Source organism: Bubalus bubalis, chromosome 7, assembly GCF_019923935.1.
Source record: "Bubalus bubalis isolate 160015118507 breed Murrah chromosome 7, NDDB_SH_1, whole genome shotgun sequence".
In the NCBI taxonomy this organism is placed as follows: domain Eukaryota; kingdom Metazoa; phylum Chordata; class Mammalia; order Artiodactyla; family Bovidae; genus Bubalus; species Bubalus bubalis.
The window spans coordinates 62,824,545-62,896,633 of NC_059163.1; the positions used below are offsets into that span (position 1 = coordinate 62,824,545).

Genomic DNA, 72,089 nt, shown 5'->3' on the forward strand with positions numbered 1-72,089 from the left:
CGCTTCCAACCAGAGTCCCTGCTGCTAAACAGCTGCACAGATGCCTCAGCTCAACAGGTTGTGTGCAAAAACACTGTGCATGACATCATAATTCAAGATGGCTGAAAGCTGTGTGCAGAGAAAACGTGCCTCATATTGCAATCTGGAGCCTTGAGCAGTGCAGCTCTGCCAACTCCTGGAGAACCCCATGCCTTCCCCACTGAAGGGATCCCTATAAAGCAGCCCCAACAACCCACTGTTGGAGAGCATAGCATATGGACTCTAGAGCTGGAGCTCTAGTCACATATCCATGACTTGGTCAAGGAATGAAACTTTCCTTTGCTTCTGAACTAAGTCAGTATTGTTCTATTGGCCTGAATGACACTGGCAGAAGGACTCCTGTTGGGGACTGACTAAGGAAAGTATGTAACATTCCTTACTTTGCAAAACAACATACTGTTGCTGTTGTTGTTCAGTCACTCAACTGTGTGTGACTCTTGGTGACCCCATGGACTGCAGCACCCCAGGCAGGCTTCCCTGTCCTTCAATATTTCCTGGAGTTTGCTCAAACACATGTCCATTGACTTGATAATGCCATCCAACCATATATCTCCTGTCACCCCTTCTCCTCCTGTTCTCAATATTTCCCAGGATCAGGGTCTTGTCCAATAAGTCAGCTCTTCACATCAGGTAGTCAAAGTATTGGAGCTTCAGCTTCAGCATCAGTCCTTCCAATGAATATGCTTAGTAGCTCAGTCATGTCCAACTCTCTGCAAACCTATGGACTGCAGTCAGGATCCTCTGTCTGTTGGGATACTTCAGGCAAGAATACTGGAATGGGTCACCATGCCCTCCTCCAGGGGATCTTCCCAATGCAGGGGTCAAATCCAGGTCTCCCACACTGCAGGTGGATTCTCTACCAACTGAGACACCAGGGAAGTCCAAGAATACTGGAATGTGTAGCCTATCCTTTCTCCAGGGGATCTTCCCGACCCAGGAATTGAACCAGGGTCTCCTGCATTGCAGGCAGATTCTTTACCAGCTGAGCTACCAGGGAATATTCAAGATTGATTTCGTTTAGGATGGACAGGTTTGATCTCCTTGCAGTTCAAGGGACTCTCAAGAGTCTACTTCAGCACCATAGTTCAAAAGCATCAATTCTTTGGTGCTCAGCCTTCTTTATGGTTCAACTCTCACAGCTGTTCATGACGACTGGAAAAAACATAGCTCTGACTAGTCAGACCTTTATTGGAAAAGTGTTGTCTCTGCTTTTTAATATGCTGTCTAGGTTTGTCATAGTTTTTCTTTCAAGGAGCAAGAGTCTTTTAATTTCATGGCTGAAGTAACCATCTGTAGTGATTTTGAAGCTCAAGAATATAAAGCCTGTCATTATTTCCATTTTTTCCCTATCTGTTAGCCATGCAGTGATGGGACTGGATGCCATGATCTTTGCTTTTTGAATGCTGAGTTTTAAACCAATTTTTTCACTCTCTTCTTTCACCTTCATCAGGAGGCTCTTTAGTTCCTCTTCACTTTCTGCCATTAGGTGTCACTGAACACTGCTTGGCATTGCCTTTCTTTGGGCAATGGAATGGGTTGGAATGAAAAATGATCTTTTCCAGTCCTTTGACCACTGCTGAGTTTTCCAAATTTTCTGGCATGTTGAGTTTGGCACTTTTAACAACATCAGCTTTCAGGATTTGAAATAGCTCAACTGGAATTCCATCACCTCCACCTGCTTTGTTCATAGTAATGCTTCCTAAGATCCATTTGATTTCACACTCCAGGATGTCCGGCTCTAGGTGAATGATCACACCATTGTGGTTATCAGGGTCATTAAGGAATTTTTTGTAAAGTTTTTGTGTGTATTCTTCTCACCTTTTCTTTATCTCTTCTGCTTTTGTTGCTCTTTCTGTCCTTTATTGTGCCCATCTTTGCATGAAATATTCCCTTAGTATCTCTAATTCTCTTGAAAATGCTAAGACTTCCAATTCATTATCTTGCTTTCCAACCATGTCTGCAAGTCTTAAGCTAGAAGAGCAGTGGATATCTATATGTTCTTTTGTAACCTTAGCTCCTCCTACAACTTTCTACCTTAAACTTCAGCCTCCGGTTGGGCATGAGTGGAGAGCATGCATCTTTCCAAAATAGTGGCCAGTCCACTGCCCAGCCATTCATCTCCCTCCTTTGCTGTACTGGACTCTGCACAGTTCCTCAAAGTAGAGCATCAGACTAACTGATTTTTCTGAGCATCCCCTTAGTGGGCATTCCAGTAATCACACAGTGGTCCACCGGCACCTTACAGGCCAGGCCTACCCACGGCAAAATAGATGGTTCGCTGGAGATTTCCCCTGCAAATTTCTCTTTCACAAGAGCTTTTGGGATCTTGTCATTTGCTGGTTTTCATCTTGGGGAGCTTCCAGATTCCCAGGAAGCTGTATTAGCATAAGAAGGACAAGGAAAAAATAAAGAGACAGATCCCTGCAGATCAGCAGGGTTAATAAGCAAGGGAACTTACATATCAGGCTGGTTTAATGGCCAAAAGATGAGTATATCTTGACACCTGCCCACTAGAATCTTAAAAGTTTATACAAAGATCTTAACTGTGTTCAGTCACAGCTTCAGTCTGGATAGACCCCACAACACATTTCTATCTCTAAAAAATGGAGAATTTCTTAGAAGGTATGTATGATAACTCAAAGGAAATTGGGACATTAATTGGCAAGTTTAAGTTTTTCTAAAACAGAGAAATGAGGAAACACTTGTGCAGATTTTCATCTTCAAGTGATTACTGATTCTGATTGAAGGGTTCACTATCTATACCTTTCCATAGAGAAACTCAACATTGGTTCTCTAAGCTTAAAATATTTGAAGAAATTAGTGATTTACAAATGTAAGTTGCTAATATAGCTTTTGTACATAGGAAATGCAAGAAATATGTTCTAAGATTAATTAATGTTCTAAAGTTAATTAACCTATATTATTTAAACAAAGTACATTTATAAAAATAGACATAAACATACAATGCTATTTCCTGATGTGATTCACAAAGACTTCACCAAAAGTCTGTCCTTTAGGGGCTTTAAAAGAGGACAGATAGATTTGGGAAACTATCTGAAAAACATGCATAATTGTATAAGACAATTAATGGCCCGTATGTAACAGAGTTTTGAGTTAAGTATTGTTTAAGGGATCATTAAATCAGACCTAGAGCTGTGGCATGTTATTATGCTAAGAAAGAAGAATAGTATCCTAATCATTGTCTTCCATTTCTTTTACTCTGGTTGTATACCCTCTCTTCTCATGTTAATAAAGTCTCAGTTTTTCTAGACTCCAGAAAATGGAGGTATATGTTTTGGGAAAATCACCTTTACTAATTGCAATAGTGTTTTATTATTGCATAACAAATTAGCACAGACACAATGGCTTAAAACGACTCATTCACTTGGTTAAAATCAATGTGCTGAAGGTCCTACATTTATTTCTCATGGCTCCAGGGGAGAATCTACTTCCTTGTTTTCCATTTTCTAGAGTTCGCTGAGGAGTCTCTAAGCTTCATGGCCACTTTCCCCCATTTTCAAGGTCAACAATGCTGTATTTTTAGAATCTCTCTTTTGTGGTCACAACTCCCTTTGAACATAATGTTGTGATTACAGTGGGTCCACCTAGGTAACCTTGGATAACCTCCCTATCTCAATATCCATAATCTTCACCATATCTGCTAAGTACTTCTTACCATATAAGGTCAAATGATCACAGGTTCTAGAGTGGACAGGCTTGGGGAGACACTCTTTTGCTTATCCCATACCTTATTTTTTCCATATTAAAAAATGGATTTCACATTGTTTTAGTCTATCTGTCCTGTTAAAATACTGTAGACTTGGCACTTCCTTTGTGGCTCAGACAGTAAAGAATGCCTACAATGCAGGAGACCCAGGTTTGATCCCTAGGTCAGGAAGATCCCTTGGAGAAGGGAATGGCAAACCACTCCAGTATTCTTGCCTGGAGAACTCCATGGACAGAGGACTGGCAGACTACCATCCATAGGGTTGCAAAGAGTCAGACATGACTGAGCGACTAACACACACACACACACACACACACACACACACTCTAGACTTGGTAGCTTATAAACAAGAGAAAATTGTTTCTCACAGTTTTGGAGGCTGAAAAGTCTCAGATTAAGATGCCAGAAGATTAGGTGTCTATTGAGAGCCTACTTCCTGATTCATGGTCACTTTTTGCTCTAACTTCACATGCATAAGGGATAGCCCCTCAAATTCATATGCTGAAACCTAATCCCCTATGTGATGGTATTTGGAGGGGCCTTTGGGAAATGATTAGGTCATGAGGTCAGTAAGTATTGAAAAGACAATTTCTTAAAATATTATTTTTCCATGAAACTGCATTTTTTCTTTTACTGAAATTATTTTTTATGTTAAGATTATTTTAAAATTATATTATGATATAAAAACAGAAGAACAGTAAAAACACAATGGATGAAACAGAGATGGCTGGGTACTCTGGTTAATTGTGAATTAATCATTAAAGTACTCTGAATTTTAGTTTCAGCATTTAACATAGACTTATTCGAATTACTCTAGATTGTATGATTGTTCAAATTACTATTTTAATCCACTCTTATCACTGTAAAGTAATGCAGTCATATAAGCCACAGAAGGTTTAAAGCAGCATAAGGTGATAGCAAATACTGAACATAATTTAAATTAAATCCCAGATATTAACTTTGTTGTTATTTGGTCCTTTTTCCCCAATTTTTTTTTTTTTTTCCTAAATAGAAGACTTATTTAAACTTGCAGTTATTTGGTCCTGTATGGAAGAGTTAATTACACACATTAGAAGACTAGATTTTAAACAGTCATTTTATAAATAATTTACAAGAGTAAAACGGTAATGACAAATGTATTAGAAATTTCAATGAAAATTTAAATATACTAAACATAAATTACAATTCTTAATTTCTTGGGTTTGAAAGTATAAATACCTGAAATGGGCAACATCCTTTGAATGTAATTAACTTATCATTAACTCTCATCCATAAGCCTGCAATGCAATGTAACCATCTTGTAAATACTGATTTCATATTTCCAGTACAGCTCTACTATGCTCCAGCTTATCTTTACTTTGAGCTTCTCTGGTAGCTCAGAGATTAAAGCATCTGCCTGCAATGAGGGAGACCCGGGTTTGATCCCTGGGTTTGGAAGATTCCCTGGAAAAGGAAATGGCAACCCACTCCAGTATTCTTGCCTGGGAAATCCCATGGATGGAGGAGCCTGGTGGCCTACAGTCCACAGGATTGCAAAGAGTCAGACACGACTGAGTGACTTCACTATCTTTACTTTTGGTTCCTTTTACACTTACAGAATAAAATGTATTTACAAAACAAACAGACTCACAGACTTGGAAAAAGAACTTATGGTTACCAGGAGGGATAGACTGGGAGTCTGGAATTAACATGTACCCACTGTTATATTTAAAGTAGATACAGTAAGTCCCTGGATAGCACTGGGAACTCGGCTCAATATTCTGTAATAACTTGAATGTGAAAATAACTTGAAAAAGAATAGATACCATAACTGAATCACTGCTGTACACCTGAAATTAACACAACACTGTTAAGGAACTATATTGTAATATAATATAAACTTGTAATGGCTCATAATTTTGTAGACAGAATGTCCAGCCTCTTTGCTGTGAAACTGCAAAAATGTTCATATTTTATTTATTTCATATTTATAAAACCAGGTTTAACTCTCAACTCAACTATTTTTTTCACTTCTAAATCATGAATTTATTTGTAGTCCCTTATGTGCACATACCTACCTTCAACATTTGTCCTCTTATGAACAGTATCAAGTAAATTTTTGTTATCATAAAAGTTAATTTTGTCACATATGTTTTTGGTACAATAGAACCATTGAGAATTGTTTTGAAAATATTATGAAATTATTCCTATTACATAACTTACTGAATGAGACTGAATGAGGTGTTTTTTTTTTTCTTTTCCTAGAAGTACACTGTCCATTTACTATTTTTTAACTTGATTTTTATTTTATATTGAGGTACAGTTGATTTAAAGTGCTGGGTTAGTTTCAAGTGCACGGCAAAGTGAAGTGATTCAGTTATACATATGCATAAATACATTCTTTTTCAGATTCTTTTCCCATATAGATTATTAAAGAATACTATGTAGAATTCTCTGTGCTATATAGTAGGTCCGTCTTGATTATCTATTTCATATATAGCAGCGTGTATGTTTTAATCTGAAATTTTTAATTTATCCCTCCCTCACACCTTTCCCCTTTGGTAAACATATGTCTTTTCTGAAGACTGGGAATCTGTCTTGCAAATAAGTTTGTATCATTTTTTTAAAGATTACACATATAAGTGACATCATATGATATTGGTTTTCTCTATCTGATTTAATTCATTCAGTATGACAATCTCTAGGTTGTCAGTAGATGGAGGAGCCTGGTAGGCTGCAGTCCATGGGGTCGCTAAGAGTCAGACATGACTGAGCGACTTCACTTTCACTTTTCTCTTTCATGCTTTGGAGAAGGAAATGGCAACCCACTCCAGTGTTCTTGTCTGGAGAATCCCAGGGACTTGGGAGCCTGGTGGGCTGCCGTCTATGACTGAAGTGACTTAGCAGCAGCAGCAGAAGCAGGTCCATCCATGTTGCTGAGAATTGCATTATTTCACTCTTTTTTATGGCTAAGTGACATTCCTTTGTGTGTGTGTATATATATACACACACATATACACACCACATCTTCTTTATCATCTGTAGTTGGACATTTGGGCTGCTTCCATGTCTCAGCTATTGTAAATAGGTCTGCAATGATCACTGGGGTGCATGTATGTTGTCGAAGTACAGTTTTCTTTGGATATATGCCCAGGCATGAGATTGCTGGATCATATGGTAGCTCTAATTTTAGTTTTTTTAAGGAACCTCCATACTGTTCTTCACAGTAACTATACCAATTTAGGATTCCCTTTTCTCCACACCCTCTCCAGCATTTATTGTCTGCAGATTTTTTGATGATGATTTGCATTTACCAAATATTCAGCAATGTTGACCACCTTTTCATGTGCTTTTTGGCCATTTGTATGTCTTCTTTGGAGAAATGAAACAAATACTAATTCTTGAGTACAAAAAAAAATCAATTAATATTATAGAAAGAGTCATACTCTGAGATTATGCTTATATGATCAATTTCACCATCATCATTAGAGGTTAGTGTGCAGCTCTCTGTCCTTTTGCATTCATCTTTTAATTTGTCTAATAACTGTGATAAATCTTCTTCTGTCAATTTTCTTCTCTTTGCTATTATGAAAGAAAATGAATATTTGAAGCCTAAAATATTAAATTCTACAAATAATATCTTCAGAGTTCTTTTATATCTTTTTTGAAACCCAATGCAATTTTTTTGGCAATACAGAAAGAAAAACTAAGGATAATTAAAAAGTGATCATTTATTTCAGCATTGTATCACATTCTAGGCAATTATTTCTTTTCATCCTGTTTACCTTTTAGCATAGTTGGTATAATTGCTGAGGAGTAAGGAAATAATTCTTATGATGATTAAACATCAAAATTTTAATACACGGAAAATACTATTATGAAAATGTTATTCTGTATCTTATATTAAAAAAATCATCCAATAATGGCAATTGTAATGTAGAATATATTTTACATTCTATTTAAAGATGTATTCTTTTCTTTTTTTCTTCAGAATCTCTAAGAATAAAAAAAAGATGCTAAAATACTAATGCTTACAAGTACTCAGAAAAAAAGTCAAGAACTAAAATTGGATTCAACTGACCTTGACTGTATATCAATGCTTAATATTTTCTGCACTGGAAATTAAATAAAATAAACAGATCATTTGCAGGACCATCCCTGTTGTTAAGGTATGTGGGAAATGCAGGGTTTTAGATTTCATATTTAGTATGTAAACAGATGCTGCAGAGAATTGCCAGATCTTATGTAAAACACTTTGTTTTTAGGTTTTACTTACATTGTTACATTGTTACTATCTGAACAACTGGTTAAATCCTCAGTGTACATTTTTAAGTGATTACAAAAAAATACTATAAATTTATGAGACCATTACAAAATATTTAAAACATTTATTTGCAGATAAATCTGTATTATGTTTTATTTGAATTCTTAAATATTTCTACACACATATATTTATATACATATACACAAATCCATATGATATTTTCCATTTTATATGCATTTTGCACTGGTTTTATCTCAGTTTCCAGACCCTTGTTTAAGTAAATATTGTTTGAAAATGACAAGAATTAATAGGTTCAGGTAAATTAATGGCCTGCAGCAATGCCTCAGGTTTGATTAGTCTTAATGGATTTCTGCTCTAAACATTTATCTACAAAATAAGACACAGGTATCCCAAAGCTTATAGGGCAGACATTAACCTGGAGGTAAATACTTTAAAAATCACTGCATTAATTATTTTGGTGAAGCCACTCTTGGGGAACTATTCAATTCAATCAGCTAGGAGAAAAAGATAAGGCTGTTTTCACACTCTGAGAGGCACAAGTAATTAGCAAATTAGTTTTCTTATGATCTTTATAAATTTGTGTACATGGTCATCTGTTTTAGGAATTCCTGGAAAAATACATTTAGAAAGAAATAAAGACTGATAATGCCCTTACATTTTGATTGTATCAGTTACTCTATAGAGACTATAATTATCACTAATGTTTGTTGGGCAAAAATATGTTTTTGTCTGCAAAACATATAAAGTTATGTATAGATATTACATTCTAGTTAATTTGATCTCTTCAACATCAACTCTGGTTGATGTAGATGAAAGCACAAGTTGACTGAATATAGTACTCTAGTTCTCCTTCCTTCATCTGCCTTAGCAGACTAATAGGTTACTTTCAATATCAAAATCTTCATTAAGCCTGACTTCCAGGACAATCTCAGAAAATTATCATTAATTTTAATGGTAGCATGTTTCCCAAATTCTCACTGCCCCTCAAGCACTCTTGTAAATTGCTGAAAAAAACAGGCAAGGTTGAATTTAGGCTATAAAATCTATAAAAACAATTCAGAATATGGAAATTAAATATTGCATTCCTAGAGACATCACAAATAGAATCCTTTATTTGTCTATAACCCACACACATGGCTAAAGAAACAGTACAACTTCTAGGGTGATCTTCCCAAAGACTCAGTGTAAGAATCATATTTATTCTTATGACATTACTTTACCAACATAGGTCTGTCTAGTCAAAGCTATGGTTTTTCCAGTAGTCATGTATGGATGTGAGAGTTGGACTGTAAAGACTGTTGAGCACTGAAGAACTGATGCTTTTGAATTGTGGTATTAGAGAAGACTCTTGAGAGTCCTTTGGACTGCAAGGAGATCAAACCAATCAATCCTAAAGGAAATCAGTCCTGAATACTTATTGGAAGGACTGATGCTGAAGCTTAAACTCCAATACTTTGGCCACCTTATGCAAGGAACCAACTCATTGGAAAAGACCTTGATGCTGCGGAATATTGAAGGTGGGAGCAGAAAGGGATGACAGAAGATGAGATGGTTGGATCGCATCACTGACATGATGAACATGAGTTTGAGTAGGCTTTGAGAGTTGGTGATGGACAGGGAAGCCTGGCGTGCTGCAGTCCATGGGGTCACAAAGAGTTGGACACCACTGAGCAACTGAACTGAACTGATAGCCCATGAATGGTTCAGTCATTTATGGTATTGCCTCTCTTGTCCCTCTGGATAACATCCAAAAAAACAGGAACACATCCCACTCTTAAAAGCTTAGATCCATAAACAGTCAGAATCAATTAGATCAAATTAGAACTCTGATGCCACTGAGTCTAATGCAAACAATTCCATATCATTAAAGGTAAGAGTCACATCAGTGTCATAGAACCAACAACATTAAATTTAAAATTAGCTTAAAAAAATAGATGATGGCAAATAAGTTGAAACAAGGGTAGAAGTGGGGCATCCTTGAATTCTTTCTTCAACCTCAGTAGGTTTTCATTGTCAAACTTCTAGGATTAGTCACTATGTCCATATTAGATAGTTCAACAGATGAAAATGGGGGTCCTTGGTGGTCAAGTGGTTAAGAATTGCTCGCCAATTCAAGGGACATGGGTATAATTCCTGGTCAAGGAAGATCCCAGATGCTGCGGAGCAACTAAGCCCATGCACCACAACTACTGAGCCCAAGTACTGCAACTACTGAAGCCTGTGTGCCTGGAGCCCATGCTCCACAACAAGAGAAGCCACTGCAAGGAGAAGCCCATGAAAACAATGAAGATCCAGAGCAACCAAAAATAAGAATAAAGAAATCTTAAAAAAAATATGGAAATGGAAGACAGCACAGGGTCTAGGAAAGTTACAAGCAGTATGGAATTAAGGAAGATATAAAGAAATTGTATTTTCAAGGCAACTGAAGATAGGAGACAGGGGATTTGATTGAGTTGATGATTTTTGACTAGCCCTAGCAAGCAATCTCTCAATTTCCATCAGAAGCAGGTGGTATAAATGTGTCAGATGGAAGGCCAGGTGGCATTTGGAAATCACAGCTCATCTCTGAGAATTCAATTTCTATCAGCATGTAATAGGTAACTCTCTTGACATATTGTGTTGTGTTCTGTTGCTCTTTCTGTGTGTCCCACTCTCACTCAGTATCATCTGGGTACAGACTGAATATTGATGTTTTGTTACAAACTTGTTACAGAAAAGTGTCAGGATAGAAGGTATATTTATCATGGAGTGGTGTTTTAAGAGTAGAAGTATATGCAGTGAGTTGCTGTGGGAAAACATGGTCATGGCCAGAGAAGATATGGGGCTGGTAGTTTTCAGTTTCATTCTAATAGAATTGTAATAGTGTAGGCATTTTCCCAAGGTCCACTTGAAATTTCTATGTAGTAATTGGATGATGAGTAATGGCTAATTGACAGGCAGCTACAGAGAGGGATTGTTTTGAACAATATTTTTCAATATCATAATAAAATCTACAATGGCTGCTGATGTTAAAATAGTTTCTGGAAACAGAAAATTTCTTTGATAAAATGAGAGAAATTTGCTGAGGCAAGCCAAAAAATGACAGTGATATTATTAAAGAAACCTTGTCCTAATAGACATTATGAGTGGAAGTATATTGATTTTAAATGTCATTTTGATGTTATAGGACAAACGGTATGTCAATGAATGGTGATTTTTGAAGCTATCTATACCTAGGACATGCTTAAGGCAGGATGTGGATATACTATTCCATAGACAGAACTATCAAAAAACTTAGTGAAGTACATTTAACATTTATAATAAACTATTTTGAACTCAGAGATGGGATTATAAAAGATAAAGGGTTTTTATGAGTAAATCCATGACAAACATGTATGTGGTGGGCCGTGAAGAGGCCCGTTCTGCATCTTAATCCAGAGTCTGGTATGTGTAGTTATTGTTTTATTTTGGCTATACCATACAATGTATCTTCAGCTATGGTTGAAAAAATATAAATTTTCAAGAGTGAAGAACACTTGATGTTCTTTCATGGAAATTCTACTTGAATGAAAAGACATCTGCTCAGGTGTCCTCCTTTTGTGATCTCTACTGAAGAGAGGATCTGTACAAAATGCACAAAAATGTTCACTTCATGAGCCTGAGATTTCTCCTTTGCTTACGTTGTTTCCAGTTTGAAGTTCCAGATGTTAAAGAAATGAGGTAACGGACTCTCATAAAGTAAAATCACCATGTACTAAATCAGTCAGGAATGGGTTCAGGCTCCACCTTATGACTGACTTCTGCTGTGAACAGTATACTTAAATCAGTGCATCAGTGTTTCTTACATCTGCTAGAGTCGAGTTATAAGGTTTGCTGGCCATTCATGTGGGAAGGCATCAGGGGTGGGTGTGGTAAGATTATAACAAAGTAGAGTTAAAGCTGTAACAGGTCATAAATTCCTGAAATGCTGTGTTTGAGGCTGATGAAAAGCACCAGAGGTTGAGTCATTCTTGATTTTGGGTTTTACAAGGATAAAGTCTTGACTGATATTTGTTGTCTTATCACTAGAATGTGAGCACCTCTTACTGAGTTCACACATGGAGGTAATGGTTTTTTTTTATTTTACAAATTTTTCATGGCACAATCATTGAAAAAGATATTGCCTACTTTTATCTCAATGAGGATCCAGTGTCTACCCCAGTGTAGTTGGTTTTGCTGTTGTTTTCATTTTTCTGGGAATGGTATGCTGGTTTCATAATAGGACCCTAATAGCTCCTTTGTTACTGGAAACCTTGGGGTTCTCAATAATGGCTTTGATAATGTTCAAATTGAATTCCTATGATTGAAACTCCAGTAGTCCAGCAACATAGGAACAGGAGCAAGAAGTCACTGTGTTGTAAGTTAATGAAAACAAACAAACATAAAACCAACAAACAGAATCTCTTAGTATCCAAAGATGTATCAGCCAGGGTCTCCAGAGAAACAGAAACATTAATAGCAGTGTGTGTGTGTGTGTGTGTGCGTGTGTGTGTGTCTGTGTTTTGTGTTTCTGGAGGACAGAGAAAGTAGGGTCATTAAGTCCAAAATCCACAGTGTGGCCCAGCCAGCTGTAGATCATCAGAAAAGTTGATATTGCAGGTTGAGTCCAATGTCATTCTTCACTATAGCAATATAACCAGAACTTTTTACCATACCTGAATAAATCCTAGAAATCCATTCATCCATTCTGTAAAAATTTTCTCAGTGCCTACTCTGTAATAAGAACTGTTCCAGGTACTGAGGTGATTGCATTGGACAGAATCAACAAGATCCTGCCCCCATGGAATTTTTTTCAAGTGTGATGGTGTTTGGAGAAGAAGCTGCGTATACACAAAATATCAGAGGTTCGAATATGTTATGGGAAAAAATAAAGCAATGGAGGAAAGTATGTCAGGTAATCTGATGCAATAGGCCCTGAAGAAGACTGCTGTTTTCTGACTGGCAGTTTAAAACTTACAGGTAGCCCAGTCAAATAGAATTCTAGAAATATTGTCTTCTTAGGTTTCTCCACAAAATGATAGCCGGCACAGTCCATAAATAGGTTATAACAGCTGGGAAAGGCCACATATTTAAAGTTTTTTGTTTTTTCCTCCTGTACAACAGAGAAAGACTGCATCCAGAAATAAAAAAGGAAAGTCCAAATTCAACCTCAACTCTGATCACTGCCTTCCAAAAGTAGACACCAGTCATCAGAAAGCTGAATTTTCATCACATTTACTATATTTCCAAGTGCAATCGATAAGAGTTGTTCTGACTTTCCTCTTGTCAGGTAGGGCACAATAATGGATTTGTAGCAAGTTATCTAAATCTGTCTCTCCCCTGCAGAACTGAACCTAACTCATAAAGGATGTGGATTAAATATAAAGGGTAAGAGTTTAGGTTTCATAAAACTCAGATAAGGGTGAAGTTTCCTCTTTAATAAAGGAGGGTGTACAGTACAGATGTGCAACTTTTGTAAGACTATACCAAAAGATAATTGGAGAGGATTAATCTTTTAGGAGAAAGTGAGATCTAATGACTGAGAAGATGAATGAAATCAGAGAATGCAAAGAATGGAAATTCTATTGTTAGTGACAATTGAGCTAAATATAGAACAGATAAGAAATGTGCAGGATAGGCAGTTCCTGGATTTACTGTTAGATCCACTTTGAGGTCAATCGGGATATGATGAAGGCATACCAATTTGTCTTAATGAATAAAGTGGACAAAACTAGGTAATTTCCATTTTTTAATGGAAAGTAAAGAAAGAATCTTCCAATCTTTTCTGCATTTTGGGAAACCGCCCTTAGTCCTTTTTTTATGATGCCACCATTTAAATCTTTTTATTTTATCATTTTCTGGCTAAATTATTCAACTGAGTTTTTCTTTTTTTTATTGAATAGACAAACCTAATTCTTTTTAATACATTACTGTGACATCTAGCTAAACTGTCATTCACCCAAACAATAGAACCTCTATTACAGAATTATGACTCTTTACTATCTACTAGATATTGATACAATGAATGATTTCCTTAGATAAATATAAAATTAAAAATAAATGATTGACAACTTTATTAAATGTATAAATGAAATAAAATGAGAAACTGCATGAGTTTAACTTAGAAAATATATGTACTTTTCAGCCATGGAGAAGTAGAAAATGGAAGGGGACTTCCTAATCACATAAGAAACAAAGCAGTTGTGAGTCTTAAAAGTTACTGAACTGGTTGTGCTTTTTGAGAAAACTCCACCCATGCTTCACACAGAGGGTAAATCCACTGAATAAAATGGAGTCAAGCAACCTCTCCATGTCAGACATCCTGACCCCATTAGATGGTTGTAGGAAAAGGAGCATAGACCTACTTTCAGGATTCTCATTAAATTCATTGGAATCACATCATGACAAATTTTAACTTAGAAAGTCATCAATGCCACTCATAATTTTTACTTCAGTTTGAATTAACAGTTTTTAATGATAGAGTTCTGATACTCACAACTTTGAACATTCTTTGCAAATTTTTATCAGCAGAATATTTATTTCCCAAAACAAAGAAATGAAAAGCTACATTGTAGAAAAATCTGGAAGTCACCAATCTTGACTGCTCATCATTTCTCTCATCATCTACAGTGATTCTTTTGCTGCTTTTGTGGAACCTAGAGTTGAGTACAGCTGTTTGTAAATCACTTATCTGGAGGATCTCAAGAGGATAGAATTTAATGAGCTATGATGATAATGGTCCTTTGGGAACTAACAGCTTTAAGTAACATATAGTCTGCTACTCATTTAAATGAGTGGGAAGGTACAGTACATTTAAATCCTTCAGTTCATAAACTACACCTAGTCAGAAATATGCTGCTGCTGCTGCTACTAAGTCACTTCAGTCGTGTCTGACAATGTGCGACCCCATAGATGGCAGCCCACCAGACTCCCCCGTCCCTGGGATTCTCCAGGCAAGAGCACTGGAGTGGGTTGCCATTTCCTTCTCCAAAGCACGAAAGTGAAAAGTGAAATTGAAGTCGCTCAGTCGTGTCCGACTCTCAGCCACCTCATGGACTGCAGCCCACCAGGCTCCTCTGTCCATGGGATTTTCCAGGCAAGAGTACTGGAGTGGGTTGCCATTGCCTTCTCTGAGAGATGTACTACAACATTTAAAAATGAATGAAGTGTATTTTTTTTTAAACTACAATCTGGCTTAAGAAAGAAGATTCTGCAATGCTGAGCATGCAGCAAAGCAACAATTAATTGAATTGAAGCACTGGCCATCCTTATGGGTAGAGCATGCACTCTTGAATTGCCAACTTCTTCATTTTCCTATTTTGACACCTCTTTTATAAGTCACTGATTCACTGTTACATGTATAAGCTTGCAAACTGTGTAGAAGAACGAGTACAGGTTCCAGGGCAAAAATTATTTGATTCCTTATCCCTAACAAAAATCATGTAATACTTGGAATTTTGGAGTCTTAATCTGTACAATAGGATAAAACAAGTTACATTTAAACATTTGTGTGAGAATTAAACAAGCAAATACATTCTGAATAAACTGTAGTTAGAAAATAAAAAGAGTATCATTACTTAATAAGACAAAAATCACTGTATATGTTTATTTACTAATGTAAAGTCAGCACTGAAATACTTCAATATTATATATACTTAATCACTACCCTTTGATTTCTCACTATCCAGTCACACCTTCAAAAATATTACAAGACTAACATAAAAATTATAAGGAAAAGCATATGTTGTACTCTCCAATGTGAGTAAATGCAGCTGGATTTTCATGAAATTACATCAAAATCAATAGTTTCAGTGAGCTACTGACTACGAAAGTGTTGCCCTGCCTAGAAACATGTTCTTGATTTGAGGTTATGCTAATCCTGTAACCTTGACCAAAGAACTTTAAAATTAAAAATCAGATAACTTATAAGATGGAATTAACTACATTAAGTACTCAACAGCCAATTAACTTTGTGACCTTCTAGGTATGACATGGGAAGATTGTGTAAAAGAATGTAGAGAGAAGACGATATTCAGCTAGTGCCCTTTAGGATTAAAGAAAATTCTAATGATGAGCATAATGAAGAGAATTTCATTAGCAGATAATTCATGCATTTGGTATATACCAATTAATTGACTGGAATAATTACTTGGCTCTAACTTTTTTTAAGTGTATTTTTTTCTTTTACATGGCTTTTAAAGGCACAATTAATACTAAGATCCCCTGAACTCTAGTTTACATTATTTATATGAGTTTAATTAGAAATCATAGGCAATATATCAAAGGTATAGCCTAAGGAAAATTTATTATATATTAAATTGGTTTTAGTCTTATGGTTTAAAAAATTATTACATTTGTTAGACTTATGTTTATCAACATGTTCAAAGATATCAAACATATGTTACATGGAGGGTTCTCATGTTGGGATAGAGTAAAAAAAAAACACACAAGAAATACAGTCATCTTGAAGAAAACATTCTAGCAGGAAAGAAAGTTAATAAGCAAAAAAATGTAGTATTTTATATGGTAACTACTATGGGGAATGACTAAGTTAGAGAGGAATGGGATGCTAGCAAGAGAATGTTAAGTTTCAAATAGAATATTCATCTGTGAATAAGATGACATAAACCCAATGACTGGAATATGGTCAGAGAGTAAACTTTGTGTATGTATGTCAGCAGAAAATATCAAGATAAAATAGAACGTTTCTGAGTTTTAAAATGACCTGGGATATTTCAGCTACAAGACTGAACAAGGCTGAAAAGGAATGATAGAGGGTGAGATGAAGGCCAAGAGATAACAAGGGTGTAGGTCATCATACAGGACATTTTACAGAACTATAGGAATTTGACTTTGATGGTGAGATGAGAAGTCATTGATGTTGGATGGAAAAACCATATGGATTTGCTTATATGTTAAAAGTATTACTTTGGCTTTTTAAATGGTCTTGGGATGGCAAAAATGAAAGCAGGGATACAATGACAGACTCTGTATGATGGTGAAACACTGATAGGATTATGATGGTAGTTGTGAATATTAAATAAGTGTATTCTAGATAAGTCTTGAATTAGAACCAATGGGAATTAAGGATTGAATATGAGGTTTGAGAAGGAGAGAAGGATTAAATTTCCTACCCTGATGAGGTTAGGAAATGAAAGCATGCATTAATCAGATAGTTTGACTCTATTAAAATATGGTTTAAAATTTAACTTATAGGGAATCTTCCCAAACTGTGGGAAAGTAAATTGGTAAAACCACTGTGAAGAACATTATGGACATTCCTTAAAAAAACTAAAAAATGAGCTACCATATTACCCTGCAATCCCACTCCTGGACATATATCCAAAGAAAAACCTGATCTGAAAGGATACATGCACCCCAAAGTTCATTACAGCACAATAGCCAAGACATGGAAACAACTTAAATGTCCATTGATAGATGAATGGATAAATTCATGTGATATATACATACAAAGGAATATTACTCAGCTGTTAAAAAGAATGAAATAATTCCATTTGCAGCAACATAGATGAACCTAGTGAATGTCATATTGAGTGATGTAAGTCTGATGGAGGAGGAGAAATATGACACCCCTTATATGTGGAATCTAAAAAAGAAATGATACAAATGAACTTACAAAACACAAAGAGACTCACAGAGAATGAATTTATGGTTTTCAGGGGTGGGAGAATGAGGGGGAGGGATAGTTAGGGAATTTCAGATGGACATGGACATACTGCTGTATTTAAAATGGATAACCAAAAAGGACTGACTGTGTATCTTATGGAACCCTGCTCAATGTTATGTGGAAACCTGGGTGGGAGGTGAGTTTTGGGGAAAAGGATATATGTATACATATGTATATGTATGGCTGTGTCCCTTTGCTTTTCACCTGAAACTATCACAACATTGTCAATTGGCTATACCCCAAAACAAAATAAGAAGTTAAAAAAATTAAAATTAACTTATACTGCATCATAATTGCTAAAATACATAGCTTGGCACTGGAGCAGCCAAGAGGAGATACCCTACATCCAAGGTTAGTAGCAGCATCCGTGAGCAGATACCCCACATTCAAGGTAAGAGAAAACCTAGTAAGATGGTAGGCCTTGAGAGAGGGCATCAGAGGACAGACAGACTGAAAACACAAGCACAGAAACTAACTAATCTAATCACATAGACCACAGCCTTGGATGGGTCTTGGTGGAGAGTTCTGACAAAATGTGGTCCACAGGAAAAAGGAATGGCAAACCACTTCAGTACTCCTGCCTTGAGAACCCCATGAACAGTATGAAAAGACAAAAATAAGGGACACTGAAATATGGACTCCCCAGGTAGTAGGTGCTCAATATGCTTCTGGAGCTCAGTGGAGAAATAACCTCAGAAAGAAGGAAGAGATGGAGCCAAAGCAAAAACAACACCCAGCTGTGGATGTGACTGGTAACAGAAGCAAGGTCTGATGCTAAAAAGAGCAATATTCCATAGGAATCTTGAATATTAAGTCCATGAATCAAAGTAAATGGGAAGTTGTCAAACAGGAGATGGCAAGATTGAACATTGACATTCTAGGAATCAGTGAACTAAAATGGACTGGAATCGGTGAATTTAACCCAGATGATCATTAATCTACTACTGTGGGCAATAATCAGTTAGAAGAAATGGAGTAGCCATCATAGTCAACAAAAGAGTCCAAAATGCAGTACTTGGTTACAGTCTCAAAAATGACAGAATGATCTCTGTTCGTTTCTAAGGCAAACCATTCAATATCACGGCAATTCAAGTCTATGCCCCGACCAGTAATGTTGAATAAGCTAAAGTTGAATGGTTCTATGAAGACCTACAAGGCCTTTTAGAACTAACACCCAAAAAATATGTCCTTTTCATTATAAGGGACTGGAATGCAAAAGTAGGAAGTCAAGAAACACCTGGAGAAACAGGAAAATTTGGCCTTGGAGTACAGAATAAAGAAGGGCAAAGCTAATAAAGTTTTGCCAAGAGAATGAATTGGTCATACCAAATACCCTCTTCCAACAACACAAGAGAAGACTTTACACATGGACATCACCGGATGGTCAACACTGAAAACAGTTTGCAGCCAAAGATGGAGAGGCTCTATACAGTCAGCAAAAACAAGACTGGGAGCTGACTGTGGCTCAGATCATGAACTCCTTATTGCCAAATTGAGACTTAAACTGAAGAAAGTAGGGAAAACCACTAGACCATTCAGATATGACCTAAATCAAATCCCTTACAATTATACAGTGGAAGTGAGAAATAGATTTAAGGGACTAGATCTGATAGACAGAGTGCCTGATGAACTATGGACGGAGGTTCATGACATTGTACAGGAGACAGGGATCAAGACCATCCCCAACAAAAAGAAATGTAAAAAAGGAAAATGGCTGTTGAGGATGCCTTACAAAGAGCTGTGAAAAGAAGAGAAGCAAAAAGCAAAGGAGAAAAGGAAAGATGTGTCCATTTGAATGCAGAGTTCCAAAGAATAGCAAGGAGAGATAAGAAAGACTTCCTCAATGATCAATGCAAAGAAATAGAGGGAAAAAAATAGAATGGGAAAGACTAGAGATCTCTTCAAGAAAATTAAAGATACCAAGGGAACAGTTCATGCAAAGATGGGCTCGATAAAGGACAGAAATCATATGGACCTAACGGAAGCAGAAGATATTAAGAAGAGGTGGCAAGAATATATATAAGGCCTATACAAAAAAGATCTTCATGACCCAGATAATCAATGATGGTGTGATCATTCACCTAGAGCCAGACATCCTAGAGTGTGAAGTCAAGTGGGCCTTAGGAAGCATCACTACGAACAAAGCTAGTGGAGGTGATGGAATGCCAGTTGAGCTATTTTAAATACTAATAGATGATGTTGTGAAAGTCCTGCACTCAATATACAAACAAATTTAGAAAATGCAGTGGTGGCCACAGGACTGGAAAATGTCAGTTTTCATTCCAATCCCAAAGAAAGGCAATGCTAAAAATTTTCAAATTACCACACAATTGCACTCATCTCACATGCTAGTAATGCTAAAATTCTTCAAGCCAGACTTTAGCAATATGTGCAAGCTGGTTTTAGAAAAGGCAGAGGAATCAGAGATCAAATTGCCAACATCGAAAAAGGAAGAGAGTTCCAGAAAAGCATCTAATTCTGTTTTATTGACTCTGCCAAAGCCTTTGACTGTGTGGATCACAATAAACTGTGGAAAATTCTTAAAGAGATGGAAATATCAGATCACCTGACCTGCGTCTTGAGAAATCTGTGTACAGGTCAGGAAGCAACAGTTAGAACTGGACATGGACCAGACTGGTTCCAAATAGGAAAGGGAGTACCTCTAGGCTGTATATTGTTACCCTGCTTATTTAACTTATATGTAGAGTACATCATGAGAAACACTGGGCTGGATGAAGCACAAGCTAGAATTAAGATTTCCAGGAGAAATATCAATAAACTCAGATATGCAAATGACACCACCCTTATGGCAGAAAGTGAAGAAGAACTAAAGAGCCTCTTCATGAAAGTGAAAGAGGAGAGTGAAAAAGTTGGCTTAAAGCTCAACATTCAGAAAATTAAGATCATGGCATCTGGTCCCATCACTTCATGGCAAATAGATAGGGAAACAATGGAAACAGTGACAAACTTTATTATTTGGGACTCCAAAATCACTGCAGATGGTGTTTGCAGCCATGAAATTAAAAGACGCTTACTCCTTGGAAGGAAAGCTATGATCAACCTAGACAGCATATTAAAAAGCAGAGACATTGCTTTACTAACAAAGGTCTGTCTCATCAGGGCTATGGTTTTTCCAGTAGTCATGTATGGATGTGAATGTTGGAATATAATGAAAGCTGAGCGCCGAAGAATTGATGCTTTTGAGCTGTAGTGTTGGAGAAGACTCTTGAGAGTCCCTTGGAATGCAGGGAGATCCAACCAGTCCTAAAGGAGATTAGTCTTGAGTGTTCATTGGAAGGACTGATGTTGAAGCTGAAACTCCAATACTTTGGCCACCTGATGCGAAAAGCTGACTTATTTGAAAAGACCCTGATTATGGGAAAGATTTAATGCAGGAGGAGAAGGGGATGACAGGGGATGAGATGTTTGGATGGCATCACCGACTCAATGCAGATGAGTTTGAGTAAATTCTGGGAGTAGGTGATGAACAGGGAGGCCTGGCATGCAACATTCCATCAGGTCACAAAAATTCGGACACAAATGAGCAACTGAACTGAACTGAACTGAACTGATAGTGACACTCAAAGAATAAGATATTCCTTATATGAAGATTAATATAAATTTGCTAAGAGTCAAAGAGGTGAATACTACAGTATAATGCTTACTAAATTATTTCCTTAATGTCTTAAATAAATTCTTGATTTAGTAATTTTGGTAACCTTTAACTCTGTCTCATTATTGGACTATTTTGACATCATAACCTATTTTAAACATTTTTTTTTCTCTTCTATCTCATACTCAGTTAAAATGCAGCAAATCAACTTGTACTTCCAGAGCAAAAACAGAGATACCAATCGTCCCACCTACATTCTTCATTTGAGAACTTAATCTAATTTAAGGCATGGAGGAATTATTAAACAATACCTCATCTATTCTAGTATACTTACCTCTGTAAAAATGACAAAATTATTTCCATACAGTTTTGTTAAATTTAAAATAGCTCAGAGATATAAAGGTTTTGAAAAAATTGAAATATGTATATGATTTACCAAGTGAAAAATACAGAGAAATTTCAGGTATTTGTATTGCTCTAAAACACCTTAACATGATATAGCTTTAAATCTATAATCTGTAGCCCTTTTGTTCTTGCTTCATCCTGACATTCATCTGCTTAGATAATGGGGAAAGCCATCATTCTGACAATTATCATTCATTCCAAAGAGCTTGTTTTAGACTCTGTATTCTAATACAGTATTATCAGTGAAAAATAGCAGCATATTTTGTGGTTGTAAATGACCTTATGAACTTACATGTCAGTAAACTATACTACCTTTTATAACTACCTATTATGTTGAATCACCTTGATAAACATTTATTTAAACACATAGAAAATACTGCTATTAAAGGTGCAGTATTTGTTATTAATCTAACAGTTAGGTCTCTTTCAGTGGAAAATAACTGGAAACATGATGCGTTCTAGGCTATACATTAATGGGAAATTATTGACTCATATAATGTGACTGGCCTGGATTTCAGTGATACATCAGGTGTACTTCCTGAGCAACATAGTTTAGTCAGCTCAGGAGTGTGAGTCCTTCTGTCCATCTCATTTCTAAAGAAAATTCATGGATTTTTTTTTTAATTTTATTTTATTTTTAATCTTAACATAACTGTATATTTTTTTTAAACTATTTTGACATGTTTATGTTTTTAAGAGACCCCATTATTTAAAAGAACTATTTTCCCCAAAATTAAGGGTGCACAAATAAATAAATAAATACAATAAATCAGAATTTTAAAAATCTACATATAGATGGAGGGAAGAGCACAAGTAATCTCTCTTAGCTGTAAAGTCTTCTCTAAGCTGTGACAGTTTCTCAGACTTTACTTGCTTTTAATGGTCTTGATTTTTTAACATGCAGTTAGGCGTTTTGTTTTATATTTATAAGAGGGATTTTGCAGATGTTTTCCTCATGATTAAACAGTGGTTTTAAGTTTGGGGGAGAAAGATCACAATGCCTAAATGCCACTTTCATCACAATATAGCAAGGGTACATTCTCTCAACATGACTAATCACTGCTGTTGGCTGTAATTACAGTGCTGGAGTAGTGTTTTGTTTCTCCACCTTCACTTTACCATCCCCTCACCCCTTCTTCATACTCTTTGCAAGTAAGAGACTATGGGCATCTCATAATTAAGGAGTAGAGAGTTATGCTCCTCTCTTCAAGGGTGTGAGTGTTTCTGACCCATTTGCCTCCAGTCAGTACAATACAAAATATTACACCAAATTAGCTATCTATAATCTTCCTTACATGCAACAACTGACTAGTTCAAAGTTGGGAAAGGAGTATGACAAGGTTGTATATTGTCTATTGTTTATTTAACATATATGCAGAGTACATCATGAAAAATGCTTGGCTGGATGAATCGCAAGCTGGAATCAAGATTGCAGGGAGAAATATCAATAACCTCAGACATGCAGGTGATACCACTTTAATGGCAGAAAGTGAAGAGGAATTAAAGAGCCTCTTGATGAAGGTAAAAGAGGGCAGTGAAAAAGCTGGTTTAAAACTTAACATTCAAAAAATGAAGATCATGGCATCTAGTCCCATCACTTCATGGAAAATAAATGGGGAAAAAGTGGAAGCAGGGGCAGATTTTATTTTCTTGGGTTCCAAAATCACTGCGGATGGTGACTGCAGCCATGAAATTAAAAGATGCTTGCTCCTTGGAAGAAAAGCTATGACAAACCTAGATAGTGTATTAAAAACCAAAGACATCACTTTACTGACAAAGTTCTGAATGGTCAAAGCTATGTTTTTTCCAGTTGTCATGAATGTGAGCACTCATAAAGAGCACTCAATGTTATTGAGAGCACTCAATGCTATTATTAATAAATAGTGTGTGGGGTGAGGGAGAGAGCATTCATAAAGAAGGCTGAGCACTGAAGAATTGATGCCTTTGAGTTGTGGCACTGGAGAAGACTCTTGAGAGTCCCTTGGAAAGCAAGGAGATCAAACCATCCAATCCTAAAAGAAATCAAGCCTAAATATTCACTGGAAGGACTAATGCTGAAGCTGAGGTTCCAATAATTTGGCCATCTGATGTGAAGAACCAACTCACTGGAAAGACCCTGATGGTAGAGAAGACTGAGGGCTAGAGGAGAAGAGGGCAACAGAGGAAGAGACGGTTAGATAGCATCACTGACTCAAAGGACATGAATCTGAGAAGACTCTTGGAGACAGTGAAATACAGGGAAGCTTGGAGTGCCATAGTCCATGGGATCTCAAAGGGTTACACATGACTTAGCAACTGATCAACAACACATATCCTACTGCTGCTAAGTCACTTCAGTCATGTCTGACTCTGTGTGACCCTGCAGACGGCAGCCCACCAGGCTCCCCCATCCCTGGGATTCTCCAGGCAAGAACACTGGAGTGGGTTGCCATTTCCCTTCCCAATGCATTAAAGTGAAAAGTGAAAGTGAAGTCACTCAATTGTGTCCAACCCTCAGCGACCCCATGGACTGCAGCCTTCTAGGCTCCTCCGTCTATGGGGTTTTCCAGGCAAAAGTACTGGAGTGGGGTGCCATTGCCTTCTCTGTATACATCCTAAATAGTGATTAACTTACTTTTTTATAAACCTCAACTCTCTCCCTCACCCCACACACTATTTATTAATAATAGCATTGCTTGGGTGGAAAAACTAAAAGCTTAATTTGATCTTTGCTAGCAAGATGAATTTTAATGTACTTTTGTACTTAAAAGTTTTTCAATCCTAATTCAGATTATTTGGAATTTCAAAGCAGAAGCTTTTACCAACTATGCAAACCTCCATCTTTAAATGTTATTGCTCTTTTATTTCATTTCTCTTTTCAAAATATCTAGTCCTTTCAAGAGCTTGTCTGTTTCTTCTTTATGCAATACAGCCAGAATGACCAAATACACACATCTTTTGCAGCCTCTTCTTTTGCAGTAACCTTTAGCAGCCAATTGGATTTATTTGGTGTTTTGATTTTTGATAAAGGTTACCATAGCATAACATTTCCTCCAAATTCAAGTAGTTTCTTTATCCACCTACAACTTACTCTTTAAACCAATGCTGTATACAGTCATTTATTCTTATTATTGCAATACCCTACTTAAGGAAACTACATCTGCATTGCTTATGGTATACTAACTAGTGTATTAACAGTTTCAAATTTCTACAATTCACACATCAAAAGTTTATCTCCAGGTCTTACAACAGCCTTAAGTAGCAGATCCTGAGCAGAATTGATGGTCCTAACATACACTAATGAGATGATATTAGATCTTGATGACTGAGAAGATGGACTGAGGGACTATATTTGGGGACTGACTACCAGATTTCTAGTTTGAGCACCTGGATATTTTACAGCACGGTTTACCATGTGAGGAAAGAATAGAGTTGGATCAGGTGTTAAGAGGTTGGACGTGGATTAATTATATACATGCTAAATATAAAGTGTCAATACAATGTTTAGGATGAGCTATAAAAAGGCAATTGTATAAATGATCCAAAAGAGATTTCTGGGTTAAAGATTTGTAAAGTCATGTAGCCAAGTTCATGTGACCCGGCATAGCACTTTCAAGTGAAGAAGACAGATGTTTGGATTCACTCAGGATTGCTCTTTTGCTGGGGAGGTAAAATGAAAAGCACAGAAGGTATATAATTGCCTACCAATTTTGGAGTAAATAACATTCTAAGATGATGCCCAAGATCTCCACTGCTGGTGCAGCTGTTATTAGGATGTATGACATGGCAAAGATTGAAGGTTTCTGTGGATGTAATTAAGCCCTTAATTGGGTGAATATTGAGTTAAAGGTAGATTAACCTAGGCAGGACATAAGCAATTCCTACTTGCTCAATCTGTTTATCTCTATAAAAGAGGACTTAGGCCTTCCCTGAATTCAAAGATGTTTTCCTGTTGGCCTTGAAAAAGCAAGATGTATGAAACGAGTTGCCAGTCTAGGTTCGATGCACGATACTGGATGCTTGGGGCTAGTGCACTGGGACGACCCAGAGGGATGGTATGGGGAGGGAGGAGGGAGAAGGGTTCAGGATGGGGAACACATGTATACCTGTGGCGGATTCATTTTGATATTTGGCAAAACTAATACAATTATGTAAAGTTTAAAAATAAAATTAAATTAAAAAAAAAAAGAAAAAGCAAGATACTATAAATTCTATAGATGTAAGAAAATGAATTCTGCCAATAATTTCATAAGCTGGGAGAAGACCCTGGGCTTCAGATGAGACCAAAGAACTGATTGTAGCCTTATGACAGCCTGAGCAGAGGAGCCACATAAACTGTGTCTGGGCTCCTGGACATGGTGAAATAATAAAGGTGTTTCAATTTACTGCTAAGTGCGTGGAAATTTATCTTACAGCAATGGAAAATGAAAACAGCCTTTATAGGTATTATTAAATGGTTAAACTTTTGAGTCTGAGTTGAATAAAGATAAAAATAAAGGCAGGAACAGGCTGACAAGAGGTAGCAGGAGGGTTTAATGTATTGCTGGTCCTGATGACGTTGAAGAATAGTAATTTACACAAACTGAGGGCAATTGTGATAAAAAAAAACAGTGACATTTTTATACAATGAATTTCTGTAGTTAATAGTTACCTGAATGAAAGTGCATGAGCAACTGGACTGGACAGAAATACTCTGGGCCCCGATTATCTGGGTTCTCTGCTTGCAAAGATAAGCTCAATAAAGGACAGAAATGGTATGGATCTAGCAGAAGAAGATATTAAAAAGAGGTGGCAAGAATACACAGAAGAACTGTACAAAAAAGATCTTCACGACCCAGATAATCACGATGGTGTGATCACTCATACTCACCTAGAACCAGACATCCTGGAATGTGAAGTCAAGTGGGCCTTAGAAAGCACCACTATGAACAAAGCTAGTGTAGGTGATGGAATTCCAGTTGAGCTATTTCAAATCCTAAAAGATGATGCTGTGAAAGTGCTCCACTCAATATGCCAGCAAATTTGGAAAACTCAGTAGTGGCCACAGGACTGGAAAATGTCCATTTTCATTCCAATCCCAAAGAAAGGCAATGCCAAAGAATGCTCAAACTACTGCACAATTGCACTCATCTTACATGCTAGTAAAGTGAAAGTGAAGTCATTCAGTCATGTCCAACTCTTTATGACCCCATGGACTGGAGCCCACCAGGCTCCTCCGTCCATGGGATTCTCCAGGCAAGAATAGTGGAGTGGGTTGTCATTTCCTTCTCCAGGGGATATTCCCAACCCAGGGATCAAACCCAGGTATCCCTCATTGCAGGCAGACCCTTTAACCTCTGAGCCACCTGGTAATGCTCAAAATTCTCCAAGCCAGGCTTCAGCAATATGTGAACCATGAACTTCCAGAGGTTCAAGCTGGCTTTAGAAAAGGCAGAGGAACCAGAGATCAAATTGCCAACATCCAGTGGATCATCAAAAAAGTAAGAGATTTCCAGAAAAACATCTATTTCTGCTTTATTGACTATGCCAAGCCTTGACTGTGTGGATCACAATAAACTGTGGAAAAACTGTGACCTGCCTCTTGAAAAATCTGTATGCAGGTCAGGAAGCAACAGTTAGAACTGGACATGGAACAACAGACTGGTTCCAAATAGGAAAGGGAGTATGTCAAGTCTGTATATTGTCACCCTGCTTATTTAACTTATATGCAGAGTACATATGAGAAATGCTGGACTGGAGGAAGCACAAGCTGGAATCAAGATTGCCAGGAGAAATATCAATAACCTCAAATATGCAGATGACACCATCCTTATGGCAGAAAGTGAAGAAGAACTAAAGAGCCTCTTGATGAAAGTGAAAGAGGAGAGTGAAAAGTTGGCTTAAAGCTCAACATTCAGAAAACTAAGATCATGGCATCTGGTTGCATCACTTCATGGAAAATAGATGGGCAAACAGTCAAAAGAGTGGCTCATTTTATTTTTCTGGGCTCCAAAATCACTACAGATGGTGATTGCAGCCATGAAATTAAAAGATGCTTACTCCTTGGAAGGAAAATTATGACCAACCTAGACAGTATTAAAAAGCAGAGACATTGCTTCGTCAACAAGGGTCCATTCGTCAAAGCTATGGTTTTTCCAGTGGCCATGTATGGATGTGAGAGTTGGGCTATAAAGAAAGCTGAGCACCGAAGAATTGATGCTTTTGTACTGTGGTATTGGAAAAGACTCTTGAGAGTCCCTTGGACTGCAAGGAGGTTCAACCAGTCCATCCTAAAGGAGATCAGTCCTGAGTGTTCATTGGAGGGATGGTGTTGGAGCTGAAACTCCAGTACTTTGGCCACCTGATGGGAAGAGCTGACTCATTTGAAAAGACCCTGATGCTGGGAAAGATTGGGGGCAGGAGGAGAAGGGGACGACAGAGGATGAGATGGTTGGATGGCATCACCGACTCAATGGACATGGGTTTGGGTGGACTCTGGGAGTTGGTGATGGACAGGGAGGCCTGGCGTGCTGTTGTTCATGGTGTCACAAACAGTTGTACACTGAGTGACTGAACTGAAGTGTACTCCTTGAAATCACATAAAGTTGAAATCAAGGAGTTGCTAGGCCTCTGTTTTTATTTTTTATTTTTTATTTTTCTAGAGCCTGGGGTTGTGTTGGGGCAGGCTCTGTTTCAAGATCACGTGGTTCTTGACAGAGTTCACTTGCCTGTAGGTATAGGACTGAGGTCCTTTTTTCGTGCCAGATATCAGTTGGGAGTCACCTTTATTCCTCCAAGGCTGCCCTCAGTTCTTTGCCATGTGACTCCCAGTCCCATAGGCAATTCACAAAATGACTGCTTTTTTCCTGTGCCAGCAGGACTCTTTGTCTCTGATTTTCCTTCAATTCCAGTCAGCTACAACAGAGTCTTATCTGATGGAATGTGACCACAGGAGTGGCTATGCCACAACCATTTGCCTTATATCATAACATGAATACTCAGTTGCTCAGTTGTGTTCAACTCTTTGAGGCCCCATGGGCTATAACTCACCAGGCTCCTCTGTCCTTAGAATTTTCCAGGCAAGCATACTGGAGTGGGTTGCCATTTCCTCCTCCAGGGATTCTTCCTGACCCGTCCCAGGGATTGAACTAGTATCTCCTCCTTCTCCTGTGTTGGCAGGCAGATTTTTTCCCACTGAGTCATGTGGGAAGCCCCTGCCTTATAACATAACCAGTAACAATCCCAGCATACCCATCTGTTCCCAGGTTCCCTGGGCACTGGAGTTTCCAGGTTATACAATAGTTGAACACCAGGATGCAGGATTAATCTTGGCCATTTTAGAAATTTGCCTAGAGCAATTATCAAGGATTAGGAAACAAGAATATTTATTCATATTGTATGGATTAGAAATCTATTAAAAGTCTGTAAGTAAATTTTACCAAAACTCCTTAATTTTTCATATCATTTTTAGGGCTCAGTGGTAGTGAATCCACTTGTCAATGCAGGAGGCATGGGTTCAATCCCTGGGTTGGGAAGATACCCTGGAGAAGGAAATGGCAACTCACTCCAGTATTCTTGTCTGGGAAATCCCATGGAGAGAGAAGCCTGGTAGGCTATAGTCCATGGAATCACAAAAGAGTCAGATACAACTTAGCATCTGAAATATATATGCATATATATATTTAAATGTAATCTTAAATGTAAAATTAAATATATATGCATACACATTTTATATTTTTACATTTAAGATTTATTCTGAAGAAATAATCTGCTGTGAAACTCACTGAAGTGCTTTTATAAAACATAAAATAAAATTAAAAAATAAGACTTTTAGAGGATATGTGATTGAGTATACAGATTTTTAGTATTCACAGTGATGAAAATAATGTTTTCAAAATTGTAAATATATGATCAACACTAACAGAAAAAAAATGAGACTTTGTCCTTTCACCTAGTATGCTACAAGTACTCTATAAGTATACATGTGTATATATGTATACCTACAAAAATACTTAAGCTGTTTAGTGAATTAAGTGAAAAACTCTTAGTAAATCATTATCAGTGCTCTTTAGCCATTAGGGAATACTCTCAATATGTCATTATTCATGAATTTCCTGATGTTCTCCAGATTGTAAAGATTCATTTTAACAAATAGCAACTTTTTTCATGAAATACAGTTGCCCATACTAATCATCTTAGGACAGAGATTTCAACATGATAGGAGCATCCCATTGACTTACATTCCAAATATAAAAATTCTTTTGAAATTAAAATATACTGTTTCTTGGAATAAAAATTTAATTTGTTTTTAATCAATGCATTAATTAAGAACATTTAATAATTAAAAAGCAGAAACTCTGCAGAGTTTGGTGGTTTTTTAAATAACATTAGTATAGAGCATCAATACAGACTTAAATTCTGTTTTTGATTGGGATTATTAGGTATATTTTGTATTTGTGTTGACCAGATGGATTATAACACTCATTAAACTGTTGAACAAAAAATGGGAATATGCCTTCATGATAATGCTTTTTATCATGCCCCACATCTGCATTCCTAATTTGTCTTAATTATGTACATATACAATTTGGTCAATGTTTTGCATTTCAAAAATCTTTTTTAATTTCAAATGTATGAGCAATTTGTATTTAAATGAGACAGTCATTGTCTAATTGGCATATTTCAATTTCCACTGAGATGTGCCAATTAAGTGGAATCCACTGTAGACCATACATAATATCTCCAACAGAGAATTGATGGACTATCAACTAAACACATTGGTTTTGAAGTAGCATATCTTTTTTCAAAAATGACTTTCATCAAGTGGGGTTATGCTCCATCACATAAAATGCATTTCTACTAAAACATATATCATCATTGGTGGTGCTTTGTTTACTTCTAGATTCAATATCCTTCTATTTTATATAAGCAAATGTAATACAGTTAGAGTGTTGGAATGATATTTGATCCATTGTATTTGTATTTAATGTCCCGGGAACAACACTAATTTATGAAGATGACTGAAAAAGCAATGCTTTGTTATTTTTATTTTCTGTAAAATGTCCAAATAGTGATGCAGCAAGGTCAACCTTTCTATCTACCTCCCTCTATATCTACCTACATATCTATCTATGCTTTGTTCTATATGTGGCAGTGCATGATAAACTGTGTGAGTGACTGATACAAGTTTTTAGGAATACTGAATTTCAGACAAGGTTTCCAATGTTTTACTCTCTTAAAATAGATTTACTGAGATAAACATTTAGTTCAGTTCAGTTCAGTTCAGTTCAGTTCAGTTGCATCCGTATCTTTGCGACCCCATGAATTGCAGCATGCCAGGCCTCCCTGTAGGCAGTACGAAATATCAAATTCACAAGAATGAAGTCAAGAAATCTGTTTTAATATGAAAGTAAAGTATTGCTATTAGAGTATATGACAGGATCTCTATCCTTTTCAAGGCCAAATACTATTTTACTGTTATGTGTAAGCCACACTTTGCACTAAGTGTAATATACCAGACACAAAAAGACAAGTACTGTATAATTTCACTCAGGAAGACCTACAGCAGTCAAGTTCACAGACACAGAGAGTGAGCGATTGCTGCCAGCAGCTGAGGTTGGGGAAGGAAAAGGGAATTATTTAACAGATTCAGTTTCACTTCTGCATAATGAAAAAGTTCTGGAGACGTTTCACAACAAGGCGAATACTAACAATACAGTATTACACATTTAAAAATGGTTAAGGTGGTAAATTTTATGTTACTTTTTACCAGAGTAAATAAACATAGAAAAAGTAAAGTTTTACAAAATTGTTCTAGAAGTCTGGGAATCAAAATCTGTGTTTGCTTATAGAATAGACCCACTGTCAATTCTCACTGTCGTACTTTGGAACTTTCTTTTTTTGTTTTTGTTTGCTTGTTTTTAGATTTTCAAACTTATTAGTATCTGTTTCTCTTTACCCCATAAATTTCACCATTTTTTTCTCTTGGTTTGTAATATTACTTCTATTTTTCTTTCATCTTTATAAAATAATATGGCCAACAGTTTTGCATTTGAAAAAGATGGCTATGTTCAAAAAATCACTTTTACAAATCTGTCCAAATTTTACCTAATACAATTACATTATGTGATTGGGTCATATACCAATTTTAGATATTTTTGTGATTGTTTTCTTATCGTTTTTAACACAGTTTTGTTTTGTTTTTGTTTTTGTTTTTAATAAAAAGTCTTTCAAAATAGTGCTTTATGGAAAAGATGTTCTCATGGATAGAAACTGAATTTCAATTGGAACTTTGTTTTTTAACCTTCTGTATTAGATTATAATAGTTCAACTTTGATAAGCTCAACCACAGCTGGATAATGACAATTTATGATGAGTTTTAAGACCCTATTCTAATGGATTGCAGCTTTTAGTGTGGGAAAATGTAGCTTTTCTGAGCTCTACCCCAGAAAGTCTCAATCTATATTATTTAGTGGATCCAAGTAATTTGAATATGAAAAAAAAAATTGATGTTATATTTTCAGAAAGTCTGATCTCTTCATCAGTTCAGTTCAGTTCAATCTCTCAGTCATGTCTGACTCTTTGCCTCCCTGTCCATCACCAACTTCCGGAGTTCACTCAGACTCACGTCCATCGAGTCAGTGATGCCATCCAGCCATCACATCCTGTCATCCCCTTCTCCTCCTGCCCCCAATCCCTCCCAGCATCAGGGTCTTTTCCAATGAGTCAACTCTTGGCATGAGGTGGCCAAAGTACTGGAGTTTCAGCTTTAGGATCATTCCTTCCAAAGAACACCCAGGACTGATCTCCTTTAGAATGGACTGGTTGGATCTCCTTGCAGTCCAAGGGACTCTCAAGAGTCTTCATATATAGGTATAAAAGAATCTGCAAACCGTAATTACTGGTGACATATTTATGAACATAGCATGCCATAAAATTAAACATTCAATAAAAATGCATTATTCTCATAAAATATGAATCATCTTTAGCTTCAGATAAGAAAATACAAGGTCCCTTATTTAAATATATATCTCATTTGCAGTTTCTGTCAACCTATCTGTCAAAACCCTCCTACCAATTCATAGGCAGCTATGCAGCTAGACACAAGAAGATTCTAATAACACTTTCAGATACAAGACATGTGACTTAGAAAACTGGTTGCACAAATAAACACAGGATGAGAAAACAATGAAGAAAATTCATGCCCTATAAATCATATTTTAAAAACATAACTATAAAACAGCTTCTTCCTATTTAAACAGGACTAATAAAATATAGATGTAAGATTTGGTGAAACTGACCATTATTTAAATTCTAAATTTTAAGAGTAGATATATTAACCCTTAGCATGTCTTTTAAAACCTGAACTTACTTCTTCCACCTGCCATTTCACTCCTCCTCCTCCTAAGTCGCTTCAGTCGTGTTCAACTCTGTGCGACCCCATAGACAGCAGCCCACCAGGCTTCCCCGTCCCTGGGATTCTCCAGGCAAGAACACTGGAGTGGGTTGCCATTTCCTTCTCCAATACATGAAAGTGAAAAGTGAAAGGGAAGTTGCTCAGTCATGTCCGACTCTTAGCGACCCCATGGACTGCAGCCTACCAGGCTCCTCCATCCATGGGATTTCCCAGGCAAAAGTACTGGAGTGGGGTGCCATTGCCATTTCACAAATTCTCTAAAATCACTATTTTATCAATGTAGTCTAATTATTAGACTAATTACTAATTACATCACTATAGTCTAAAATCTTTCTGACCTTTCTGGCTTTCCATATGTCTAGGATTTCACACTTAATCTTTACAACATAAATCTGAGTCTGAGCTCAAATTCTCCTTGTCTAGGACATTCTTAAGGTGTTGTGTTTATGCTGTTTTTCCTTCAGCATTTATACTTTCCCAAGAAGCAAATCTTGCTATTACTGTAAGTGGAAGGGCAATCTCGCTCCCTTTTTTCTCAGTCTTTCTTTCTCATTTTTTTCTGGGCTAGTTCTGCTTGAGGTTGTTTAAGTTTTCCCTAATGTCCTTTGCTATTTAGAAATAATCATTATTTATATTAAACAGGGCTTGTCTAATGTCTTTATGAATTTATGCAGTTAGAAATATGTTTAATGCTACAAAATGTAAGACAAAATGCAATATAATTTTCACTCATTTAGATAATTATTAAATTTAATTTTTAAATAAAATTAATTCATGGTGGCTCTAGGTGGTAAATCTATTAATGGCATATAAATTTAAAGTTGTATGAGAAACATCCTATTTAAATCCAAAAGTCTGTGACTGCATATATAAAATTTGTTCATATATAACTTGGTGTCTAAATTTGAGACCTTTATTGGTATGGGTCAAATGAAACAACTTGTCCCAAGCTCTGATTGGCCCTTAATTATACTAACTAATAATGTGGTAGTCCATCTCTAATCCCTATAATAAGGGGTGACACCATTACGATGTTCAGGATGCAACTTGCATCTTTTTGTCTTAATTTTGAATTAATTAATTTATTTTAATTGGAGGCTAATTACTTTACAAAATTATGGTGGTATTTTCCATACACCAACATGAGTCAGCCATGGGTGTACATGTGTCCCACCATCCTGAACCACCTCCAGCATCTGCACCCCATCCCTCTGGGTTGTCCCAGAGCAGTGGGTTTGAGTGTCCTGCTTCATGCATCTAACTTGCACTGGTCATCTATTTTACATATGGTCATATACATGTTTCAGTGCTATTCTCTCAAATCATCCCACCCTCACATTCTCCCACAGAGTCCAAAAGTCTGTTCTTTACATAGGTGTCTCTTTTGCTGTCTCACATATAGGCTAATCATTACTATCTTTCTAAACTCCATATATATGCGCTAATATATTATATTGGTGTTTATCTTTTTGACTTACTTCAATCTGTATAAAAGGCTCCAGTTTCATCCACCTCATTAGAACTGACTCAAATATGTTCTTTTTTTTATTGCTGACCAATAGTCCATTGTGTATATGTACCACAACTTCCTTATCTATTTATCTGCCGATGGACATCTAGGTTGCATCCATGTCCTAGTTATTGTAAATAGTGCTGCAATGAACATTGGGTTACGTGTGTCTGTTTCAATTCTGAATTCCTTGTTGTGTATGCCCAGCAGTGGAATTGCTGTGTCATATGGTAGTTCTATTTCCAGTTTTTTAAGGAATCTCCACACTGTTCTCTATTGTGGCTGTACTAGTTTGCATTCCCACCAGCAGTGTAAGAGAGTTCCCTTTTTTCCACATCCTCTCCAGCATTTATTGTTTGTAGACTTTTTGATGGCAGCCATTCTGACTGGCATTAGATGGTATATTGTGGTTTTGATTTGCATTTCTCTGATAATGAGTAATGTTGAGCATCTTTTCATGTGTTTGTTAGCCATCTGTATGTCTTCTTTGGAGAAATGTCTGTTTAGGATTTTTTCCCCACTTTTTGATTGGGTTGTTCATTTTTCTGATATTGAGCTGCATGAGTTGCTTGTATACTTTGAAGATGAATTCTTTGTCACTTGTTTTGTTTGCTATTATTTTCTCCCATTCTGAAGCTTGCCTTTTCACCTTGCTTATGGTTTCCTTCATTGTGCAAAAGCTTTTAAGTTTAATTAGGTCCCATTTGTTTATTTTTATTTTTATTTCCATTACTGTGGGGGGTGGGTCGTAGACGATCTTGCTGTGATTTATGTCAGAGAGTGTTCTGCCTGTTTTCCTCTAAGAGTTTTATAGTTTCTTGTCTTACATTTAGACCTTTAATCTATTTTGAGCTTATTTTTACAACTTAGATCTTACGTGGGACATTTCTTCCAAAGATAAGAATGGTTAATACTTGTTCTCAAAAATGAGTCATTTTTGTTTGAGGTATCACAGATTTTACTTAAATTTCACTTGAAATTTGTTTCTTGGCCTAAATTAAATAAGTTTTAGACAGAGTCATGAGGTTAACCATTGGTGTTTTGAGACATGGGTTTTGTCCAAAACTACATAGCAAGAGGTAGTATTACTTTTGCAGACATTAAGCAAACAATCCCGAAGAAAAAAAAAAAGCAAAGCCTGGAGGCAAAACACTTCCAGACTTCAGATAATACTATAAAGCTACAATAATCAAAACAGCATGGTATTGCCACAAAAACAGATATGTAAATCAATAAAACAGAATAGAGAGGCCAGGAAAAAAACCACACACCCACAGTCAACTAATCTACAACAAAGGACACAAGAATATACAACGAGGAGAAGATGGTCTCTTTAGCAAGTGGTGTTGGTAAAACTGAATAGTTCCTTGTAAATCAAGAAAATTATAATACTCCCTCACAGCATATACAAAAATAAACTCAAAATTGTTTAAATGACTAAATATGGGAGATGACACTTTAAAACTCTTAGAGAGAGTGTAGACAAAATGTTCTCAGACATAAGTTGTAGCAATGTTCTCTTATATCAGTCTCCCAATATAAAAGAAAGAAAAGCCAAATTGGGACCTATCAAAAGTTTTTGCACATAAAAGGAAACAATTAACAAAGCAAAATGACAACCTTGGGGATGGGAGAAAATATTTGTAAATGATGTGACTGACAAGGAGTTAATATCCAAAATATAGGAATAGCTCATACAACTCAATAACAACAACAACAAATTCAGTCAAAAAGTAAGCAGAAGGCCTAAATAGAAATTTCTCTAAAGACATACAAAGTGCTATCAGACACATGAATAGATGCATAATATCATTAATTATTACAGGAACACAAGTCAAAACTATAGTGAGGCATCATCTCTCATCCATCAGAAGGGCTACCATCAAAAAGTCTACAAATAATAAATGCTTGAGAGGGTGTGGAGAAAAGGGAGCCTTCTACATGTTAGTGGGACTGTAAACTGGTGCAGCCACTACGCAAAACATTATGAAGATTTCTTTAAAAATAAAAACTAAAAATAGAGCTACCATATGATCCAGCAATCCCTTTCTTGGGCATATATTCAGAGAACATAAAAACTCTAATTCAAAAAGATATGTGCTCTATGATATTCAGAGCAGCACTGTTTACACTAGGCAAGACAAGGAAAAAATCTAAGTGCCTGTCAAGAGATGTGGCATTTGTGTACACACACACATACACACAGAGGACTACTACTCAGTCAGAAAAAAAGAATGAAAATATTGCCTCTAAAGCAGTGTGGATGAATTTAGAGATTATCATACTGAATGAAGCAAGTCAGACAGAGAAATACATATTATATGGTAACACATATGTGGAATCTAAAAAAATAATACAAATTAACCTATATGCAAAACAGAAACAGACTTACAGACATAGAAAACAAAATTATGGATAGTAAAGGGGAAACGGGTGAGGGAAGATTGAATTAGGATTATGGGATTAACATACAAAGTATTATACATAAAATAGATAATCAACATGGATTTGCTGTACATAGCACATGGAACTGTATTCAGTATGTTAAAATAATCCATAATGGAAAGTAACCTAAAAAATATGTATGACTGAATCACTCTACTGTACACTTGAAACTAACACATTATTGTAAATCAACTGCACAACAATAAATAGAAAGTTAGAGTAGTTTCTGACTTTATACTATATATACCTTATTTCTATTGCTCTACCTACATACTGCCAGTGTTGATTGTTTGTGTGTGTGTGCGTGTGTGTGTGTGTATGTGTGTGTGATACAATTTCTGGTTATGAACCCTCATGCTATAATGTGGGGGTATCAGTAAAATTGGTCAGGAATTTTCCTGGAAGTCATTCCTGTAATAGACATCTGACAATGAAGTAAATTTTGACATAGGTAACTGTAAACCATATAAATATATCTATGAAAAACAAATGATTGAGCTCCCAACTCAACTTCCCATTTACTTGTTCCCTATAACGCCCTCAGTAAGTCTAGCACAGGGGTAAATAAGGGGAAAAAAAAATAATGAAGTTGGACCATTGTTTTAATCAATTACAATTAAAAAAAAAATCTTGATTTTACTTATTTTACACAGAAGTATGACCATATGAACCCATTGTGAGGGTCCCTAGAAGATAACTGGTATACATCTATTTAGCTTCATGGTGAATTTTCCTCTGGCTCTGAGTATAATACCCGCATTAAGTGCTAGTTGTTTTTCCCACACACACTAGAATTCTGCCTTGCACACAGACCCACCAGGGTCTTTTTCAACCTTACTTTCAATAGATTTTTTTAAACTAATTTATTTAGAAACTGCCAAAAAGAGTGTGTGTGTGTGTTTCTTTCTAACTTATAGCCTTCCTAAAATGCCAAAACCTTTAATTAGGGATTTAATGAATGAGCTATTTCCTCCATATTCTCTTAGGAGTGTGGTATTGCCATTATGAACAATCACTGGGACACCAAAACTCTGATTTAAAATGCACTCTGCTATCCTAGGAATTTAGGACATTTCTGTCATTCTACCTGTAATTCCACATTCTGCCTGACTGTACCCAACACTGCGACTCCCAAGTCCAATTGTGTCTAAAATTGTGATCAAATTGTATCTAAAAACTACCAACTAGTATTCGTATATGCATTATTTTCCCAGAAGAACATCTAAGAATTATTTTCTAAAGCTAGAATAACACTCAAAATTTCTAGTGCATATTTATTGATAAGTCAACTTTCAGTTTCCCTTTTTCAGTATCGTTGGCACTATTTTTGAGTTTAAGACAGTTGTGTTAATGCTATACAATTAGAAGGAAAGATACACTATATATATACATATATATTAGCTTATGTTTTTGAATGCCACCACCTCCTCATCCTTTTTTGATAACAAATTTAATGTACCTGACTACATAGGTGGACATGTGACTTGTGCATCAATCATGGTGTTACATATCAGTGGATATGGTGATAAGATCAAATATTAGGAAATATTAACTGGAAAAATTCATTTGTTCACCAAGAGTCTAGGTTTGTGAAGAATACAAGTAAGTGAAGGATTGATATAACTTATTAGGGAGTTTTCATCAAATAAATGAGTTCTGAGATGCTTTTCATAGAAAGAAATGATGTTAATGAAATAGGCAGAGTAACACTCCCCCCAAAAATGGCCATTTCCTACTCTCCAGCAGCTATCAATATGGTATCTTACATGGCAAAAAGGACTTTGGAAATGTCATTAAATTAAGAATTTTGAGAAGGGGAGATTCTGCTAGATCATTTGGGTATGCCCAATGTAACCGCAAGAGTCATCATAAAAAGTGAAGGAATAATCAAATTCATAGGAGACAATGTGATAACAGAAGCAGAGGGTCACAGAGAGAGAGGTTTGAAGATGCTACCCTGCAGGCTCTGGAGATGGAAAAAGAGCCATGATCCCAGGAAGCCAGATTATGTCTAGAAACTAGAAAAAGCAACAGAATGTATCCTTCCTTGAACCATTAGCAGGAACATCTTGATATCAGCCCCTTGAGACTGATATGAATTTCTGCCTTCTGCCTAAAACAACATACATTTATGTTGTTTTAAGCCACTAAGTTTGTGGTGATAAGTAGAAACACAAAGCTAATATATTTATCTAAGATCTAAGAAAATTAGAATTAGTTTGTCAAATAATAAAGAAAAATCTATGCAGAAGAAGAAGATCCTTTAGCAAGAGTCTGTCCAGTTCAGAATAATAGAAACAGAAAAGTCACTGGGAAAATAATGGATGTATTCTGAAAGAAGATATTGGGGTGGGAAAGAGTAGCCATTTACCAAAGAGCAGTGTAGGTCAAGGTCAGGATTCTGGGAGGCATGTATGCATTTTAAAATGAGACTATGTGAATGGGATATGATTAGATTTTCAATTTGAAAATATTTCTCTAACTTCACTCTGGAGAATGGTTATGTGTGCAGGGGGAAATCTTAGGGTGTTGCTTCAGGTCTGGAAAATTATCTAGTGGTGAGTGACGGTGGGGAGGGGCATGAGGGAAGGTAAACATTTAGAAACAATGTAGGACTGATGCTAAAGCTGAAGCTCCAATGCTTTGGCCACCTGATGCAAAGAAATGACTCACTGGAAAAGACTCTGATACTGGGAAAGATTGAAGGCAGGAGGAGAAGGGGATGGCAGAGGATGAGATGGTTGGATGGCATCACTGAATTGATGGACATGAGTTTGAGCAAGTTTCGTGAGTTGGTGATCGACAGGGAAGCCTGGCGTGCTGCAGTCTATGGGGTTGCAAAGAGTTGGACACGACTGAGCAACTGAACTGAACTGAGCAGAAATCATCAGACAAGGTATGACAGCAGTTGGCCTAAGTGGAAATGTTAAAAATGCACAGAGGTTGGCATGCTCAAGAAGTTTTTGGAAGATGAAATTCATGTGTGGGATGTGTGAGGCTATGGTTGTGTAGAGTTTATTCTCCCCGGTAATTTTACATGGGACATATCAAAGCTGAGACACAGGTTTTGAAAGGATCCTATGAATGTGGTGAAATTTTACTGTTGATTACAGCTGGAGAGAAGTAAATAGCACCACTCAGAAATAAGGGGAAGTAGGGAGGGAAAATGGGAGAGAGAGACTGACAGAGAAACAGTGATTTTAGATCCTGAAATCACAGGTCTCTGAAACAAGTTCTACCTGGGCACTTGCCATATTTTTACCAGATGAACCAAAAATTTCCTTTCACTTTTTAGTTATGGTTCCACAACCAGTTATTGACAAATACTATTTCAATTCACTTCAAAATAAAATTTCCAAATGTAAATGGTTTTATAGTTACCAAGTCAATGGCACCCCACTCCAGTACTTTTGCCTGGAAAATCCCATGGATGGAGGAGCCTAGTAGGCTGCAGTCCATGGGGTCGCGAAGAGTCCTACACAACTGAGCTACTTCCCTTTCACTTTTCACTTTCATGCATGGAGAACGAAATGGCAACCCACTCCAGTGTTCTTGCTGGAGAATCCCAGGGATGGGGGAGCCTGGTGGGCTGCCATCTATGCGGTCACATAGAGTCGGACACGACTGAAGTGACTTAGCAGCAGCAGCAGCAGAAATTGTACCTAGGCTCTGGGCTAAACCGTACTACTGAAGAGGGAGGGTTTTGACCCATCTGAGCAATTACATGTGTGGGGATGGGCTTCTGGAGGGGCTGATGTGTCTGCATGGCCTCAAGTGCTGAAGCAGCAATAAGCTGTATCCCGATATGTTTTTCAAGCTCAGTTGACTCATTACTTGATGTAATTCCATTACAATTTTTTGAATTGAGAATTTTTAGGTGTTACCTCCATGAATACCTCCTTCAAGACTGCTGCTGCTGCTGCTAAGTCACTTCAGTCGTGTCCGACTCTGTGCAACCCCATAGACGGCAGCCCACCAGGCTCCGCCGTCCCTGGGATTCTCCAGGCAAGAACACTGGAGTGGGTTGCCATTTCCTTCTCCATGCACGAAAGTGAAAAGTGAAAAGTGAAAGTGAAGTCGCTAAGTCGTGTCCGACTCTTAGCGACCCCATGGAATGTACCCACCAGGCTCCTCCATCCATGGGATTTTCCAGGGAAGAGTACTGGAGTGGGTTGCTATGCCTTCATCTTTCTGTCAGCGGTAGATAATTTTGCGGCAGAAATAGCCTTCTCTCAGGCTCTCACAGTCATGCAGGGAGCATATGATAAGAACAAGAAGGAGCATACAATAGACCTACTTTTTTTTTTTTTATTCTAGCCGAAACTCAGTAGAAGTCATACATTGTGATGATAATAAAGTAATACTTAATAATATGGCTACATCTTAAAACACATAGCATTAATTTTATTAGAAAAATCATCTATGGGTCTTAATTCCAAAGCTGACCACAAATAGTACTTGCTGTATATATTATAGATTTATCATAATGAATTTTATGTTATTTTTACTAAAGAGAATTCACACATACATACTGGTGTACAATCTGCCTTTCACCTATGTATGTATCTCAATTATTTTATACTTTTAAAAAATTACCCTATTTACTGTATCTTGTGCTTTTTAAATAATTTTCAGATAATACATGCTATGTGTTGAAAAGAAAATCTTAGTGTCTTTTTTAGCACTACAAGCAGTGTCAGTCTCATAATCTAAAAAAAAAATCTTGATTATCAAAATTTCACTACATAGAGCTAACTGCTGTTACCATTTGGTTTATTTTTTCCAGACATATATATGCATGTGAATCCATATTATGTTACATTCTCGTATTGCAAAATTTGGATCACATTGCATGTAACATTTGTATTTTTTTCAATCATACAGTATTATAGCTTAAATTTATTTCTGTGCCAGTGGATGTACATTAACAACTTCATTTTTATGATTAATATAGTATTTTCAGATCATCTATAATTTATTCAATCAGTTGACTGTTACAGATCATTTAAGTTACTGTAGATGTTTTGATATATCAGTGTTGTGGTGACTCTGTCTTTGTGGTTACATTCAAATATGTGTAACTTCTGGGTCAAATTTTGTGAAAAAATATATTTGGATTTAATTTCAATTTTTATTGAGAAGACAGTAATAGTCTCTTCTCTCCTTATATTCTTGAGTGTTTAGAGAATTTAATAGAGCCTTACTTAATTATCTTTTTCTCATTATAGTACACAAATGACTCTTAAAAGTTATGTCTTCATCTGAAACTAATGTTAACATCAAAAGTGATACTGAAACAGTGTTAGACTCCAGAGTGTCATTTAAATGTCACTATATTTTCTCTTTTAAGGTTGGCTTTAAACAATTAATGGTGCTTTAAAAAAAATTATTAGTGTTACTTTTGCCCCAAGTATGTATATATAGATACACTTCTAATATGATCAATTGAAACACAGTCCCCTAGTTCAACAATGAAATCATGTATTATTTTCTACTGTGGGTTATATATACAATACATTTTTTCATCTGCTTCTAGTATAATATATTAAAATGTGTATAGATATACATACCTTTGCCAACATCACCACTGTTGATAGCAGGTTGTAGCAGAGACTGCAAAATGTTCCTCAATGAGCCTCTTTCATAGTAATAGCATATTTACCTGTACCTGTGGCTACTCAGAATAAAGACTGTATTTTCAGCCTCTTTTTCAAGACACGATCATAAGTTTAAATAATGACAAGAAGAATTTCAGTAGAAATAGTCAGTACAAACTCTGTGAAGTGTCTTAGCAAAGAATATGCCTTTCTCCTTTCCGTTTTGTCTTCTTGTCAACATCAATAGGAGTTTTAGTAATTGAAAGTAGAAAAGCCGTTTTGAACCACATAAGGATGCAGATTGCACACAAAGCAATATGACATCAGAAGAACGTGAGTCACTGACACTGCAGAGCAAGCGCCAGCTCTGGACTATTTACCTGAATTTTATGTTGGGGAGAAGTAAACATTTATCTTGGGGTTCTGTCTCTTCCAGCTTAAATTAAACCTATCCAAACACAGGGGAAACATAAAACATTACTTTTTAATATCTAAATTAACCAAGGATTTTTATGTTTTTTTGAAAATAAATGTGTAAAATACATATATACCTACTTATACATATACACACACATATATATATTTACTATATGTGTATTTATAAATACATATATATATATATATACTTTTATTAGTTGAAATAAAAATCAGGGTTAAATAACTGCAAAATTCCCAAGTAACTTTTAAAAGTTATATTTTAAATATATACAGTTGTCATTTACTATTGCAATCTGGTGTATAAATGTAACTATGTGCCATGAATGGCATGAAAACATTTTTTTAAATTTTTCAACAATGAACTCAGATGTCATCATACTCTTTATGCAGAGGCAATATTAAAAGGATTTAAAATATATATATATATATATATATAGAGAGAGAGAGAGAGAGAGAGATTTAAACTCTATAAACTTTAAAATTCTCCTTGAGTTTTTGAAGGGCACTTTTAAGAACCGACTTGGAAGATGGTGTAGAAGTTTTATGAAACATTAACATTCAGCTTATTTTCCTATTATCTGAAGCAGGAATCTTGCTATAAAGGAATTTCATACTTACCCTGGTGGACATGTTAGTGAAAGTAGAATAAAGCTTTTTCTTACCTACCACTGTTTACTTTGTTATTTCTGCTAAAAATAGTTCGCATTTGTATTTCCCAGAATGAGACACAATTTCTATGTTACTAGAAAACTTTCAAGGGCAACTCAATAGTTAAAATGTAGCTTTGCTAAGGTTTTGGCTTTCTGCAAAATTAAACCTTCTAATTGACTCATTAAGTTGAAGGAGAACAATAATGAACCTGCTGTAAATTAGGGTTCTATACATTTGCAAAAGAAATGGAGTTCCATTCTTGATGATTGAGTCACTTTATTTCTAAAGCGGTGTGTATCCACAACATTGCTGTTCTTGCTTGAATTTTGGTTAGTAGCTGAGAACCCTTGTTGTTAGACACCTTTTCTACCACAGTCATATAAAATGAATGCAGTTGTCAATATGTACATCTATGGCTGATTCATGTTGATGTTTGACAGAAAACAACAAAATTCTGTAAAGCAATTATCCTTCAATTAAAAAAAAATTTAAAAAAGTGAACCTTCACTCTTAGATGTTAAGCAGGTTGAGTGACATTCCTGGGTCAAAATTTTAAATGTCATTTTATTACTACTCTGACCTCTGGATACAAAAATTCACTCTGAGGTTCTAGGCCTTTTGTTTCTTAGAATTCTTTACTTGGTCATTTTCATCTTTGCTTAGTTTCCTCAAATAAAGCCATGCTTACCTAAGTATGTTTTGTCATGACCACTTCTTCCTTAGGTGAATTCTCTGATTTTCATCTAGATTTGCCTGAATTATTGTGACTCTGTTCTTAACAGTTATTCCCTGGTTTTGGTTTTTCCTTATTGGGCAATTAGTACTCTGTTTTGTTTTTTTTAAGAAGCCAGAATATTTCATTTGCATCATTAACTTCAGTGTATATTGTTTTGCTATTTTGCATTAAACCACATGTTTATTATTTTGCTTTTGTAAAAATAAGTAAAAGGTCCACATTTTCTCTCTCATACCAGCCACGTTTGTAGTTCTCTTTTCTGTAATGTTTAAGCATGATGGTGAACAAATTCACATTTTCATATAGCTTGGATGGGATTAATATTGACTATTTCTGAAGCAGATGGTTTCAGAGGCTTATTGCTTTCTGTATTTACCTGATATTTTATAACCTTTATGAATCGGAATAATGTCCTGCACAAATTTGTTTAATTAAAGTTATGTACTTGTAACAGGACAGATACACAACTATTTGAGGTTTACAAACTACATCTTTGATAAGGGAAATGGTTTTGTGACATGTATACAATTGCTATTAAGGTGTAACTCTATATATTCTATAAAATTGTAAATATTTTATACAATACTACAAATAAAATATTTTTCTATTATATTTATTATGTTGAAACACAGTAGCTGTTTCCCGTTAGCTAATATAAACAACATAAATAACACTGTCAAACAAGTTGGAAGTGCTGACAATTCTAGGCTTCAAGATATATCTCATGCTGTAATTACACTTTTTTGTGTGGTTTAGAGTTATTCCAATATTTGTTCAGTAGATTAAAATGAGAGCATATTTAAACACCATTTATATGCCATTATTTTGTATTCTACTAAAGCAGTTTATATAATAGTTTTGTTATGTTTGGCATAAAGGAAAAATAAAAACATTGCAGCATCTAGGCAATAGAGTTTCAGAAACAACTTAAGATAGTTCCTCTCTCAAAATTTTGGGAGGATAGGGAATAGGAAACACTAGAACAATTTGGAAATCTGAAAAGTGGCAGTTCACTTTTGGTGACAATGGTATGTGTACGCTTCAGTGGAAAACATCTGGTGATGAAAATGGACAACAGAGGATCAGGGCTTCTACAGAAGGAAAGGGGGACTAAGAATAAGAAAAGTGGGTATTAATGTCCAACACTAATATTACAGGTTTTGCATCTGGGATCTTTCTTTGCATTTGCAGTAGATAAACTCATGAGCTGATGACCAGTGATTTCTGCCATGGTGACTAGAGAAAGATCTACAGGGTCAGTGTAAATGACTTCTAAAATAACATCCCGAGCATGGTGGTAAACCAGCATCCCATCTTCTTCTCTGCAGGTCAGAAATTTATTATCTTGGGAATTTAGTTGAAGAAAGCGCTGCTTACAAAATTCATCTCCTAGAGATCCCACAGGGGCAATGACCAGAATCACATAATGATAAGCAGTGTACATACAGTAGAAGTCCCGAAAGTATAAGTTAGTATTGGGGTTAAAAAGTTTTTCTGCTGCATTCTCAAACCTGTATCTTCCATAAGGTGAATGCTGGGGTGGATTCCCAGTATTTAATTCAGTGCTGCAGCTTAAGGAAGTGAAAGTGAAAGTCCTCGGTCATATCTGACTCTTTTCGACCCCATGGACTATACAGTCCATGGAATTCTCCAGGCCAGAATACTGGAGTGAGTAGCCTTTCCCTTCTCCAGGGGATCGTCCCAATCCAGGGATTGAACCCAGGTCTCCTGCATTGCAGGTAGATTCTTTACCAGCTGAGCCACAACGGAAGCCCAACTGAAGATGCCTTCTAATTTTCCACTCATAGAAGAGCCGTGGCTGCCACTGTTACTCTTGACAGAGGGCTGCAGAGCATTCCTATGATGTTTTTGAATATAGTCAAAATATTCTTTGTGCTGGTTATGATAAAAAAAACAGAAAATTTTAACATCTGTCCTGCAATCACTTCGGCCTTCTCCAACAGTTGTGTTAGATGAAATTTTGAATAGTCTGCTGTGTACAACTCTATAATTTCACTCCATTCAGACACAACATAATCACCACCAACTTGTTTTGAGGCAGTCTGCAGTGCTATTGAGGTGCTGAGAGAGGGCATCAGAGGGCAGACAGACTGTAACCATAGTGACACAACACTAACCAATCTAACCACATGGACCACATTTTTGTCTAACTCAATGAAACTAAGCCATGCTGTGTAGGGCCACCCAAGATGAACGGGAAATGGTGGAGAGTTCTGACAAAACGTGGTCCACTGGAGAAGGGAATTGCAAACCACTTCAGTATTTTTGCCTTGAGAACCCCATGAACAGTATGAAAAAGAAAAAAGATAGGACACTGAAGGATGAACTCACCAAGTCAGTAGTTGCCCAATATGTTACTGGAGATCAGTGGAGAAGGGAATGGCAGTCCACTCTAGCATTCTTGTCTGGGAAATCCCATGGACAGAGGTTCGTGACATTGTACAGGAGACAGGGATCAAGATCCCCAAGAAAAAGAAATGCAAAAAAGCAAAATGGCTGTCTGAGGAGGCCTTACAAATAGCTGTGAAAAGATGAGAAGTGAAAAACAAAGGAGAAAAGGAAAGATATACTCATTTGAATGCAGAGTTCTAAAAAATAGCAAGGAGAGATAAGAAAGCCTTCCTCAGTGATCAGTGCAAAGAGATAGAGGAAAACAACAGAATGGGAAAGACTAGAGATCTCTTCAAGAAAATTACACATACCAAGGGAACATTTCATGCAAAGATGGACTCAATAAAGGACAAAAATGGTATGGACCTTACAGAAGCAGAAGACATTAAGAAGAGGTGGCAAAAATACACAGAAGAACTGTACAAAAACGGTCTTCATGACCCAGATAATCACGATGGTGTGATCACTCACCTAGAGCCAGACGTCCTGGAATGTGAAATCAAGTGGGCCTTAGAAAGCATCACTACCAACAAAGCTAGTGGAGGTGATGGAATTCCAGTTGAGCTATTTCAACTCCTAAAAGATGATGCTGTAAAAGTGCTGCACTCATTATGCCAACAAATTTGTAAAACTCAGCAGTGGCCACAGGACTGGAAAGGTCAGTTTTCATTCCAATCCCAAAGAAAGGCAATGCCAAAGAATGCTCAAACTACCGCACAATTGCACTCATTTCACATGCTAGTAAAGTAGTGCTCAACATTCTACAAGCTAGGCTTTAGCAATACGTGAACCATGAACTTCCAGTTGTTCAAGCTAGTTTTAAAAAAGGTAGGTGAAACAGATTAAATTGCCAAATAAATAGCAAGACAGTTCCATAAAAACATCTATTTCTGCTTTGTTGACTATGACAAAGCCTTTGACTGTGTGGGTCACAATATACTGTGGAAAATTCTGAAAGAAATAGGACTATCAAACCACCTGACCTGCCTCTTGAGAAATCTATATGCATGTCAGGAATCAACAGTTAGAAATGGACATGGAACAACAGACTGGTTCCAAATAAGAAAGGGAGTGCCTCAAGCCTCTTTATTATCACCCTACTTATTTAACTTGTATGCAGAGTACATCATGAGAAACGCTGGGCTGGAAGAAGCACAAGCTGGAATCAAGATTGCTGGGAGAAATATCAATAACCTCAGATATGCAGATGACACCACCCTTATGGCAGAAAGTGAAGAACTAAAGAACCTCTTGATGAAAGTGAAAGAGGAGAGTTAAAAAGTTGGCTTAAAGCTCAACATTCAGAAAACGAAGATCATGGCATCTGGTCCCATCACCTCATGGCAAATAGATGGGGAAACAGTGGCTGACTTTACTTTTGGGGGTGCTAAAGTCACTGTAGATGGTGACTGCAGCCACGAAATTAAAGATGCTTACTCCTTGGAAGGAAAGTTATGACCAACCTAGACAACTGATACATTACTTTGCCAACAAAGGTTCATCTAGTCAAGGCTATGGTTTTTCCAGTGATCATGTATGGATGTGAGAGTTGGACTGTAAAGAAAGCTGAGCACCAAATAATTGATGCTTTTGAACTGTGGTGTTGGAGAAGAGTCTTGAGAGTCCCTTGGACTGCAAGGAGATCCAACCAGTCCGTCCTAAAGGAGATCAGTCCTGGGTGTTCATTGGAAGGACTGATGTTGAAGCTGAAATCCAATACTCTGGCCACCTGATGTGAAGAGCTGATTCATTTGAAAAGACCATGATGCTGGGAAAGATTGAAAGAAGAGGAGAAGGAGACAACAAGGATGAGATGGTTGGATGGCATCACTAACTCAATGGACATGAGTTTGAGTACCTCTGGGAGCTGGTGATGGACAGTGACATCTGGCGTGCTGTTGTCCATGGGGTCACAAAGAGTGTGACACGACTGAGCGACTGAATTGCACTGCTATTGTATACTGTTTTTTTTGTTTTTTTTTTGTTTTTTTTTTGGCTCAAAAACCAGTGTCCACTGACAGGCATCGGAAAGGGAACAGCTTTTGCCACCAGTTTTGTTGGAACTCCTTGTGTTTAAATAAATTGGAGTTCTTGTTCTCTTTCTTATGAAATAGTACGTAATGCAGTCCTTTGATTTTTAATCCATTTCCCATGAAATCTTGAATGAGTCACAGGTAATGTTGCTATTTTGATGTTATGTGGTTCGGGAAGTTCTTCCATCTCTGCTATGCCACTGCCTTGTGATTTGTTCCTTAAGAACTTCTTTGGTTTTGCTGCCTACAACAGTGTTTTTCCAAGTGTGTTATCTGACTCAACAACCAGTACTCTTTTGTTGAGATTGAACACAAGGATATTTTTGAAATTCCTCGTATTTTTCTTTTTAAGGGGAAAATATTTTAGAAATATTAATTCTGAACCCCAATTCTAATAGCCTCTACATTTTCTTAAAAATGTTTTAGCATATTCTTAAAAATAGCTCAGAAATGTTATCTAATCTATAAACTGCATGAATGTATTAACCTAGGTGATCAGAACTTCTATTAAACCTTTGTTATTGTTCAGTCACTCAGCCATGTTCGACTCTTTGCAACCCCATGGACTGCAGCACACCAGGCTTCCCTGTCCATCACCACTCCCGGAGCTTGCTCAAACTCATGTCCATCCAGTCGGACATGCCATCCAACCATCTCATCCTCTGTCGTCCCCTTCTCCTCTTGCCTTCAATCTTTCCAAGAATGTGGGTCTTTTCTAATGAGTTGATTATTCATATCAGGAAACATGAGGAAAGGCAAACATGTGTAGATTATTCCAGTAAAATGACTTTTACTTATATAACATGTGTGTGTTCAGTGTCCAACTCTTTGTGACCACATGGACTGTAGCCTGCCAGGCTCCTCTGTCCATGGGATTTCTCAGACAAGAATGTTAGAGTGGGCTGCCATTCCCTTCTCCAGGGAATTTTCCCAATCCAGGGATCAAGCCCAAGTCTCTGGTATCTCCTGCACTGCAGGTGGATTCTTTGCCCACTAAGCCATCAAGGAATTCAGCTTATATAACATAGAGAGGAGCCTGGCAGGTTACAGTCCATGGGGTCACAAGAGTTGGAACATGACTAGATACTATAGCACTACCACCACCATACAGAAGATAACATGGTTAAACAACTGATCACACCACATTTTACTGATGACATGGAACAATTAAAATTTTCATACAATTCCTTTGGGAAAGTTAATTTACAATATTGCTTTGCACAATTTGGGGACAGTGGATAGTAAAGTTGGCACTAGGCATACTATAATTTTATCCCAGAAAATCCACTCCTGGTATATATTTTATAAGTATGTGCATGTATTTTCACCACAATACATGTTCAAGAATGCTCTTAGTACGGATATTGGTTTTTGTGCAGTCGCTCAGTCATACCCAACTCTTTGTGACCCCTGGACTGCAGTATGCCAGGCGTCCCTGTCCTCCACCATCTCCCAGTGTTTGCTCACACTCATGTCCATTGAGTCAGTGATGCCATCCAACCTTTCATCCTCTGCTGTTCCCTTTTCCTCCTGCCTTCAATCTTCCCCAGCAGCAGGGTCTTTTCCAATGAGTTGGCTCTTCGCATCAGGTGGCCAAAGTACTGAAGCTTCAGCTTTAGCATCAGTCCTTCCAATGAATAATCAGGGTTGAATTCATTAAGGATTGACTGGTTTGACCTCCGTGTTGTCAAGGGACTCTCAAGAGTCTTCTCCAGCACCACAGTTTGAAAGCATCAGTTCTTCGATGCTCAGCCTTCTTTATGGTCCAACTCTCACTAAACATCTAAATATACAACAACAGCATAATTCAATAACTTCTGGTATTTTATACAATGGAATAGTGTTAAACATGAAAATGAATGAAATACAATTACAACACAATGACACAATGAATCTCACAAGCATGATATTGAGAGGAGGCAGCCAGACACACAAGATTTAATATATATAAGTTCAAGAAGAGGCCAACAAGAAGTTAGTGGCTGGGAAAGAGGCAAAAAGCAGTTTACAGGATATTGATAATGTCTGATTTCCAGATCTAGGCAAAGGTTCATGGTTGTGTTCAGTTTGTAGTCATTCATCAATGTGTACACTTGTAATTATAAAATTTTCTGCCTTTTATTTTTACTTCCAAAAAGTTTATGAAAGAAAAGTAAGCCAGTATTGAATTATTCACTCTTATATACCTGTGTTCTAATGGGTAAAATATTTGCCACAAGTCTTCAGATATAATTATCATTAACCACTGAATAAGGCATTGGATTATTCTAAAATATTTTCTTTTATAAGCTTTAATAGTTAGAGTTCTGTTAAGGTTTGCTAAGCCAAAGAAGTTGGGCTATTTACTTCAGCATAATTTAGAACAATGAAAAGGTTGAGAAATAAATTCTCCTCAATGACAGAATTAAATGATAGCCTCTATGAAGGAGTACAAATTCTTTATTCATACCTCATACACTATCAACAAGGAGCTAATACATTATTTCTGAAATGCAACTCACGTTCCTCTGGCTGTCTACACAATTTATTGGATATTTATTGAGTATCTACCATATCCAAGTCAATCTCTCATCTTCACAAGAAATATGCATACTAAGGCATAGGGACTTGTAAGTAGTGTACAGAAAACTAAAGGCAAAATAATAAATAATCTTATTTCATATATGTTGTTTGTAAATAATTTCCTTCTTAATTTTAAACAGATTTGTAACCCTAATGAAAGGGAGGGTATACTTACACATAAAAAGAATAAAGGAAGACATAACAATCAAGAAGCATATTAAAACTTTGTTGATTTACATTTATTTAACAGATGATTTACATTTATTTAAGAGATTTCAGTCATTATTAATTAATAGTTTGTATTGTGAGACATAAAATAAATAATACTATTTCTTTGCCTAATATACTCATATATCGTTATGGATGTGTTCTACACACTCTAGCTTGAGAATTCTCACATATCATCAGAACACTGATATTTATACAAAGCAAAACTTCAGAGCAGCATGTGGCTCTTGTTATACAATGATCTATTACAAAAATCTCTGCTGACTGATAGTCAACATTGCATATATTATGGAGAATCTAATAAAAAGTGGTCATCCTCAACATTAGGATATTTTGATTGCTTCTCCAAATTAATTTATTAAGATTTTTGAAAGTATAAAACCTGATCACAAGTTGTAAATAAATAAAAGCCTTTAGGCTATTAGTTTATGTATGCATTGATTGTTTTATTCAAAATCAATTAAGACATTCATTCATTGGACATATAGATGTAAAAGAATGAAATTAGAAATTTTCTAACACCATGTACAAAAATAAACTCAAAATGGTTTAAAGACCTAAATGTAAGATGGGATACTATAAAACTTTAAAAATAAAATGTTGACAGAACATTCTTTGATGTAAATCATAACAGTATGTTTTAGATCTGAAAAACAAAAGGAAATAAAAACAAAAATAAACAAATCAGGTCTAATTAAATTGAAAAGACTTCACACAGCAAAGAAAACTATTAACAAAATAAAAGGACAGTCTACTGAATGGGAGAAGATATTTGCAAATAATATGACCAATAAGTGGTTAATATCAAAAAATATATAAATAGCTCATCAAATTCAACAGCAAGAAACAAAACTAGCACACACACACATGCACACACACACCACACACACACACACACACACACCCGGATTAAAAAACAGACAGAAAATCTGAAGAGACATTTTTACAAGGAAGACTACAGATGGCCAAAAAGCACATGAAAAGATGCTCAACATTGTTAATCATCACAGAAATGTAAGTGAAAACCACTATAAGACATCACTTCACACCTATAAGAATGATTATCATCAATATGAAAACAAGTAACAAATTTTGGCAAGAATGTGGAGAAAAGGTAATCCTCATACACCCATACACTGTTACACTCATAAACTCATACATATTGGTGGGAATGTAAGTTGGTACAACCACTGTGGAAAACAGGATGGAAGTTTCAATGAAACTAAAAGAACCACCACCATGTGATGCAGAAATTCCACTCCTGTGTATGTATCAGAAAAAAATAAAAACACTAATTTGAACAGCTTCATGCACCCAAAAGTTCACAGCAGCATTACTTACAATTGCCAAGATAATGAAGCCACCTAAGTGTTCATTAACAAATAAATGGATAAAGAAAATTTGGTACACACACATAATGGCATACTGCTTACCTATAAAAAATATGAAATCTTGTACTTTTCAATAACATGGCTGCACATGGAGGATATTATAAATGTGAAATAAGTCAGATATATAAAGACAAATACTGTACATTATCACCTACATGTGCAATCTAAAAAGTATAACAAACTAGTGAACATAACAAAAGAGAAACAGACACAAATACAGAGAACAAACTAGTGGTTACCACTGGAAAGAGAGAAAGGCAGAGGGGAAAGTTAGAGGTAGGAGATTAATTATAAATGATGGTGTGTAAAATAAATAAGTTTATGAGACTATAATGTACAATAGAGAGAAGGGCCTATATTTTATGATAGTTATAAATTAAGCTTAATCTTATAATTTGTGAATCGCTATGTTGTACATCTGAAACACAATATTGTACATCAACTATATTTCAATTTTAAAAATAAAAAAGAAATATTAATTCATTTATTTATAAAGATAAATAGTAATGTTACTTATAGGACTGGAAATCAGCAAATTTGGTTGATTAAACTCTGTGACTTTAGATGAGATACTTAATCTTTCTGATTTTGTGTTCATATAAAAACAGAAAGTGTTAGACTTCAGAAACTGAAAATTCTATTCCAAGTCTAAATTTTCATGAATTTGTTCATACAATATTTGTGAGTTCTGATTCAAAGGACTGAAAAAAAAGTAAAGGTTTGATTTATGTATTCCACCAATATTGTTTCATGAGGATCATACATAACTGAGTTTTATGTAAATAGTTTAAAAAAAACAAAGTCAATATAGTTTAATATGATTCTTAATTTTAATCTCAAAAACCAGCAAACTTCAAATTATTTATCTTTTATAATAAAAATACACATAGGACAGTAGTAAAACTGCAATAAAATGGAAAAAGAATGAAAATTGTATGATTTTTATGGGTTTTATTTATATAAAATAAACTTATTTGTTAAATTATTAATGTTGCAATAAACAGAACAATGAATATCGAAAAATATGTTGACATTCTGAGGTGGAATTTAATTAATGCGTTTACATCAGACCAGTTAAAACATAGATTATTTCAATATTATTAATTGTTCGAAATGTCCATGTACATTTTGTTGTTGTTGTTAAATGTATATACCATCTTGTATTCCAGGAGCTCTTCATTTAAGATCTTCTGCTTGTTAAGACATTTTAGGAACCATGGAGATAATATAAATGAAATTTTGGATGAGTGGATAAAAAATACACATTGCTGGAACTCATTAGACACAAGAACCTAAAATGAGCAGTCATATTGCTTTACTTTAAAGGAATATGAGCCCTAAGATAACAACTGGCCATATTTTCAAGATAAATCATAAATCTGTATTTAACTTGCAATAGACTAATTAACAAGTAGACTAATAATTAAAAGAAGTCATAGTAAAACCAGAAATCCAAGTTCATTCTGAGTCAAATAAAATGCACCTATGAATAATATTATTATATGAAAATTAATGTAAATTTCAACCTTAATCAAGTTAACAAAATAACTAGCCAGTGAACTTTTTGTGAGGTGGTTGGTGACTGAGTTCAAATCTGAATGTAAAATCTACAATTTAGACAAAGTAGAATTTCCATATCATAATCATAGGAATTTTGGACATCTTTCAGATTTTTGTGAAGAAAAATCCAATTGGCACAATTCAGAAACCTTAGTTGGAGTTCAGTATAGTGTTTGAATAGGAGAGAGTGCGTCAAGATGAAGAGTTTTCTACCCCAGAAGAACCATCACAATGACACAGTTGGAGAGTGGAGAAGCATGGAATAGCACAAAAAGATTTGCTAAAAAAAAGACAGCTTAACATAAAAAAATAATTAGTAAAAAGAAAAATAAGGTGACATATAAGATTCTACAATTTCTTCTGTTTATACAAATCGCTTTCTCCCTCACAACTTGTTATTCTAATGTTATTAAATATTCCAAATTCTTCTTACTGTAACAATAGTGCACCCTCAGTTCAAGATTTTTCCATTCTGTTTGATGTATTTCAACAATATTGATATTGTTATTTTAAAAGTAGATGTTCTGAGTTGATAGATGATAAGCTCTGACCTTTGTGATCTGCCAGTATAGATACAAAGGTCATGCCAGTCAGAGTCTAAGATAAAAGAAGCAATACACTCTACAGTGTGAAGAGTATGTCAGAGCAGTGACACTGCACAGAAAACAGATCCGAGGAGAGGCCACAAGACAATGGGAAGCCAGATATCTGTTCTCAATGAACATGAGAACTGGTGATGTTTAGAGCGGCTGAAGGGTCAAAAATCTATCAGCAGGTTGACAGAGGTACAAGAGGGGTCCAGTGTCATAGGTACCACTGGAGATGAAAGAACAGGTATTGCTTCTCAGGAGGGAAGTGGTTTCATTCAATCTGGCTGCATCAAAGAAATTCTGTGTTTTTCTATTTGGAAATAAATATACTTTGTGGGGATTTGTTCATTTCTTTGATCTCTGGACACTTTCTTTTAACAAATGGGCCATTTTTCTATCTAAATTTCTAATCAATTCTATTTTGAGTGTATAAAGAAGTCATTCAATGCTAGTAGATATTAGGTATTGAACTAGTTTCCTCAAAAAATGAGGCTGGAAGAAGAAAGTTCTGAAATTGAAAGTCACTCAGACCTGTCCGACTCTTTGAGACCCCATGCACTGTAGCCCATCAGGCTCCTCTGTCCATGGAATTTTCAAGGCAAGAATACTGTAGTGGGTAGCCATTCCCTTGTCTAGGTGATCTTCCCAACCCAGGGATCGAACCCACGTTTTTGGCATTGCAGGCAGATTCTTTATGATCTGAGCCAGCAGGGAAGCCCCTACTCAATGCTGATAGATATTATGTATCTAACTAATTTCCTCAAAAATGAAGCTGCAATATGAGAAACATTTCAAATATGCGTGCAAATAAGTAAAATAATATATATTTATCCTAATAAACCACACTAACAAACATTCAGCTTTAAAACAATAGATAATCAATGAAAAATCTGCTAGATATCCATAAAAGGAATGACCTTATAAGACATGAGGGAAAGTCTACACACCCTCACTGAGGCACGCATGGGTTTCTTTCTCTTTACTGTTTTAACAAAGTCTATCTGCTGCTGATATTTCTCCTTTAAAAACCTGGTTTCTTGGACCCCTGTAGGGTGTTTTTTTTTTTTTTTTTCCTTTTCACCATAAAGTCTCTCTGTATTGTTAAAATTTATTCATTTCACTTCCTCCTTTTTTCCAACCCATAAACTTGATGCCTTGTCCTTTAAAAACCATTAAACCAAAGGATAAAATTAATCCCTGGACCTTATATCAGGCTTCCCTGGTGGCTCAGTGGTAAAGAATTCATCTGCAATGCAGGAGAGATCCAGGTTCAATCCCTGGGTGGGGACGATCCCTTCAAGAAGGTAGAACTGCCTTATGATCCAGCAATGCCACTGCTGGGCATACACACTGAGGAAACCAGAAGGGAAAGAGACACGTGTACCCCAATGTTCATCGCAGCACTGTTTATAATAGCCAGGACGTGGAAGCAACCTAGATGTCCATCAGCAGATGAATGGATAAGAAAGCAGTGATACATATACACAATGGAGTATTACTCAGCCATTAAAAAGAATTCATTTGAATCAGTTCTAATGAGGTGGATGAAACTGGAGCCTATTATACAGAGTGAAGTAAGCCAGAAAGAAAAACACCAATACAGTATACTAACGCATATATATGGAATTTAGAAAGATGGTAACAATGACCCTGTGTACGAGACAGCAAAAGAGACACTGATGTATAGAACAGTCTTATGGACTCTGTAGGAGAGGGAGAGGGTGGGAAGATTTGGGAGAATGGCATTGAAACATGTAAAATATCATGTATGAAACGAGTTGCCAGTCCAGGTTCGATGCACGATACTGGATGCTTGGGGCTGGTGCACTGGGAGGACCCAGAGGGATGGTATGGGGAGGGAGGAGGGAGGAGGGTTCAGGATGGGGAACACATGTATACCTGTGGCGGATTCATTTTGATATTTGGCAAAACTAATACAATTATGTAAAGTTTAAAAATAAAATTTAAAAAATAAAATAAAATAAAGAGAAAAAAAAAAAAAAAAAAAGAAGGAAATGTTCGGAATCCACTCCACTATTCTTGCCTGAGAAATCCCATGGACAGAGGATCCCGGCAGGCTATAGTCTATGGGTTTACAAAAGAGTTGGGCAGTATTTAGCAAGTAAACCACCACCTTGTATCATTTCTGTGCTGTGCTTAGTCACTCAGTCATGTCTGACTCTTTGCGGCCCCATAGCCCACCAGGATGCTCTGTTTGTGGGGATTCTCCAGGCAAGAATACTGGAGTGGGTTGCCATGCCCTCCTCCAGAGGATCTTCCCAACCCAAGGATAGAACCCAGGTCTCCTGTATTGCAGGTGGATTCTTTACCATCTGAGCCACCAGGGAAGCCTGTATCATCCCTGCTGCTGCTGCTGCTAAGTCGCTTCAGTCGTGCCGACTCTGTGCGACCCCATAGACGGCAGCCTACCAGGCTCCCCCGTCCCTGGGATTCTCCGGGCAAGAACACTGGAGTGGGTTGCCATTTCCTTCTCCAATGCATTAAGGTGAAAAGTGAAAGTGAAGTTGCTTAGTCGTGTCCGACTCCTAGCGACCCCATGGACTGCAGCCCACGAGGCCCGCCCCCGTCCATGGGATTTTCCAGGCAAGAGTACTGGAGTAGGGTGCTATTGCCTTTTCCGTATCATCCCTACTTGGTATCAAATTCATTTTCCCACAGGAAAGTAATCTTCTGAAAAGAATAGTCTATACCAGGGGTCAGCACACTTTTTAGTAGAGAGTATTTAGACATTGGGCTTCCCTGGTAGCTCAGCTGGTAAAGAATTGCAATTAATGAACATTCTTCCAATAGTTCCGTTCTAAAATCTTGTAATTATTTTGAATTCTCCTCTTTCTCAAATCCCCTGTATCAGAAAATTTTGTTGAATTTGCCTTCACAATGTATGAAAAAATTGATTGCTTTTCATCATCTCCTGTACTATTGTTCTAGTACTATTATAACCATCTTTAATCTAGATTCCTTAAAGTTCTGCTTACTACTACCCTTGCCCTTTACAGCCTATCACCAAAATAGTACCCAAGATGTTCTTCCTAAATATGTCAGATTTTGTCATTTTGCTCAAAACCTATAAAGACTTCTCATTTCCTCAGAGTAAAATCCAAGGACCTTATAATGATCAAGACCTGACTTATTTCTCACTTCTCCTTGAATCAATCTCTTTAACTTTATCTCTCTACTTCCCTCCTCCCTATCTAGCTGCATTCACCTCAATGGTGCCCTTCCAACACATGGTTTGAGAACTTCAGTTCAGAATAGTGGCTCCTTCTAGAAGGTTCTTCCTCCAAATATCCTTAACATTCCAGATCACCTTAACCAAGTTTTACTTTTCTTCCATTTTCATAGTTCTTTAAATTGAATTGTATTCTTCATGTAACATTAATTTTCTTCATGTAACATTAATTTTTCAAACCACTGCAATTTGAATCTTATCCTAAGGTCTCCTTGAAAATATAAACCTAGGGTCACGTTTAAGCTGCCATCATTCAGATCTCAATTTAAATGTCACTTACCCAGAAAAGCCTGTCTTAACTTTCAAATATAAATTAGGGAACTCCTGATTCTCTTCCCAGTCTTCTTTTTCTAATAAGGATTCCTCATGATTTAGAGTAATGATTTTTCTTTTATGATTTTCTTCCCCACTAGACTGTAATTTCCATGATGCAAAGGAAGGTGTCTGTTTTTTTTTTTTTTTTTTTAACTCTGTGTTGGTAGTGAGCAGCACAAATTATCAGTAATCTTCAGTGTATATTTACAAAGAAAGTGAAAGTGAAACTCGCTCAGCCATATCCTTGCTACCCCATGGACTGTAGCCTGCCAGGCTTCTCTGTCCATGGAATTATCCAGGCAAGAATAATGGAGTGGGTAGCAGTTCCCTTCTCAGAGGATCTTCCCAACCCAAGGATCAAACCCAGGTCTCCCACATTCCAGGTGTATTCCTTACCAGCTAAGCTATTTACCAAAGAAGTGAATGTCAAATACCAAGGATATTTTTAGGTCTTAATTTCCTGCTTCATTTGACACCTTTCCTCACTCTTTTCTGAGACTCTCTACTTCCCTGCTAGTAACACATTATAAATGTTTTCTAACTAACCCTTCTTTGCTACATGTACTATATTTAGGCCCGCTAAATATGTTTTTGTTTTACAGAATGCCATCCAAAGTCAAATAACTTTTTATTCTACCATCTCGTTTCCCTAGTTGATCTCAACTAATCCATGTCATAATTTAGTAACTATGTGCTTGTGTGTGCTGCACTAAGTTGCCTCAGTCATGTTCAACTTTGTGTGACACTATGGACCATAGCCCGTCCTGTGTCCATAGGATTCTTCAGGCAAGAATACTGGAGTGTGTTACCATGCCCTCCTCCAGGATTCTTCCCAACCTAGGGATCGAACTGGTATCTCTTATGTCTCTTGAGTTGGCAGGTGAGTTCTTTACCACTAACGCCACCTGAAAGTGAAAGTTGCTCAGTTGTGTCGGACTCTTTGCAACTCCATTGACTATACAGTCCATAGAATTCTCCAGGCCAGAATACTGGAGTGGGTAGCCATTCCTTTCTGCAGGGGATCTTCCCAATCTAGAGATTGATCCCAGGTCTCCCACATTGCAGGCAGATTCTTTACTAGCTGAGCTACCTGGGGAAGCCCTCAAATTTATATTTTCCTCCTAGGTCACCTCCATGGTTTATGGAAGCAGCTCCCTAAGTCTGGAATGCCAAACTTAAACTATGAAAATCCAAATTTTCCCCTTTGGACTTGTTTTTGTTTCATATTCTATATTGCCAGCACTATCACCCACTCAGTTTCTTATAAAAACAGAAAGAAAAAAAAAAAAAAAAAACTTTCACTGTTGTTTGTCTCTAATATCCTCACATTTATTTAGAAATGTTGTGCCTTTATTCCCTAAATATTATTTGGTCCTTTCATCTTTCATTACTTATGATAAACGTTCCACTTCAGAATATCATCTTCTATTACCTTGACAATCTCCTGTTTCATCTTCCTACCCGAAATTTTTCTGGAACATAGTCTGATATAAGTGTTTCTACTTTAACACTCAAAGGAAATGGTTCAAAAATCTACTCAATATCTTTAACTGTGGGTAACAGATATTTCAGAGAAGGAAATGGCACCCCACTCCAGTACTCTTGCCTGGAAAATCCCATGGATGGAGGAGCCTGGTAGGCTACAGTCCATGAGGCCTCAAAGAGTCGGACACGACTGAGTGACTTCACTTTCACTTTTATGTATCGGAGAAGGCAATGGCAACCCACTCCAGTGTTCTTGCCTGGAGAATCCCAGGGACGGTGGAGCCTGGTGGGCTGCTGTCTATGGGGTTGCATGGAGTCAAACAGGACTGAAGCGACTTAGCAGCAGCAGCAGCAGCAGCAGCAGCAGCAACAGATATTTTGTACAATGTCTCTGAGCCTCAGTGCTTTCAGCAATATGACTGGATACAATATCACCTGCTTCATGGGTTTATAGTTAAGATTACATGGTAAAAGTTATATGAAGTACTCTACATAAAACAGTAATTGATTATGATATGCTAAGTGAATGAATTGAGCACAGTGTTCCCACTTATTGACTACTTTCTGAAGAAGCAGGAAACTATGAACAGAAAAAAAATGGCATTTTGAAAAATAATCATTAAGAGAAATTCAAATGAGCCATGTCATGCCTCAGGCAAATCCAATTTTAATTAAGTGTGGTGGTAATAACATTAAATTAGATGTCAGAAGACTAGACTTCTATCGTTATTTACTGTTTTACAAGTTGTAATGCTAAGTACTTTGATTAGTCATTGTTTAGTCACTAAGTTGTGTCCGACTCTTTGTGACCCCATGGACTATAGCTACCAGGCTCCTCTCTCTATGGGATTTCCTAGGCAAGGACACTGGAATGGGTCACCATTTCCTTCTCCAAGGATAAATTAAACATTGCTTTGATAAAATTTTGTTATCCATAAAACTTTTCTGATGATTTCCTGGGATAGTGGAAAATTTGGTTAGTGATGATGAACATATTATCTATTATTAATAGATAAGAACCTAATTTTTATGGTCAAACCACCCTTGAGTTAAATACTAAGTTGTTTTTTTTTTTTCTGTTATTTTGGTTGGTTACATGACCTCCTTGCAATTCCATTTCCTTCATTTGTTACATAAAATTATGGTAAAATTTAAGTGAGAAAACTAATGTAAACAGCCTCTGGAATAGTATTGTATCAAACTGTAACTGTTATTAATTTTTATCAACCATCTGTGTTTTAAAATTTTGTGTGAAAGATGAACATATTATCATAAAATATATTTGCCGCTACTGCTGCTAAGTTGCTTCAGTCGTGTCCAACTCTGTGTGACCCTATAGACAGCAGCCCACCAGGCTCGCCCATCCCTGGGATTCTCCAGGCAAGAACACTGGAGTGGGTTGCCATTTCCTTCTCCAAAATATATTTGGTTTAAATTAAAAAAAAAGTGTAAATGACAAACTGAATACCCACATATTATCACTTCACTCTAAAGACAATTTTTTTTCACATATTAGACTTCAGTCTTATAGTAATTTAATAGTTCTTAGTGCACATACCACTAAGTCACCAAATGAAAAGCCAACACACACACTAAAGTTATATGATCTACTACTGAGCTGCCTGATACAAAGAAATGGTTTACATTTAGTTTGAAGGTAGATTGAAGACAAAAATTAAGGATATACTTTTCACAGATGTAGTTGTAATACTGAGAGAGGGGTTTATTAAATGAATTCTTGAAAGTCAAAAATGGAAGTTAAGAAACATTTTGGAGAAGGAAATGGTAACCCACCCCAGTACAGTTGCCTAGGAAATCCCATGGACAGAGGAAACTGGCGAACTCGTCTATAGGGTTATAAGAGTCAGACAGGACTTCGCCATTAACCCATCACCACCAAGAAACATTTAGGGATTGAATCAGGATATTCTGCTCATTCAGCTTTGTCATGTTCTTAGCCCTCCCATTACTGGTGGATGGTTTCTCACGTTCCTCACAAAGCTTCTGAATTTAACCTCAGCAGATTTGTCTGACATCTTCTTCCCCATGTTTATCATTTGCTTCTGGAGGGAAAAATAATTTAGTCATTTGACCAATTATTTATATTGAAATAATATTTTTCAAAACTAGTCTTGCTTTTAAGATGTTAAGGTGATTTATTTTTACTACATTTCAGGAAATTTCTTTATGTTGTTTTAGATTCTCTGTGCCAAACTGTTTCAGTTGTGTCCAACTCTATGCAACCCTATGGACTGCAGCCTGCCAGGCTCCTCTGCCCTCCTTTAGGAACTTCCTGATCCAGGGATCCTACCAATGGCCCTTATGTCTCCTGCATTGGCAGGTGGGTCCTTTACCACTAGCACCACCTGGGAAGACCTCTTGTATTGCAACAATTAGATCTCCAAAGTTATTTCTTTATTTTTTCTGCAGATATTTCAACATTAATTTTATATATCCTAATACTCAGACCTAAGTCTAATTCAGTTAAGTTGCTCAGTCGTGTCTAACTCTTTGCAACCCCATCGACTGCAGCATGCCAGGCTTTCCTGTCCAACATCAACTCCCGGAGCTTGCTCAAACTCATGCCCATCGAGTTGGTGATGCCATTAAACCATCTCATCTTCTGTCATCCCCTTATCCTCCTGACTTCTATCTTTCCCAGAATCAGGATCTTTTCTAATGAGCCAGTTCTTCCATCACGAGGCCAAAGTTATTGGAGTTTCAGCTACAGCATCAGTCCTTCCAATGAATATTCAGGACTGATTTTCTTTAGGATTGACTGGTTTGATGTCCTTGCAGTCCAAGGGATTCTCTCAAGAGTCTTCTTCAACACCATAATTCAAAAGCATCAATTCTTTGGAGATCAGCCTTCTTTTTTTTTTTTTTCATTTTTATGCAGAAGTTTTATCATTTAGATTTTTTATCACACAGTTGATGTAATATCTTAAAATACAATTTTCTAATGTGACATGGTCCATGATAGGGTATTTTCATAAAGCATATTTGTAAAGGGTGTATACTATTCAATTATATCTGAGACCCATCATTCTCTTATTATCAGACAACTAGGTTGTTTCCATTTGTAAATGACATTGGAATGATCACCTTTGATGTTAAATTTGTGTTTTTATTACACACAGGATCAGCCTTCTTTACAGTCCAGCTCTCACATCCATACATGACTACTGGAAAAATCATAGCTTTGACTAGATTGATCTTTGTTGGTAAAGTAATGTCTCTGCTTTTTAATATGCTGTCTAGGTTGGTCATACCTTTTCTTAAAAGAAGCAAGCCTCTTTTAATTTCATGGCTGAAGTCACCATCTGCAGTGATTTTGGAGCCCCCCAAAATAGAGTCTGTCACTGTTTCCACTGTTTCCCATGTATTTGCCCTGAAGTGATGATACTGGATGCCATGATCTTCGTTTCCTGAATGTTGAGTTTTAAGCTAGTTTTTTCAGTCTCTTCTTTCAATTTCATCAAGAGGCTCTTCAATTCTTCTTCTCTTTCTGCTATAAGGATGGTGTTATCTGCACATCTGAGGTTATTGATATTTCACCTGGCCATCTTGATTACAGCTTGTGATTCATCCAGCCTGGCATTTCACATGATGTACTCTGCATATAAGTTAAATAAGCAGGGTAACAATATACAGCCTTGATGTACTCCTTTCCCAATTTTGAAATAGTCTCTTGTTCCATGTCCAAGTTCTATCTCTTGCTTCTCGACCTGCATACAGAGTTCTCAGGAGGCAATTAAGGTGATCTGGTATTCCCATCTCTTTCAGAATTTTCCACATTTTGTTGCGATCCACAGTCAACGGCTTTGGCGTAGTCAATAAAGCAGAAGTAGATGTTTTTCTGGAATTCTCTTGCTTTTTTGATGATCCAATGGATGTTGGCAATTTGATCTCTGGTCCCTCTGCCTTTTCTAAATCCAGATTGAACATCTGGAAAGAGGTCACATAGCGTTGCACCCGACCGAGCAGTGAACATACACACACACACACACACACAGGCATTGAATGTATTTTGGCAAGAATACTGGAATAGCAATCAGAAAAACCTAGGTTGTGGGAAAATGGTAAAACCATGAATAAATTTCAAAATTCAAGATATGTTTCTTCAATTAAGTTAAAAAATGTTAACTTTAAGCTGTCTTTTAAGTTCAACATTTTAATATACTTATTTCCTCTCCCCAACCTTGGTAATGAAATGTCATGATATTCACATAACAGTTAACTTTAGAGTTCTGAATGCCAAAGATATTATTTCAGATACTAATTAGATTTTGTTTTATACCAAATTTGGAACTTGAAATTCAGAGTTAAAATTGTGATGTAAATGCTTTTAAAAGAAAGAGAAAGACAAGTAGTTCTTTTCAGAATAAATCTTCCAAAATAATTCAGAAGAGTTAATTTTGGCCATAATAATTTTCTGCAACCACAGGATATGATAGGCTTCTTTGGAGTGTGATTATGTGTTAAGGTAACCCATTTAAAATGGTATATTTAAACATTTTAATAACTTCAATAATGACTATCACTTTTTCTGTGGAAGTGATAAACAATATGTGTTAAATTTTATACCTATCTGTTCCATTTATCAACTTTAATGAAACAAAAGACACAGACAAACTAACCAGAACAATCATTTAATATATTACACTGAAAACAAAGAGTGCTAGTGGAAAGCATAATTTTAACAGAGTGATATCTGTGCAGCACAATGTGCAGTTATTCCTTTTTTGCTCCTTTTCTCTCTTTTTCTCTCCAACACACCCCACTGGAAATTATATGTAAATGTCTGGGTTTTTTGTTTGTTTATTTTATGACATTGAAGGTTATAACTGAAGCAGCTATCTAACAAAGCAACTCTAAGAGCAGGATGATTTAAGAATGTGCATCAGATTTGCAGGTACAAATCACCCTTGCAGTATTACCCCAAACTTTAGTCACCAATTGGCTTGTCCAGGGGAGGATATATAAATTCACATCAGCGGCTAGCTTCCCTGGGATTTTTGAAGTTGGAAGAGTGATAGACTCTCTTTGGTTCCTGGACTGAAAAAAAAAAATGCTTAGGGACTCCTTGCAGCCCAGTGTTCAATAACATAGACCAGAAGAGCAAAGAAAATTTGAATAGTGAGGTGCTATATAAAGTTCTTACTTATTAATAACATGGAACAGGGCCAGGCAAAAATAAAGCATACTAGAGCTGGTCAATAGGATTCACTCTGACCCTCAGAAAGTAAGTTTGAACAACATGACACAAAAATACAGCCAAGAGGACACAGAATAAGCTTTTCTGAGCACACCAAGCTTGCAACAGTAGTCTGAGTTTCAGACTTCTCCATATAGTTGAGGAATTATGTGTACTGGACCTAAAAGGAAGCTCAAAATTCGAACTATGAAAAGATAAACTGAAACATATTAAAAATTTTAAGTTTACCTGTGCAAAAATCAATCTGAACTGGGATAGTGCCAAGCACTAACTGATTAGGGGCACTCTACCCACAGGAGCTAGGGGAAAGATTATTACAGAAAAAAGGAAGAATGGAAGCAAGGTAAGAGATTATGGATTGGCTATAACTTAAAGCCTCCTTGGCTGCTGGTAATTTGTTGTCCTTTGATTTTAATTTTATTTTTTTTTATTTTATTTTATTTTTAAACTTTACATAATTGTATTAGTTTTGCCAAATATCAAAATGAATCCGCCACAGGTATAATCTTGAGATATTTACTGTCTTAGATTTTGGTTTACTTACTTATATAGGCTGCCAGAACATTAGAGACACCTCAGTCTAATGGCTTTCTTGTTTAATTGACTTAATAAAGTTTATATTATCTTCTTATCTTAATTGTTTGCAAGTACATTGTAAATCGGGGGGCTTCCCTGGTAGCTCAGTGGTAAAGAATTTGCCTGCCAAGCAGGAGACATGGATTTGATCCCTGGGTGGGGAAGAGCCCCCTGAGAAGGAAATGGCAACCCATTCCAGTATTCTTGCCTGGGAAATACCATGGACAGAGGAGCCTGGTTCACTAAAGTCCAACAGGACTTAGTGAATAAACAACAGCGTTCCAAGTTGGCTAGAGGTTCTGTCTTTGGTTTGTGACAAATAACACAGGAAAAATGAAAGTGTAAAACCCTGAATTCTGTGCTTCTGGAATCAGCCAGGGTTAAGAAATCCCCTCTTTTTTTTTGGTTCTGGAAATGGCTTACTACGAAGAACCACTCTTCTTCCATGAGTCTCCATAATACTCATGAATATCCCCCTCATTTACATATTATAAGGCTGGACACAGACTGTCCAAATACGAATTATTTGTTTCATAAAAGATTAACTGAATTACTAGCCCCCACTACTCAACAGTAAAAAAGTGCTTGTTAACTAATTTGCCCAAACTTTCAGTTCAGTTCAGTCTCTCAGGCATGTCCGACTCTTTTTCCATTCTCCAGGTCCTGAATTTTAACTGACACTCAACATACAATCACTCTTTAATGGCCTCTTCTGATAACCTGATGAACTCAAAGGAAAACTGTCTATGGTGAACTGTCCTCCCCCCACACTCTATGTCCATCTTTCTAGCTGTATTTGATCTTCTCTATAATAAACAATTGCTTTCTGTCTGCCCTTTTCCATTGTTGTCTAGATCTTTATTGCAATAGTCTCTTTTCCTATTGCAACAGACCTTTTAGAAAAGTCTCTCTTTATTAAGTTCACTGTGATTTAATTGAATAACATCTAAAATTTTAATCATTGAATTTTCTTAATCTATACAGTTTTATTGAGAGAAAAGATTTTGTGCATCTGTAACATAAGGGACATAATTATTTGAGGTCTAACAAGGAACACTGCTGTTTAAATACAAATTAGCAGGGTTACGTTGCTTGCTTTCTCTATTAGTTTGCCTTTAAAACACTTTTGTTTAACTTAAAAAAAAATCTTAAAAAAATTGAATTTTCTAAAGCCCTATGAAGCACTCATCAATGCATTTTCTGTAAGGTTAAATTTCCTTACCTTGAAAATACCTATTAATTATTCTACAAAATTATATCTATGAATACCTAATCTGGAAGGATGAATGCCCTAGAGAATATATTAATGTCCCACTTTCAATAATCATTTTCTTCCAAATCAAGTTTAAAATTGTCCTTTCCTTCAAGGCCATGTCATTGTTCCACAAGAGGTTATATTATCTGAAAGTTCCTCCTGCTCTCTTTCTCATACATTGACACGATTAATTTCTATATACTATAAATGGCTGTGTGGCAGAGCAGAAAGGGCTTCTGATGTGGAGTCATGTAAGCTTGGGTTCAGCGGCAGGCTCTACCATACATTTTCAGTTTGAACTCAGGCAGATAATATAGCCTGTCTATTCATAAAATGGGGATGATGAATTTATCTTGCAAGAAAGATCCCTTAGAAGATTAACTAAGATAAAGATGCAGGTCTTTGCAAAAAGCAATTCATACTTAATAAACAAGGATCCCTATTTCTCTTTTTTTGCATGAACTGCTAACAACTTTAGAAAATCACTTAGGCAGTACTTGGTTCATGAATTCTGGATAGAAAGTCACAGAGACTGTTACAATGTAGAATAATGAATAAAACTGCTACTGCTCTCTGTGAAGGGCATTTAATTAATTCTTTATTTTTCTCGAAGAGAGGGCATAAATATAATTATTAACATATATTAGGAAAATATTTCAAATCACTTTCTATATAATCCTTCCTACCATGGTCATTTCATCTCTATGCATTCTTTACAAATATGTGCTGTAATGAATTTATCTAATGTTCCACTGTTTACATCATGCCCATTTCTACTATTTATTGAGGTAAGCAAATTTAATACTTCTCTGAAAAAATAAAAAAATAAAAGCAGTGGGTATTGCAATTAACTAGGTAACAAGCTTTTCAAGTATTACAAGCTATCTGTATTGCTCCCCTATTCTATCCTAATTTAGGGTTCTTCTTTGTTTTGTTTCTGTTCTTTCAGATAATGTGTGTTTACAGGAATTAGAAGTACATGGCCATTAAGTCTTATAGGATAGTAACAGATACGTGTTAGGCATTAAAAACAAACCATGAAATGTGAAGTGACTTTCAGTCATTCATTCAGCATCTGTCTTATACCATATTCCATTTTTTCCCTTTTTTAACTAAAATTTACAAATTAAACTTATATTTTAGTTGTACAACATGCTAATTATATATTTCACTATACATAAACATCGGAGAAGGCAATGGCACCCCACTCCAGTACTTTTGCCTAGAAAATCCCATGGACGGAGGAGCCTGGTAGGCTGCAGTCCATGGGGTCGCTAAGAGTTGGACACGACTGAGCGACTTCACTTTCACTTTTCACTTTCATGCATTGGAGAAAGAAATGGCAACCCACTCCAGTGTTCTTGCCTGGAGAATCCCAGGGAAGGGAAGCCTGGTGGGCTGCCGTCTATGGGGTCGCACAGAGTCGGACACGACTAAAGCGACGCAGCAGCAGCAGTATACATAAACATAATGAAATGATTAGTAGTCAAACTAATCAGCATATCCATCTCTTCACATTTTTACATGTGAAGTTAGAACACCTGAAATTTACCCTCTTAGCAAACTTCCAGTACTAGGTATAGTATTATTAAACTGTAGTTATCATGCTTTTTGTGTTAGATCTTTAGAATTATTCATCCTGCTGCTGCTGCTGCTGCGTCGCTTCAGTCGTGTCTGACTCTGTGCGACCCCACGGCAGCCCACCAGGCTCCTCTGTCCCTGGGATTCTCCAGGCAAGAATACTGGAGTGGGTTGCCATTTCCTTCTCCAACTCATGCATGCATGCTAAGTCGCTTCAGTCGTGTCTGACTCTGTGTGACCCTATGGACAGCAGCCCACCAGGCTCCTCTGTCCACCGGATTCTCTAGGTAAGATTACTGGAGTGGGTTGCCATTTCCTTCTCCTCCTACATAATGGTAATTTTGTATCCTTTGCTCAGTCTCTCTGCTTCTGGTAACTAACCTCCATTCTACTGTCTGATTCTATGAATTTGACTTTTTTTAGAGTCTGCGAGTGATATCATGTAGTATTTTTCTTTCTGCTTTATCTTACTCACCATAATGTTCTCCACTTTCATTAGATTGCTGCAAATAGCAGAATCTCCCTTTTAAGGCTGAATAACACTCTACTGTGTGTGTGTATGTGTGTATATCACAATCTCTTTAACCATTCATCCATCAACGGCCACAGGTCGTTTCCATATTTTGGAAATTTTGAGTAAGCTGCAATGAACATGTTGTCCATGTAAAGTGTAGCTATCTCTTTGAGTTATGGTTTCATTCCCTTTGGATATACCCTCAGTAGTAAAATTGCTGGACCATATGGTAGTTCTATTTCTAACTTTTTGAGAGACTTTCCTACTATTTTCTATAATGGCTGTGCCAATTTATATTCCAGTTAAAATTGTCCAAGGGTTTCTTTTGTCCACATTTCCACCAATACTGTTACCCAACAGGTTCAGCAGCTAGCCACTCGAAAGCCAATACTGGAGAAATAAGCGTTGGTAGGAAAGGAAAAATTGCTTTATTTAGGAGGCTGATAACGTGGGCACAATGTGGACTCCTGTCCAGAAACCAGCTCCCAATTGCTGATCAGGGCACAAAGAACAGATCACCTGTGCTTTCTTGTAGGAGTTTCATGTTTTTAGGTCTTACATCCAAATCTTTAATCCATTTTGAATTGGTTTTCCTATATTGTGTGAAAGAAAGATCTATTTTGTTTTTTCATATGGCTGTCCAGTTTTTCCAGCACCATTCATTGGAGACTATTTTTCTCCATTGAATGTTCAAATTTATATAAATATAGAGCTTGAAATCGATTTGTATAGTTTTGAATAAATGTCAAATACCATTGTTTTCTTTATGTAACATAATTGAAATTTATTAGATTTCCTCAGTATTCTACTATATTATTGTTGCCAAAAATCAATTGCCCACCTATATGTTTCTCTGATTCTAAAACATTATTCTTTGTTATTGATTTATTTTTCTATCTTATTACCTTTAGAACATTATTTTAATTAGTATGCCTTTATACTAAATATTTATATTTAAGATAGTAAAATAATCCCCCTCTTGTTATTTGCCTTCAAGATTGTCTTGGCTATTTTTTGCTTTTTGAATCATCATAGAAGTTTCAGAATAAGTCTGTCAATGTCTGAAGAGGAATTTAGAAACCAGTTATTTTATTTTATGATCATTAGCTTATCTAATCATAATTCATTTGTTGGTAATTAAATAGTAACTTTGTAATCTATTCTTACTGCTTTGGTAGGTAGTATTATTAATTCTATTTGCATATGGTGAAAATAATGTTGAGCCCTTAGGAAGCTTTCATGAGTGAACATAGCTGATGAGTTTTTAAATTCATAGTTTCCTGAGATCTACATCAAATGATTCTGATTTTAAAGTCTGGAATAAGATCCAAGTATCTATATTTTTCAGAAAGTTGTCCAAGTGATTTAAATGAATGGTTTGATTTGGAAAACAGAGATATGCTTGATGGTATTATTTTTCAAAAACTAGATTTAGCTAATTAGAAAGAAAATCATTAAAATAGTGAACTCAATTAAAACAACATAAAATGGTGAAAAGGTACTTATGGAAGAATAAGAAGTTGTACATGATATGAGTTTAATAGAATATGATGTTTACTTGTATTAGAATTCAATTAATGAAGCAAGAGCACTATGGGCATAATGAAATAAGGAATTATTCTTTAAACAACTTTGGGGTAGCAATGAAATTAACAATCTAAAAAAGGAGATAGAAAGATTAAAGAAAGGTCAGTAACTGGTCTGAGCGTAGGTTTCCAGGAAAATCTAGAGGCTAGGTTCATCCAACTTCTAGAGAAGGAGCATGACAGAAACATGGTATACAAGCCTATGGCAGGATGTTGTCTCTTTGTGGCAACTGCCATCCTCAGTTTAAAAAGATCCAGCACTTTGATTCATAAAAATTCTCTGTCTAGTTATACTTATAAATATTTTTAAATAAATATTGAAAAATGTCAAAATATAGACAAAAAAATAGAGAGATACAGTTACTCCTGGTGAAATAAGTCAGTACTCTATCTTTTGGAGCACTGTTAGTCAAAAATTTCCCCTCAAGATAATAGTTTACAGCTTTTCCTGTCTGTTCTGTACAAAGAATTCAATATGCTTACAACTTCAATCTTGATTAATACAGAAGGTTTCTGTAACCTTTCTAAAGATGGGTTATTTTTCTAAAGATGATTGTTACCTTTCTAAAGATGGGTTATTTTTCTAAAGATGGTTATTATTTTTAGCACACTCTATTCTTTTAATTATCTCTGTTTTAATTTTATTGATTCTGGCTTTGTGTTCTTTTTGTGGCTAGGGCCTTCTGAGTTTGAGGGTGGGGGAGTCTATCTTTGAGCCAAGAGTAACTGCTGTATCTGCAGAGTGAGCAAACAGGAAGAAGAGCTCTTAGTGATGCAACAAAGAACAAGAATTGGACCCCACTAGCCCCTGGAAAATCCCATGGACAGAGGAGCCTGGTAGGCTGCAGTCCATGGGGTCGCTAAGAGTCGGACACGACTGAGCGACTTCACTTTCACTTTTCACTTTCATGCATTGGAGAAGGAAATGGAATCCCACTCCAGTGTTCTTGCCTGGAGAATCCCAGGGATGGGGCAGCCTGGTGGGCTGCCGTCTATGGGGTTGCACAGAGTCTGACACGACTGAAGCAACTTAGCAGCAGCAGCAGCAG

At 36.4% G+C, this 72,089-nt stretch overlaps 1 pseudogene; it reads right to left on the reverse strand.

Annotated features, from left to right (window-relative positions):
* Nucleotides 1–45,616: 45,616 nt before the first annotated feature.
* On the reverse strand, nucleotides 45,617–49,140 carry LOC102414206 (annotated as a pseudogene).
* Between the last annotated feature and the right edge of the window lie 22,949 nt (nucleotides 49,141–72,089).